The 72,089-nt window shown below is 41.8% G+C and overlaps 1 protein-coding gene across 1 annotated transcript; it reads left to right on the top strand.

The window, feature by feature from the left end:
* The first annotated feature begins 23,710 nt into the window (after positions 1 to 23,710).
* LOC132901466 (alpha-2-macroglobulin-like) lies at positions 23,711 to 64,209 on the top strand. Its single transcript, XM_060943876.1, has 34 exons — positions 23,711 to 23,761; positions 30,183 to 30,363; positions 30,494 to 30,650; positions 30,760 to 30,812; positions 31,117 to 31,137; positions 31,246 to 31,411; positions 31,501 to 31,585; positions 34,004 to 34,133; positions 34,211 to 34,331; positions 34,475 to 34,584; positions 34,703 to 34,870; positions 34,961 to 35,194; positions 35,310 to 35,522; positions 35,630 to 35,779; positions 41,323 to 41,448; positions 44,817 to 44,967; positions 45,199 to 45,289; positions 45,565 to 45,790; positions 45,876 to 46,002; positions 51,515 to 51,636; positions 51,724 to 51,775; positions 51,885 to 51,968; positions 53,838 to 54,014; positions 54,119 to 54,194; positions 54,331 to 54,487; positions 54,590 to 54,664; positions 54,907 to 55,069; positions 62,385 to 62,575; positions 62,693 to 62,908; positions 63,122 to 63,243; positions 63,551 to 63,647; positions 63,750 to 63,818; positions 63,979 to 64,084; positions 64,169 to 64,209. The coding sequence occupies exons 2-34, from the start codon at positions 30,190 to 30,192 to the stop codon at positions 64,207 to 64,209; spliced, it is 4,251 nt and encodes a 1,416-aa protein (XP_060799859.1). The 5' UTR covers positions 23,711 to 23,761; positions 30,183 to 30,189.
* Positions 64,210 to 72,089: the final 7,880 nt, after the last annotated feature.

Genomic DNA, 72,089 nt, shown 5'->3' with positions numbered 1-72,089 from the left:
TGTCAGTTATGTGATGTTAGTCACAATGTTAGGTTTTGAAATCTAACAAATCTGCAGTAAACAGTCAACTATGGGTGACATACAAGAAGAAGATTGATACTGATTGCTCCAGGCTACTGATGTATTTATCCTATTTTCATTCTGGATGATGATAAGTTGGCAGATAAAGCCTTATAAAAGTTAGTTTATCTGGAAGTTTGGAAATAGAACATTTAGTTTGTTCAAATGCTACAACAAAATCATACAAAAATAAACCCGCAGGAGAATAACCTTTTTAAGTTTTAGTTTATGTGCTTAACTCATTTTTCTAATTTACAGGTTGCAGTTAGAATTACTTTTGCCGCATATCTAAAATTATAGGCCCCTAGTTTAATATTTGCAAGTATGTACTTTATGTTTTGACCTCAACAGTGTTTCAAAAAATAATCACACAGCAGGTTTTTATTTAAGTAAAATATCTAAAGTTCAAGGTTCGTATCTGTGTGGGTGAGATGTTTGTACACGAGAAAGAGTTTACATAATGTGGCTGTATGGTTCCTGTAACTAAACAGTCTATAATATACTGACTAACTGAAAAAAGTCTGAACATATTTTAAACCAAAATAGATTTAAACCAAAACACTGTTGATATGCTATCGTTCACACCACAGAGTTAGATTAGATTAGATTAGATTAGATAAAACTTTATTGATCCCTTTGGGTGGATTCCCTCAGGGAAATTAAGATTCCAGCAGCATCATTACAGATAAACAGAGAAAAGAAATAGAGAAAACTTCTAGATAAATTCAAATAAATTAAGTATTTACAAATACAAATATATAAAAAGAATAAGATATGAGGAAGAGAGGAAGGGGGAGGGGGGAAGGAGGGAGAAGAAGAAAAAAAAGTGGGGGGAAGGGGGGGCGCGGTAGGAGAGATATTGCACTTTATATTGGACATTGTCTGGTATTGCTTATTGTTAGGCTAGGCTACTGCTCCTTCCCATCCTCTGTCCTCCTGTTACCCCTCCTCCTCCCCAGAGAGGAGTTGTACAGTCTGATGGCGTGAGTGACAAAGGAGTTTTTGAGTCTGTTCGTCCTGCACTTGGGAAGGAACATTCTGTCACTGAACAGGCTCCTCTGGTTGCTGATGACGGTGTGCAGAGGGTGACTGGCATCGTCCATGATGTTCAATAGTTTGTCCATAGACCTCTTCTCTGCCACTGTCACCAGAGAGTCCAGCTTCATGCCGACCACAGAGCCGGCCCGCCTGATCAGTTTGTCCAGCCTGGATGTGTCCTTCTTGGATGAGCTGCCCCCCCCAGCACACCACGGTGTAAAACAGGACACTGGCGATCGCAGACTGATAGAACATCCACAGGAGTTTCCTGCAGATGTTAAAGGACCGCAGCCTCCTAAGGAAGTATAGCCTGCTGTGTCCCTTCCTGTATAAGTGATTGGTGTTACAAGTCCAGTCCAGCTTGCTGTCCAGCCACAGCCCGAGGTACTTGTAGGAATCCACAGCCTCCACCTCGACTCCCTCAATCAGAACTGGTCATGACCTTGGTCTGGACCTCCCAAAGTCAGTGACCAGCTCCTTGGTCTTCGAGGTGTTGAGCTGCAGATGGTTCCTGTTGCACCACACAGCAAAGTCCCTCACCAGGCTCCTATACTCCTCCTCTCTGTCATCACTGATACACTCAATGATGGCTGTGTCATCGGCAAACTTCTGGATGTGACACAGCTCCGAGTTGTAGCAGAAGTCCACGGTGTACAGGGTGAAGAGAAGAGGGGCCAGCACCGTGCCCTGGGGTGCTCCGGTGCTGCTAATCACAGCGTCAGACATGATGTCCTTCAGCCTGACGTACTGCGGCCTGTCAGTGAGGTAGCTGGAGAGCCAGGTGACCAGGCAGGGGTCCACTTGCATCCTGTTCAGTTTGTCCTGAAGCAATAGGGGCTGGATGGTGTTGAAGGCACTCAAGAAGTCCAAGAAGAGGATCTTCACTGTGCCATTTCCCTTATCCAGATGCGAGTGGGCTCGGTGTAGCAGGTAGAGGATGGCATCTTTCACACCGACACCTGCCCGGTATGCAAACTGCAGACAGTCCTGGGCATGTTGTACCTGGGGTCTGAGGAGGCTGAGGAAGAGCTGCTCCAACGTCTTCATCAGATGTGAAGTGAGTGCCACTGATCGGAAGTCGTTCAGCTCGCTGGGCCGATTCTTTTTGGGAACTGGAATGATACATGATGTCTTCCAGAGGGTGGGCACTCTCCCCAGCTGCAGGCTAAGGTTGAAGATGCGTTGGAGTGGTTCACCCAGTTCAGCAGCACAGGTCTTCAGTAGTCGGGGACACACTTTGTGTCCCTGACTACTGAAAGCCTGCTGATTTCCTGTGGTGAAGCTTCCTCAGTTGACCTCTGACCTGGTCTGCAGTAATGCATGGAGGAGTCTGTGTTGAGGTGGGGGAGGAGGGAGCTGCTGTGATGACTAGGGGGAGGTGTGTTGAGGGAAGAAGGAGAGATGGCTGCAGTGAGGGAGAGGGGGGGGACGTGGGCTGGTTGAACCGATTGAAAAAGTCATTCAACTCATTTGCCCTCTCCACTGTCCCCGCAACGACTCTGGTCTTTGTATTGTGCCCTGTGATGGTTTTCACACCTTCCCAGACCTCCCTCATCCCTCATGCTGAGTCACATTTCCATTTGATTTACATTAATGAATGCACATTAAAAGGCCATGTCTTTTAAATTGTTTTAAGCCCATTTCATACATGCAGATTTTCAGTGTTTTGTATTAGTTTAGTTTTATAATTTAATCCTACTATATATATATATATATATATATATAACACTCAGTAGGAAGATTTGCCTGCCAAGAAAATCTAAGTTCTGAGTTCTCTACATTTCTATAAAATATTTAGGCACTCTTTTATGAATGCAAGGTTTCCACTGAAATGTGTCATATATTTTGTCACATTTCTTTAGAAGAAAATATCGATTTCCCAATGTCTGCCACATAAAATTATTTAATTATATTTCCTGAATATAGACAGGTATGAATATTTATTTTAGCAACCACATAAATAAGTCTACAGTCATTGATATTTTGTCTTAATCCCATCATGAACATTCAGAGAATACTACTACTGAGTCATGATTCACTGCCTACTTTGCTGTTTGTGTCTTACAGACTATCAGTAGAATCACTAAACCAAAGATATTTTACTTATTTTCATAGGTATCACATAGTAAAAGCTACTACATTACACTGCACTTTGACATTGCATTTGCAATGTACCTGGAATACTGGTTAATCATTGGTGACAGGATAACAGCAGATGGCACTCTTTTGGAGTGCATATCTTTAAAACGGGCGGCACGGTGGTGTAGTGGTTAGCGCTGTCGCCTCACAGCAAGAAGGTCCTGGGTTCGAACCCCGGGTCCGGCGAGGGCCTTTCTGTGTGGAGTTTGCATGTTCTCCCCGTGTCCGCGTGGGTTTCCTCCGGGTGCTCCGGTTTCCCCCACAGTCCAAAGACATGCAGGTTAGGTTAACTGGTGACTCTAAATTGACCGTGGGTGTGAATGTGAGTGTGAATGGTTGTCTGTGTCTATGTGTCAGCCCTGTGATGACCTGGCGACTTGTCCAGGGTGTACCCCGCCTTTCGCCCGTAGTCAGCTGGGATAGGCTCCAGCTTGCCTGCGACCCTGTAGAAGGATAAAGCGGCTAGAGATAATGTGATGTGATGTGTGTGATCTTTAAAACGGTCCTGAAACATTCAAATCTTTCATTTCAAATGTACTTCATGATGGGGGTCAGGCAGGCCCACAGAAATGTGAGGCTTCTGTTAGCCTACTTCCTCTTTATTTCTGTTTATGGACAAACCTCAGGACCGTAAGTAAACATAAGGATTTCTGCTGTTGAAAATAGAGTGGTCTGTTTTGTGTAATACATTGTCCATATGCAGACATGCCTTTTTGTAAGTATAAAGATTTTTGTTTTGAAGCCCTCATTCCATTTTAGTTTGTGTGCGTGTGTGTATAAAATCTAATTTTTTAACTGTATAAGAAAACAGGAAAGTGACGGAATTAATTTTAAAAATGATTTGAAATTTGAATTCCATTAACTTATTATTAATGGAAGTTAAAGACAGTTGAATTCATAATATTTAAATATATCAGGTTGGACAAAACACACATTTATTTATTTATTTATTTGGTCAGGGACTGGTTAAATCTGTCAATTCTAAGGTTTGACTCAGTTGCTTTAGAAAAATGTTAAATTTCTTTGGTCTGATGAATGTCAAGGGTCATTTGATAAGTTAAAGGCTATACTTAAGAGTTCTCCAGTGCTCTCAGCTCCAGATTTTGATAAACAGTTTAAGCTAGCTGTAGATGCAAGTGATGTTGCAGCGGGAGCTGTGTTGTTTCAAGAAGACAGTAATGGTATTGATGACTGTTACCTTTCATGTAAATTTGATAAATTTCAGAGAAATTTACTGTTGAAAAGGAATGTTTGAGTTTGCTATTAGCTTTGCAATATTTTGATGTTTATGTTACTGCTTTAAATCAACCTGTCATTGTATATAGTGATCGCAATCTTCTTGTGTTTTTGCAGAAGTTAAAGGGTAAAAATCAAAGACTGTTAAGATGGAGTTTAATGCTGTAGGAATACAATCTTGATATAAGACATGTTAAATGCAAAAATAATGTAGTTGCAGATTGTCCATCTCGAATATAAGACAATGTTTGTCTCATAGTTAATTGTATTGATCTCATTGTAATTTATGTTTTATAATTTGTGTTTCTATGTTGTAGTTGGTAAAAAAAAAGTTTTCATTGTCAACTTTTTTTTTTAAAGGGGGAGTGTGTTATGTACAACATTATTTTTGTTTTGACACATGTCTGACCTAGTTTTTATGTGTGTGTATTGGATGGTTCTAGAAAGCTTTGTTTTGATAGTGTTTGGCTGACGTCAACTTCCTGTTTATGTCAAAAGTGGTCTTTTCTGGAACAATCTAAGTCAGTACGGAAGTAAACACAGACTTTGAAAAATTGTGCATGTTCTAGAATCAAGAGAGAAATATATATAAGAGACAGCAGCGCAGCTCTGGGAGGAGAGGTTTTTTGCACATGGTTTTATATGGAGCTCTTCACGGTGTTTGTCAGGAGACAAGACAGTTCACCACTTTTTGTACGCTCTTATGACATTCTGTGCATATCAACTGCATTTTGTGATTTCACAGTCTTTTTTGAAACGGATACATTTGACTACCCTTTGAGGATTTTGTTCAGCTGGACAACTGTTCACTTTGTGTTTATAATGCCCAGTGTAAAATTTGTGTGTGTCTACACAGACTTCGTTCTGTGGTTTTTTTGTGGACAAGTGAGCCGGCATTGGATTTGAACTTTGTGTTGTTTATATTGGACCGCTTCAAACTATTTGTTGAATGCTGTACTGGTTTCATGGACACAATGTCTTGCGTGGCTGTCATGCTATTGATTTAACCATATTGTTACCATAGTCTGCTGTTTTCGAAGTCTATATTGTATATATCAGTCCCCCCAGGATTTCACAGGCCTTTTTTGTGATTGTTGTGGGCTAAAATGTCTGATGTTGCGGGGGGGTCCAAAAAATTGCGATGAAAGTTGGTGGTTTTTTAGGTTTTTGTTGCGATTACATTGCGGGAGGAAGTGAAAGTTGCGAGAAATTGTTGCGATTTTCTCTTTTTGTGATTAAAATTGAGTGATATGTTAAATATTCAAGTTATTACTGAAAAACTATTGATTAAAAAAACAGACACTGAGAAATGGTCCTATAAACAACTTTACTAATATAAAAGATTATCAGGACTATTTTTCTGCATTTTTGTAGTCCTGGTAATCTTTTATATTGGTAAAAATGCAGGAAAATAGGCTTTACTTATCCAAATGCACCTGTTGGTTCAAAAGTTAAAGTGCATAGAACCTCACAGCACAACATGAAGTTACCTTAAAATATAATATAAATGCCTCCGCTTTCATGTAAGAAAAAAAAACTATTAATACTAGTACTGTGTGCAGGCAGTCTCTCCTGAAGACTAAATTAAACAATAATTATAAACTAATAAAATAAATGGATCAGGCTTCATAGAAGAAAAAAACAATTTGAACAGAACCTCACAGTATGATGCTGAAGCTGCCTACCCTGGCGAAAAAAATGTACTTTATTGTATTTAAAGTATATTCATATTTTCAATAGTATATTGAAAATGTACTTACACAAATTGTACTTTTTTGTAAATATATAAAAAGTATACTAACATCATGCTTTCACGCTCACACTTTTAACACACTTTAAAATAATTATACTATATTACGATACACTTTATAAAAATATATTATACTAAAAATATACTTTAAGTGAAAGTTATGTGCAATTTCTAACTTAGAAATTGCACATAACTTTCACTTAAAGTATATTTTTAGTATAATATATTTTTATAAAGTGTATCGTAACTAAGTACACTTTAGAATCTAAAGTGTACTTAGTGTACTAATTTCTAAAGTGTACTATATACAAACAAAGTACACTTTAATTTGACTAATTAAGCATATATTAGTACATATAAAGTCATATACTTAAAGTATACAAAATGCTTTAAGTTGTTCCACTTTAGCACATAAAGTACACTAAATACACTTCAAGTTGCACTTTTCTACAATTTAATTACAATTAAAATATATTTCGTACAAAATTAGTTGTTCCAAAATAGCATGCCTCAAGTTAACTAATCATCAGCATGCTTGAAGTATATTGATGATTAGTGTGGCTTCAAGTACACAAAAGTATGCTAAATTTTAGTACACTTGGCACATTTATTTATCACCAGGGTAAACAATGGAAAATAAAATACCATTTTGGCAAAAATGTTGGCATCCATTAATTTCTTGCATTAAGTAAAAAAAATAATGTAAAGTGCACACAGTCCTTCACTATCAACATAACACACTTTCAGTAACAGAATTTAAGCCTAAATAAACACTGACTCGCACATGCTGCTTCTCTTGAACGGAAACACGGAAGTAAGCAGTGTTGCCAGATACTGCTGACGTTTTCCAGCCCAAAATATGTTCAAAACCCGCCAAAATGCACTTGAAACCACCCAATGTGGCAACACTGGAAGTAAGGCAGAAGGTAGTTTGTCGACGTCACCTCAAGACGACACCAATGATTGGTCAAATTTGCGGGAAAGTTGCGGTGATTGGATATAATTGCAACACCGCCCTGAATTCGTGGGGATTGATTGAATTTGCGTTGAAGCTGCAAATCGCAACGTCGCGAAATCCTGGAGGGTCTGACTATTATGACTATAGCACCCAAAATATGTCCAACATGCTTTCTGTATTTAACCATTTGAGAGAGAAAGCATTAAGAGCTTCATATTGACTAGGAATCAACTTGAAAAAATTAAATATTCCATAAAAATCGTATCGCAGCCAAGGCCTACCCTGCTCCCATGTTTGCTTATAAGTCCTTTGTCGTTTCTCCTTCTCGTACGCTTTATCGCCGGCCTTTTTCTCCTCTTCAGACCGAGGTCGCTTTGTCCGCATCTCTGGCGGTTTCTGTACACCTTTCAGAAAATTCCACATCGCAACGTAGCTTTGGAAGATGTAGACAACAACAAAAACACGTGCTTAAAATGGGTGATAATGTGGCCACATCTGTTGAATTTGATAATGTGATTACCGCGATATTCAACGAGATGCGTTATATGCATGCGCAGTAGTGAAAAAAAAAATCGACAGCCTGACTCATACACGATATAATTCGGAATTCTTTGGTATTTTCCATCCTGCCAATAAACACATTGATTAACACAGACACGGCACACGCTTAATATGTGGTGGCTTTAGTTGACGGTGTGTCTGAATTAGGGCTGTGCAATATGGGAAAAAATGAATATCCAGATACATTTTCTCCATTTCACGATATATGATATATTGAAATCTCCTCTAAAGGACCCCATGAAATCTAACTTTTACTCTTTACTGTTTTCACTACAATCCCTGCAGATTAAATAACATTCTTGGTTAACTTTACAGGTGGTTTTCAACAACACATTTTAAATTTTCATGTTCGTGATTAATCACAATTGAGTTGAAATAAGACTATTTTTATTCAACAAAGATGTCGCACAAACTGAAAAAAACAATCTTGAAAATTGCAACATATGGGGTGGCTTTGGAGAACGAGGCCGCTATGGTCATTTGTTTAGCTTGGGGGGGGGGGGGGGGGGGGGGGGGTTAGCTCGTGGACAAGTAGTTTGGAGTTTAAGAGACTCTTCATACCGTACCGGATGAGATTTCAGGTGATGGAACATATTTGTAGTGCTGCTGCCTTTCGTGATGACAGGTTTTTTTTGCACACTTTACAAATTGGCATTTGCTGTTCCACGTCCTCCTTTCGCGATATCCAAAAAAATGTCAGATGACTGACCCCTTACTAGTTCTTTTAGGAACCAATTCGTCCGCTTCCATTTTTAATTTGTTGCTGAAATTGACAGAGCTTACACGGTAGCCTATGCAACACCAGCGATTGCACGAACTGAGTCAGCGCTGTAAACCGAAACTAGAAAATCTTCCCACAAGTTCCTTTCAGCACTAGATGTCGCGCGGAATTGGTTGGCGAGTGCATGACATTGTTTTTTTTACCCTTAGGCAGCCTCTCACATTACTGCCTGAGGGACAGGGAGAAAACCACCGGAAAATGTTTTAAACAAACACAATAAACACGAAACAAATGCAAGTCGGCAGATGACCATAAAATATTCGATAGTTACGATATAATAATTTAATGTATCTCTCACAGAATTTTCGGAGATATATCGAGTACATTTGATATATCGCACAGCCCTAGTCTGAATTTTCGCTTCATATATATATATATATATATATATATATATATATATATATATATATATATATATATATATTTTTTATTTTCACCTAGCCAGCCAGGCTGGCTAGTGACAGGAATTACCCACCAAATGACAAATTAAGTCGCCTCGGGCAACTGGACCACTGCGAATTTCAAGCCCTGTGTTGTAACTTCAATAATTCTTTTTGTTGCTCAAAAGTTAATTCATTAGACTTCACCGGCTGCATATCTAAAATAAGGGATCCTCTAAAAATAACGTTCCCTGATCACTGCGCTCCCGCGAAGTACCGCCAGGCAACACCTGCCTGTCTTTTAAACACTGTCGAATACCCGCTACAAGTTCGTCCTTCTTTGCGGATTTCGGTAATGTTAACTCAATCACATAATGATCAGCTACACTCCACAACTGCTCTTTTGTCAAAGCTACCAACAAACTTTCTGACGGGGCAGCTAGAAAAGCATCAAGTATACTCATTGCTTAAACTCACCAGTTATCAAGATCAAAACTGTGCACCAATCAATTCAACAAACAAACTACACGTCTTTCAGATTAACTTGCCAACCCTCAACAAAACAACACAAAACAAAGTGGATGCAATACACGCAACAGGACAACAGCGGAGCTTCCTCCTAAACATTTACCCCCCCCCCCCCCCCCCCCCCAACTATATTGACCTATCTTCACACTGAGCCCAAAAATCAAGGATCAGTGAACCAAAAAGGAGCACTCACCAATACCGCTGGAGCCGAACTGCCCCGTAATACGATTCAGGTCGGTGATCCACGGTGGTGCCCAAGGTTCAGGCTCCAGTGACGCTCCAGCCTAACCCAAGCGCCAGCTTGCTGTAAAACGGGGATAAGCATAGGCTCCGCAAATGTTACTCCACGACGTGGTCGCAAACACTTTGCTCAAAACACAATACAAACAACTGATTGGAATAATTGTTCAACTCTGCTCAACACTGCTCCCAATTTTACCCCAAAACAAACATTTAACACAACACAATCGATGTGAATCTCCCCAAACAAAACAATCACAGCGAGCAACCCGCAGGCCAAATTTACGCTTCATTCATAAAGTTGGGAATGTGTCCTCTTTGGCCTTCCTCATTTTCATTTGCCTGGCAGCTCCATCCTCAACATTCTCCTTCCAATATGCTCTGCATCTCTTCTCAGGATGTGCCCATATCATCTCAGTCTCATCTCTCTTAGCTTAATTCCCAAGCTCTCCACATGTGCTGTCCCTCTGATGTGCTCATTCCTTATCCTGTCCAACCTTGTCACCCCCATCACAAACCTTAACATCCTCAACTACCCCACCTCCAACCTTGCCTCCTGTCTCTTCATTAAGGGTGCTGTCTCCAATCCATACATCACAGCTGGTCACACTACTGCCTTATGCATCTTACCTTTCACATTTGCTGGGACTTTCCTATCACAAATGACTCCCGAAATCCTTCTCCAGCTGCTCCACTCTGCCTGCACTCTTTCTCACCTCACTATCGCAGCCCCCATTTCCCTGCACAGTTGACCCCAGGTACTTGAATTCACCAACTTTCTTTACATCTACTCCCTGCATCTTCACTACACTCTCATCCCCATTCTCATTGATGCACATGTACTCTGTTTTGCTACTGCTCACCTTCATTCCTCTTCGTTCCAATGCATACCTCCATCTCTCCAAACCCAACTCAACCTCCTTTCTACTTTCACCACATATCACAATATTGTCTGCAAACATCATGTTCCATGGTGACTCTTGCCTCACTTCATCTGTCAAGCTATCCATCACTATGGCAAACAAGAAAGGGCTCAAAGCAGATCCTTGATGGAGTCCCACCTTCACCTTGAACCATTCAGTTGTTCCAACTGCACACCTCACTGCTGTTTCACTGTTCTCATACATGTCTTGCACCACTCTAATATACTTCTCATTCACTTCACTCTTTCTCATACAATACCATAACTCATCTCTTGGCAGTCTATCGTATGCCTTCTCCAGGTCTACAAACACACGATGTAGCTTTCCCTGGCCTTCCCTGTACTTCTCCATTAACATTCTTAAAGCAAAAATTGCATCCGACGTGCTCTTCCTTGGCATAAACCCATACTGCTGTTCACAGATTGCTACCTCTCTTCTCAATCTCACCTCCAATACCCTTTCCCATAGATTCATGGTGTGGCTCATCAATTTTATCCCTCTGTAATTACTGCAGCTCTGTACATCTCCCTTATTTTTGTATATTGGGACTAGCACACTCTCCATTCATTTGGCATTTTCTCATTCTCTAGGATCTTATGAAACAATCTTGTTACGAACTCCACAGCCGTCTCACCCAAACATCTCCAAGCCTCAATTGGGATACCATCTGGTCCAACTGCTTTCCCAGTCTTCATTCTTTTCATGGCTACCCTCACCTCATCCTTGCTAACCAACTCTGCTTCCTGATTTGCTGTCTCCAATGAATCTGACCTTTTCTCTCTTGGATTCTCCTCATTTAATAAATCCTCAAAGTACTCTTTCCACCTTCTTAAAACACTGTTTGTCAGCACATTTCCATTTCCATCTTTCATCACTCTTACCTGCTGTACATCCCTCGCGTCCCTGTTTCTCTGCCTAGGTAGTCTGTACAGGTCTTTCTTTCCTTCTTTGGTCTCCAGTCTTTCATACAACTCCTGGTATGCATCTGCTTTCACCTTCACTACTGCTCTTTTTGCCTTCTGTCTCGTCTCTCTGTATAACCGCCTGCTTTCCTCATCTCTCTGATCATCCTAATTCTTCTTTGCTAGCCTCTTCTCTTTTATAATTTCCTGCACTTCTTTGTTCCACCACCATGTCTCCTTGTCTTCCTTCCTCCTTCCTGATGACCACCCTAGCACCTTCCTTGCTGCCTCTCTGACTAGTACAGCAGTAGTATTCCAATCTTCTGGCAGACTTCCATGACCATTCAATGCTCATCTCATTTCTTCCCTAAACTCCTTCTGATGTTCAACCTCTTAGTTTCCACCACTTAATCTTCGGCTCCACTATTTCACGCTTCCTCTTTTTCACTTTCAAGCTCATTCTGCACATGACCACTCGATGTTGTCTAGCTACACTCTCCCCTGCCATCACTTTACAGTCTCCAATCTCCTTCAGGTTACCCCTTCTGCAGAGTATGTAGTCCACCTGTGTAGATCTTCCTCCACTCTTAAATGTCAACCTGTGCTGCTCTTTCTTCTCGAAGTATGTTTTGACAATTGCTAAATTCATCCTCTTTGAAAAATCAACCACCATTTGCCCTTCCGCATTTCTCTCTCTTACACCATATCTGCCCATCACATCCTCATCTCCTCTGTTTCCCTCGCCAACATGTCCGTTGAAATCTGCTCCTATCAGCACGCACTCCTCCCTCGGTATACTTTCTACCACTTCATCCATCTTTTCCCAGAAAGACTCCTTCTCTTCATTCTCACATCCAACCTGTGGGGCGTACGCACACACAACATTGATTACCACTCCTTGAATCTCCAACTTCATGCCTATCACTCTGACACCCTCTTCACATCAATCACACTGTTGACCAACTCTCCCCTCAAAACAGTACCAACACTTTCTCTTTCCATCGACTCCATAATGAAACAACTTGCATCCATCTCCAATGTTCTTGGCCTTGCTTCCTTCCCACCTTGTCTCCTGCACACACAACGTCCAACTTCCTTCTTTCCATCATACCTGCTAACTCTCTCGCTCTGCCAGTCAATGTTCCCACATTCATGGTTCTCATCTCATCTCATTATCTCTAGCCGCTTTATCCTTCTACAGGGTCGCAGGCAAGCTGGAGCCTATCCCAGCTGACTACGGGCAAAAGGCGGGGTACACCCTGGACAAGTCGCCAGGTCATCACAGGGCTGACACATAGACACAGACAACCATTCACACTCACACCTACGGTCAATTTAGAGTCACCAGTTAACCTAACCTGCATGTCTTTGGACTGTGTGGGAAACCGGAGCACCTGGAGGAAACCCACGCGGACACGGCGAGAACATGCAAACTCCGCACAGAAAGGCCCTCGCCGGCCACGGGGCTCAAACCCGGACCTTCTTGCTGTGAGGCGACAGCGCTAACCACTACACCACCGTGCCGCCCAGGCGGTGTTTAGGACTGGTAATTACTAACACTGGTATGGTGGCAGGCATGCACAGGCCCGAAACCATCAGAAAACTACTCGATGGGTTTCATTATGTATCCACACTATGCCTATGGGGCGCTGTGGCAACCCCTAATCGGGAGCAGCCAAAAGAAGAAGAAGACTATGCCTATGGGGTGCCACGATTAACAAATGAAATGAATTTGACCAGACAAAACATGGAATATCTTGATTTCATCTTGTCTGCAATGAAATGCAAGTCAAAGTAAATTTAGAAAGCACTGCTTTCCTTTTTATTTACATTCTCCATACTGTCCCAACTTTTTCTGATATGTGGTTTTAAAATAAAATGCACAGTTTAGATTGTTATTCAGTAAGAAAATTGTTTCTGAAGCGTCAGACATCTGTCTCACTACACACGTGCAGATGAGAGACTGCCATTGCATAGAGAAGCTGTCTCTTTGCCCCTTTGATTCAACAGTGCCCTTTATGAGCAATTTATGAATTGCAGATTAGTAATACAACCCTGTAACAGCTTCCCTAGTACAGTGGACACTGAAACAGACAGGTGGGATTAAGGTCACGTTTGTTTTTATTTTTAACTGTTAATTAACACAAAACATGCTTGTAGTAATCCCTGATGTGGGTGGGGCACAGAAGCACGACAGGCAAGAGTTAATGTTCACACAGACACTTTATTTTGCTGTTTTCCTTACCTTTTCAGCTTTTCTCAGTCGCACACGCAACACACGCGTGTTCTGGTCAGGGAAGAGATTCTTCTCTCCTCGCCCCCTCCCTTTATACTCCATCCCTGCAACAAACAAACACACACACCACACACACACACACACACACTAATTGACACCAGGTGTAATGACTTAGCCACTTACCTTCCCCGACCCCGCCCTCCATTCACAGACTGCTGCTTGGCCACACCCCCGCTGCCACATACCCCCACTGCCCGACTCAGGCCGGGGAGCCGTCCGGCCTGAAGCTGACTCCTCCCCGACAGGACATGAAGTCCGCCACCAGCATCTGTGCCCCCGGCCTGTGAATCACCTTGAACTTAAATGGCTGGAGAGCGAGATACCAACGGGTGATCTGCGCATTGGCATCCTTCATCCAGTGGAGCCACTGGAGGGGTGCGTGGTCCAAACAGAGAATGAAAGGGCGCCCCAGCAGGTAGTATCGGAGGGCGAGGACCGCCCACTTGATGGCGAGACACTCCTTTTCAATTGTGCTGTACTTGCTTTCGCGCATCGACAGCTTTCGGCTGATGTACAGCACCGGGCACTCCTCACCCTCCACCTCCTGGGACAAAGCGGCCCCCAGCCCCCTGTCCTATGCATCAGTCTGCAAAATAAAGGGGAGAGAGAAGTCAGGGGAGTGTAAAAGTGGCCCCCCACACAGTGCAGCTTTTACCTCAGAGAAGGCCTGTTGGCATTGCTCCGTCCACTGGACCGGATCTGGAGCCCCCTTTTTAGTGAGGTCGGTTAGCGGGCTGGTGACATCCGAATAGTTAGGTAGAAACCTACGATAATAGCCAGCCAGCCCCAAGAACCGCCTCACCTCCTTTTTGCTCTTGGGCCTCGGGCAGGCTGCAATCACTGCAGTCTTGTTAATTTGGGGACGCACCTGCCCATGACCCAAGTGGAACCCCAGATACTGTACTTCCACCAGCCCAATCGCACACTTTTTCAGGTTAGCTGTGAGGCCCGCTCGCCTCAGCGACTTTAGAACAGCCCTCAGGTGTTCCAAGTGCCGTGGCCAATCATGACTGTAGATTATTATGTCATCTAGATAGGCGGCCGCGTAGGCAGCATGAGGGCGGAGGACCCTTTCCATAAGCCGCTGGAACATAGCGGGCGCCCCAAACAACCCAAAAGGGAGCATGACAAATTGGTGTAAACCAAACGGTGTGGAAAAGGCCATTTTTTCTCGGGATAGAGGAGTCAAGGGGATCTGCCAATATCCCTTGGTTAGATCCAGTGTCGAATAAAAGCGAGCAGCACCTAACCGATCAAGCAACTCATCAATGCGAGGCATTGGGTACACGTCACATTTAGACACCGCATTGACCTTTCTATAGTCCACACAGAACCGGACCGACCCATCGGTCTTGGGAACCAGGACCACTGGGCTGCTCCAGTCACTGTGGGACTCCTCGATTATGCCCATTTCGAGCATGGCCTTGAGTTCATCCCGAACCACCTTTTTCTTGTGTTTGGGCAAGCGGTAAGGGCGGCTATGCACTACCACCCCTGGGAGCGTTTCGATGTGGTGTTCTATGAGGTGGGTACGACCCGGAAGGGGCGAGAACACGTCGGAAAATTCCTTCTGTAACTTGGCTACCTCCATGAGTTGGGTCGGCGAGAGGTGGTCTCCACAAGGGACCGGAGTGGTCCGAGATGTTATCTTTTTTACCTCCGGCCCCAGCTCCGCCTTCTCTGGGACTACCGACGCCAACGCCACGGGGACCCCCTCATTCCAGCATTTTAAAAGGTTGAGGTGGTAGACTTGCAGTGCCCCACCCCTATCCATTCGCTTCACCTCATAGTCGACGTCCCCGACTCGTCGTGTGACCTCGAAGGGCCCTTGCCACTTGGCGACTAATTTACAACTCGACATGGGCAATAATACGAGTACTTTGTCTCCCGGTGTGAACTCTCTAAGGCGCGTGCCCCTGTCATACAGCCGGCTTTGACATTCTTGTGCCTGCCGTAAATTCTCCTGGGTTAGGTGCGTGAGAGTGTGGAGTTTTGCGTGCAGGTCAAGAACATACTTGATTTCATTTTTACTTGATGAAGGTCCCTCCTCCCAATTTTCCCGCAGCACATCCAGAATGCCACGCGGCTTACGCCCATGTAATAATTCAAAGGGAGAAAACCCGTGGAGGCTTGTGGGACCTCTCATACTGCGCATAACAGGGGCTCGAGCCACTTATCCCAATTATGCATGTCTTCCCTTACGAATTTCTGGATTGTTTTTGAGTGACTGGTTAAATCGCTCTACTAATCCATCTGTTTGTGGGTGATAGACACTGGTGCGGATAGACTTAATCCCCAGTAACCCATACAGCTCGCGCAATGTGCGTGACATAAACGAGGTGCCTTGGCCTGTCAGGATTTCTTTCGGAATCCCGACCCGGGAGATAAAGCGGAAGAGTGGCTCTGCAATACTGCGTGCTGAGATATCGCGGAGAGGCACTGCTTCCGGATATCGCGTTGCATAGTCCACTAGAACTAAAATAAAGCGATATCCCCATGCTGACCGATCTAATGGCCCAACGAGATCCATCCCAATTCGCTCAAACAGAGTCTCGATTAGAGGAAGAGGGCGCAACGGCGCTTTTGGAGTGGCCGCAGGATTGACTAATTGGCATTCACGGCACGCCGCACACCACCGACGGACATCCCCGTGAATCCCTGGCCAATAGAACTGGGCCATTATTCGGGCTAGTGTTTTGTCTTGCCCCAAGTGTCCAGCCATGGGATTAAAGTGAGCCGCATGGAATACGAGTTCCCTACGGCTCTTTGGGATTAACAACTGGGTTACTTGTTCCTTAGTTTGAGTGTCCTGCGTCACTCGATACAATCTCTCTAATAATGGCAAAATAGGGGAAGGTCGGTGCCGTGCTCGGCTGAAGAGTTTGACCATCGATTACTCTCACTTGGTCAAACGCATGCCGCAGAGTCTCATCCCGCGACTGCTCTAACGGGAAATCCCTAAGGGACTCCCTGAGAGAGGGAGGAGGAGCGGGCTGCTCCTCACTCTGACACGGTATCAACGTGGACGGCTCTGCGACAGCTTCTCCAGCCAATGCCACACCGGGATCTTCCCATGACCTACTAAGGCAGGACCCACTATGTGTTAAATACTCCTCCATTAATTCTTTAAATCCCAGACAATCAGTTCCCAAAATCAACGAGTGGGTAAGACGAGTTCTAACCGCCGCCTTTATTCTATGAGTTTGGCCCCGGAATAGAATATGGACAGACACTAGCGGGTAATGGTGAACATCCCCATGCACACACAACACCTTCACCACTTGTGCTCCCCCCAATGCCTCACCTTGCACCAGGCGTTGGTGAATTGAGGTCTGATTACAACCGGAATCCACCAAAGCATGATATGTATCCCCTTGAATACTCACCGGTATGCGATATGTTCTGGCCCGATCGGGGGCGGTTTCTGGTGCATCGGGGATCCGGATGACAGCACCCACCTCCCTTGCGGAGCTCTGACTCTGGAGACGCTCCGATTCCCCGCCGCGCCAGCACACCGGCCCAGGCTTTCCCTCTGCACTGGTGTTATGGGTGTCACTCACCTGAGGGGGAGACAACACAGACACAGAAGAGGGAGATGGGAGGACACCATGGGTGCGACGGGCCGGCTGGGGAGGAGCCAGCCGTCACCTTCGTGGCTGGGGAATGGGGTGGAGAGGGGGACAAGAGACAGGAGAGAGAGAGAGAGAGAGAGAGAGAGAGAGAGGGAAGAGAAGTGAGGGGAGACGCCTCGTCTGCCTGCCGTCAGAGCCGCCTCCAGATGGTCCTCCGCCAGCTCGATGGCTCGTTCCAGCGACGCCGGGCGGTGACACTGGACCCATTCCGCCGTTGCTTCTGGAAGTTGAGAGATAAGCTGCTCCAGTGCCACCAGATCGATGATCTCCTCGGCGTCGCGGTCTTCCGCCCTCAGCTTCCGCCGGCAGGCGTCCAGGAGTTGCTGGCCAAATGCAAATGGCCGGCCGACCTCCTCTAGTGTCAGCGTCCGGAAGCGCTGACGGTGTTGCTCCAGGGAGCGGCCGAGCCGCTGCAGGATGGCTTTCTTTAGGCCCGCATAGACCAGCCGGCTGTCAGCAGGGAGCTGCTGCGCTGCGAGCTGTGCCTCACCAGTCAGGAGCGGGAGGAGGCGCACCATGTGCTGTTCCAGCGGCCACCCCCACACCTCGGCTGCTTGCTCAAAGAGAGCGAGGAACGCTTCTGGATCGTCCCGCAGTCCCATCTTTGTGAGGGTGGTGGCAGCGGTGGCCGACAGCCCGGCTGGCATGAGCAGGTGCCGGAATGCCTGGCGATCTTCCTGCTGGGCCAGCATCAAGGCTTCAAAGCGTTGCTGCTGCTCCTTCCGGAGGGTGATCAGTGCTTGATGCTGGTTCTGCTGGGTGGTAGCAAGGGCAAGGATGAGCTCTTTGAACAGGGAGGACTCCATGGGGTGGTTCTCTTCTGTGTCCCGGGTTTTGGCACCACTGTAGTAATCCCTGATGTGGGTGGGGCACAGAAGCATGGCAGGAGAGAGTAAGTGTTCACACAGACACTTTATTTTGCTGTTTTCCTTAGCTTTTCAGCTTTTCTCAGTCACACACACAACACACATGTGTTCTGGTCAGGGGAGAGATTCTTCTCTCCCCCTCCCTTTATACTCCATCCCTGCAACAAACAAACACACACACACACACACACACACACACACACATTAATTGACACCAGGTGTAATGACTTAGCCACTTAACTTCCCCGACCCCACCCTCCATTCACAGACTGCTGCTTGGCCACGCCCCCACTGCCACAATGCTTTTCAGCAGTCTCAAAATAAACTTCTGTGTGCCACTGCACAGACATGATTTCAGCCAGGGGAAGAGATCCTCACTCTCTGCTCCTCTCCCCTTTTATCTGCTCCTTCTTATTGCATACAAATGCACACACAGACAGCACCTTAATTTACAACAGGTGCTTGCAATTTGCCACTCACCTTCCTTGGCCTTGCTCTCCATTCACAAACTGCCGCTTGACCATGCCCCTGCTGCCACATACCCCCACTGCCCGAATCAGGCTGGGGAGTCATCCGGCCTGCAGCTGACTCCCTCCCCCCCGCCAGGAGAGGTAGCCCACTACCACCATCTGTGCCCCCGGCCTGTGGACCACTTCAAACTTAAAAGGCTGCAGAGCCAGATACCAAAGGGTGAACCGGGCACTGACATCCTTCATGCAATGGCGCCACTGGAGTAGGGCGTGATCCGAGCAGAGGGTGAAAGGGCGTCCCAGCAGGTACAGTAATAACAGAGGGTGAGGACTGCCCACTTGATGCGCAAGCACTCCTTCTCGATGGTGCTGTACTTCATCTCCCACATGGAGAGCTTGCGGCTGAAGCACAGCACGGGGTGCTCATTTCCCTCCACTGTTTGGGACAACACAGCCCCCAGCCCTCTGTCTGACGTGTCAGTCTGCAACACAAAAGGGAGAGAGAAGTCAGGGGAGTATAAAAGTGGCCCACCACACAGAACAGCTTTTATCTGGTTAAAGGCCTGTTGCCATTGCTCCATCCTCTGGACTGGATCGGGCACTCCCTTTTTAGTGAGGTCAGTCAGTGGGCTGGTGATGTCCGAAAAATTAGGCACCGACTGCCTACAATCACCCGCCAGCCCAAGGAACTGCCTCACCCCCTTTTTGGTCTTGGGTCTTGGGCAGGCCACAATCGCTGCAGTCTTATCAATTTGGGGACACACCTGCCCATGACCCAAGTGGAAGCCCAGATACCGTACTTCCACCCGTCCAATTGCACACTTCTTCAGGTTGCTGTGAGCCCAGCATGCCTCAAAGACCTCAGTACAGCCCTGAGATGTTGTACATGCTTTAATTAATAACAATTAATTATTATAATTATTAAATAAACAGCCCTGGTTGCTGTCTTTCAGTCATCATGTGATCTGCCATTGTCTTAGAGCCATAACCTACAGCCACACTAATTAAAGGTGCAACAAGGAAAAGATGAAAACTACTCATGCATCTCAAACAGTTAGAATATTGTGAAAAAGTTCAATATTTTCAATCAGTTATTTAAGAACATGAAAATGCAAATATTTTACTCATTACACATAAATTAAAATGTTTCAATCATTTTTCTACTTCAATTTTGATAATTATTGCCTACAGCACAAAAATTATAAAAATATTTCAAATTATGAGAATATTTCATTTTGTTTGAGTAAAGCACTATAAATACCGTGTATCTCTTGATCTACTTCAGTATGCACAACCACAATCATGGGGAAGACTGCTGACTTGACAGTTGTCCAGAAGACAATCATCGACACCCTCCACAAGGAGGGTGAGCTACAGAAGGTCATTGCTGAAAAGGCTGGCTGGGAAAGGTGCACAAGCAACAGGGATGACCGCAACCTTGAGAGGATTGTCAAGAAAAGTCAATTCAGGAACTTGAGAGAGCTTCACAAGGAGTGGACTGAGGCTGGTGTCAGTGCATCAAGAGCCACCACACACAGACAGCTTCAGGAAAGGTGCTACAACTGTTGCATTCCTATCAAGCCACTCCTGAACCAGAGACAATGTCACAAATACCGTAAATCCTCTAATATAGGCCGGGGCCTTTATTTCACTCAAGTGCATCTTGGTCCAGGCCATTATTGGAAGGAGGCCAGAATTAGAGGCAGGCCTCTATTTCTGTTTGAGCAAAACAGACTACCAGTGGAATGAATAAAAACGAGATTTTGTGTCTATTTGAACCTAAAAAATAGGTTGATGCTTGGTTGCCTGGTTACCACCAGACCTACCGGTAATCACAATCAGGGGCGCCTGCAGGGTTGAACTGTAAGGTACGCACTAGCGGTGTAATCCCCCCCCCCCAAAAAAAAAAAAACGCTTGCGTGCTGCAGTTTCTATGAAGAGTCGATCTATAGGCTTATACACAAAACAACGATAGAACTTTAACTTGAAATTGAACAATAGCCTTCCATGAACACAGGCTGATATTTGAACAACATATGTGAACTACACACGACAATAAACAATAAACTCTTTATAGCCTCGATTAGAATCTAGTGAACTTGCTCAGCACTACCGCACGCACGACTCTGACACACACTGTAGCGCAACGTGGGGTACATAGACTCGTTGAAAAACTCCTCGGGTATTTTTCTGAGTTTACCGAAAATCAGAGTAGAAGGAGCCACCCACCCTCTGTCTGGTTTGAAGCGGTTCTGTAGGACATTGAGCTTTACAGAGTCCGGTGCACATTTTAAGGCATCTGGTTGAAGTTTACCTATGTCTGATAAATCTGATGTCAGTGATAGCGGGCTGACTCGTGGCTCATTAGTAAAGCTATCTGATGGCTCATTTGTCAGCAAGGTGGAGCAACCATCTACTTCTGATCGTAAGGGACATGGGGAGATGTAGGTGTTCTTATATGAAATTCACTGGATGTATGGCTAGTTTCAAACTCAGAGGTAGATGAAGGCAATTCCCTCAAAGGAACTGAGCTAGCATCCAGCTGCAGCGTACTGCTGCTCGGTTGCGGAGGAGTGGAAGCTGCCGGTGCCGTGTTACTAGCTGATACTGGAGAGGACTGGCAAGCAGATGACACCCCTGGATCACTGCTTTTGGACTTTTTCGTAAAAGTCTGAAACAAGCTCGTTTGTTTCAGGGTTCGTTTACTCATTTTTGACTCGCTTCTCAATAAATTCTCGCACAAGCTCTGACTACTGACGATTTTCTGTCTCCGTTTCTCAAAACTGGAGAGAATCTCAGTGGTGCAAGAAAAGTATATCTGCATTGACCAATGAGCTTTCTTGGTCACGCACACCCCGCCCACTCCTGAAGCACACAAATGCGCCGGCACACACACGTCTCTCTCTCTCTCTCTCTCTCTCTCTCTCAAATTATGTTGCATTGCCAAAGCATTCAGGTAACAATTATAATAAAAAAAATATATCTCTCTCCCCAAGGTACGCCTAGTGCATACGGCCATACGCCTGGCGGCGCCACTGATCACAATTGTCTTTCAGATCGGAACGATTGTGTAAGGCCACTATGATCTCAGAAACATCGTTGGTTATAGCCCCGGCCTGTATTAGAGTCCGGCCATTATTTACCTCCTCCGACAGCGAGACCGGCCAATATTAGAGTCCCGGCCAGTAATGGAATACAGGCCAGTATTAGAGGATTTACTGTATCCTACCTGGGCTAAGGAGAGAAAAAACTGGACTGTTGCTCAATGATCCAAATTCCTCTTTTCAGATCAAAGTATATTTTGCATTTCATTTGGAAATCAAGGTCCTAGAGTTTGGAGGAAGAGTGGAGAGGCACAGAATCTAAGGTGTTTGAAATCCAATGTGAAGGTTCCAGAGTCTGTGATGATTTGGGGTGCCATGTCATCTGCAAGTGTTGGTCCACTATGGGTTTTTTTTAAACTCTTTATTTATAGATCATTTTCATCTTTTAATACAGGAAGTTAAAAGAAAAGACAAAAACAGAACATTGAACAATTACCCATATTCAAGGTCCGGGGGTGATCAGTAAATCCAAAAGACAAAGTATCATACCCAGTACATACATACAGTCTCATTCATTAGCTAAATAGGCTTGCCATTTCTGCCATCATTTTTCCCCTAGATCTTTTTGGAGTCTGACTGAGTAAGTCATTTGCGCTAATACATGTAGTTGTTTTACAATATTAACAAAAGAATCTATAGTGGGGGCATTTTTCTGGAGCCAGCATTTTGTGATGGCCTTTTTACTTGCAGCCAGCAAGACCCTAAGTAGGTATACATCAGCTCTACTCAACCCATCTGGCATATTCCCAAGGTAGAGAGTTGTGAATGATACATTCAAATTAAAACATAGAACCTTTGAAATAATTTTTGCCACTGCCCTCCAGAAAAACTGGATGGAGGGGCAGGACCAAAAAATATGAGCATAATCAGCAAGGACCTCTCCACATTCTCTCCAGCAGGCCAGTTGTGTACCAGTCTGTTTGGACTTCTGCTTGGGAGTTATAAAAAAACAAATTAAGCTTTTCCAACAGAAGTCTCTCCAAGTCCAAGAGTTGGTGGAGGATGACTGTATTTTTCAGGCGTTCAGCCATAGGTCCTCTGTAATCACAATGTTCAGCTCTTTTTTTCCCATCGTTGTTTCGCATAGTCTGTAGAGTCCTTCTTCAATGAGGTGATGCTATGGTATAGCTTGCTTATAAGTCCTTTAATATTCCCAGAGTTATATGCATCCATAAATATATGAATAATTGCTGGTGGCTCTGCTGTGTTGCAACCTTTCAGTTTTTTACAAAAATAGTCACGGAGCTGTAAGTACCTGTAAAAGTCATGTCCATCTAGTCCATACATTTGACATAAATTGTTAAAGCTGTTAAGTTCCCAGTTTTTAGCAATTTTGCATACAGCAGTAACACCATAATAGGTCCATTGTTTATACCTATGATCTAGTCATGCTGGTGTGAATTCGGGGTCATACGCTGGCCATCTAAGTAGTTTTATCTGTTTTTGGAGTTCAATTTTTTAGCCACCTCCACCCATACCTTCAATGAGCAGTTAACCCATTGGCTCTCCGTATGTAATATTTTTTCCTCCATTCCCACACAACCAAGCAGTGATTGTATTGGTACATCTGTTAATGATAACTCCATAGTTTTCCATTTAGCCTCATAAGAAAGGTTACACCAATATACTAGGGTCTCAGTTGGGCTGCCAAATAGTAATCCCTTAAAGATGGGAGGGCCTTACCACCCCTCTCATCCGGGAGCTGAAGGGTGGAAAATTTAACCCTTGATTTCTGTTTATTCCAGATGAATCGTGAAATATGTTTATTCCACTCTCTGAATTGTTTCAGAGGGATTTACACTGGCAATGATAAAAAGAGATATAATAACCTAGGAAGGATATTCATTTTTATTGATCTGCTACCGAAGTCAAGAGGCAGCAGGCTCCACCCATCAAGGTCTTCATATATTTCTTTGTTAATACGGTTACAGTTAATATTGAATAATTGTGTCATGTCTTTAGGCAAACTCACTCCCAAATATTTAATACAGGGTACGCTCCAATTAAACTATACATTGCGTTGAGTTCTTCTGTAGGTGTGTAATTAAATGTCATAACCTGTGTTTTATGTATATTTAGAGCATATCCTGAATATTCCCCATATGTTTTCAGCATTTTCATTAATAGAGGCAGGCCTAAATTAGGATTTTGTATTGTGATCAATACATCGTCTGCGTACAGACTTATTTTATATTCCCCTTCTCCCATGGAAATACCTTCTAATTCTGTCTGCTGACGTATTTCTTGGGCTAGAGGTTTGATGAATAAATTAAATAAGTTGGGGCTGAGAGGGCAGCCCTGCCTGCAACCACGTTGTAAAGTTATAGAATCAGACAGACTGCCATTAACTTTAATTCTCGCAGTGGGGGAGGCATAAAGTGCCTGAATACAGTGTATAAAATCCTTACTAAAATTAAATCTCTTCATAACTAAATACAGAAATTCCCACCCAACTGAATCAAACGCTTTTTCCGCGTCTAAACTGAGAATGATAGCACTAATTTGGTCTTTGTTAATCTGTTCGATGGTATGTAAGGCTCTTCTTATGTTGTCCTCTCTCATTAGCCGCTTTATCCTTCTACAGGGTCGCAGGCAAGCTGGAGCCTATCCCAGCTGACTACGGGCGAAAGGCGGGGTACACCCTGGACAAGTCGCCAGGTCATCACAGGGCTGACACATAGACACAGACAACCATTCACACTCACATTCACACCTACGGTCAATTTAGAGTCACCAGTTAACCTAACCTGCATGTCTTTGGACTGTGGGGGAAACCGGAGCACCCGGAGGAAACCCACGCGGACACGGGGAGAACATGCAAACTCCGCACAGAAAGGCCCTCGCCGACCCCGGGGCTCGAACCCAGGACCTTCTTGCTGTGAGGCGACAGCGCTAACCACTACACCACCGTGCCGCCCTTATGTTGTCCTATGTCTGCCTATTCTTTATAAATCCCATTTGGTCCTCGTCTATTAACAGGGGCATTACAGGTTCCATTCTTTTTGCTAAAATGGTGGCATACAATTTATAGTCTGAATTTAAAACACTAATAGGTCTGTAACATTTACAGTCCACTCTGTCCCTGCCTTCTTTGGGGATCACAGATATGAAGGCCTCTCTCCAGGAGGGAGGGAGCCTCCTTTTAGAATATAATTAAAACTAGAATCCAAATAAGGGAGCAGGTGATCTTTCATTGACTTATACCATTCTAGAGGAAAGCCATCCGTGCCGGGTGATTTGTTAGTGTTCAGACTTGAGATAGCTTTACTTATTTCCTTCTTTGTTATCGGTGAAATAAGTTTATCATTAGCTTCTTTACCTAGTGTGGGAAGGTCTAAGGAGCTCAGAAATTCAGCAGCTGCGTGGTTGTCAACCTGTTCTGGTTGAGAGTATAAGGATTTATAATATCTTTCAAATGCTTTTTGTATGCCTTCCAAATTGTTAGTAATTTTATTTGTAGTAGAGTCTCTAATCTTGTGGATGGTGTTTTCTGCCTGTTGTTTTTTGAGCCTCCAAGCCAACAGTTTTGCAGCCCTAGGGCCAGCCTCATAATATCTTTGTTTCATGAATCTTATATTTTTCTCCACCTCCTCACCTAGTATTTTATCTATTTCCTGTTTAGTATGTCTGATTTGTTGTATAATCGAGGGTTCTTTATTTGTTATGTGTATTTGTTCCAGGTCTCTCAGTTTTTCCTGTAAACCAATTAATTTTTGGGTTTTCATCTTTTTTAGTGCAGCTGTCCTGGCTATAATCTTCCCCCTAAGAACAGCTTTAGCTGCATCCCATAATATGCAGGGGTTTACTTCACCATTATTATTATCCTGCATGTATAATGTCAAGTCTTTCTCCATTGAATTTCTACAGGCATGGTCATTTAGCAAACCAGTATTAAGACGCCACAAAGTTTTTCGCTGTCTACCATCTAAATGTAAAGTTAGAAAAATCCCTGAGTGGCCTGAAAGATCCCTCTGACCTACTCTGCAATATTTCAGCCTATGTAAATCTTTGTTATACATGAAAAAATAGTCAATCCTTGAATGGGCTGTATGTCTAGCCGAATAAAAAGTATAACCTGGAGTTGAATCATTCAGAGCCCGCCATACATCAATAAGTCCCAAGTCTTTCAGTACATTGTTTATGCGTTTTTCAATCAAATTCCTTCTTCTTATTCTATTAGTTGTATCTAAAGAAGGGTTCAGAAGTATATTAAAATCTCCTGCACAAATGAGAGTCCCATACGTTTGTGATGTAATTAGTTCAAATATCCTTTTGAAAAATGTTATATTGCTCCCGGGGGAGCATAGACATTAAACAATGTTACTTCTTTCTGGTCTATCTTCCCTTTTACCAAAACAAATCTACCTTCTCTATCATTAATTTGGGATATTAATTCGAGTTTGACACCATCTGAAATCAATATAGCTACTCCCCTTCGTTTCCCTTTCTCATATGATGAGAAGAAGGTGTTTCTAAACCCCATCTTTTTAAGTTTTTCATGTTCAGCACCTGAAAGGTGCGTCTCCTGCCAAAATGCCACATTTATCTTTTCTCTTTTTATTTTAGCTATCATTTTGCTTCTTTTGACCGGGTTATTCAGCCCATTCACATTCAGAGACAGTATATTATAGTGTTGATAATGCGTCAGTCTTACATTTGAAACATTCTTGTATCGCCCCGGACCATTGGTAACAAACAGTACAGTATAGAACAAAACTTTGTAGAACAGAGAACTGAACTTCCATCAGAAAAGCTGTCATGTCGCTTTAGACAGTGAGGGGGCTGGCCACAAAGTGGGGCCCTCAGTAGTGGAAAAAAAGAAAGCTTGGTGGCTCTGTCTTTTGCCCGTGGGCATCAGCCTATGTTTTAACTAAACATCATTATAATGAGATAATGGGGAAATTATGATGAAATATCTCACTCGTCCCTTGCTGTGGCTCTTGGTTCCGTTCTGCGGTACTCTTTCAACTTCTCCCGAATCTGCTCCTGGAACCGGTGCTTTTCTCCACTGGGTCCGACCTCCGTTGTCTTCCAGGGTAGAAGCTGAGCCAGTGTCTCTTCCGAGATGTCTTTGCTCTTGGTCCTGCCGCTGGGGATCTCGCCCACCGTATATCCTCTCCTCCGCAGGTCTTCTGCTGCTTGTGCAGCGCTGTTGTACATTACAGGGCCCGTTTCAAAAAAAGCACGCATTCTTGTTAGTGGGGTCTGGAAACATATGCCATTATCTCATAGTATTTTCTTGATGGGTATATATTCCTTTATTTTGTTCTGCACCTCAGTTGCATAATCATGATCAAAATACACCTGTTTGTTTTGAACAAGGAGCTCTTTTTTCCAGGCAGCATGAAGTATCTTTTCTTTGACAGAGAACTGGAAGAAACGAACCACCATTGAGCGTGGTGGGGCACTCGGTGGTGGTTTCGGTGCCATGGCGCGGTGTGCACGCTCAATCCCCAGTCCACGGCCAAGTTCGCTCCCCAGCTCTGTCTTGATGAAGTTTTCAATAAAAGTCACTGCTGACGTGCCCTCGGCGTCCTCGGGGACACCATAGATCCTGATATTATTGCGCCTGGAGCGCCCCTCCAGATCGGTCACTTTTTCTTGTAGCGCCCGCTGATTAGTAAGCAGCTGGGTGAGGGTATCTTTGACTCCGATGTCCCATCTTTCCATGTCGAGCATGTTTTCCTCCATCTGGCCTACGCGTTCCACTGCCCCTTCAATTTGGCCTGTCACATCTTGTATTTTCCGGTTTACTTCTGATATAAATTCGTCCATTTGTTTTTTAATATCTTCCCTGAAGCACGTGTGGAAGTCTGAGAGGTCTTTTTTCAATTCGGCCTGGAGCGCTGCTATTCCCGTAGTCATAACTTCACTCACCACCGTGCGTATTGAATCCAAAGTTTCGGTCTCTCTGCGGCCTCCATCTTGTTTTAGAGTTTCGCTAGCTTCAGGCTCCGTCTCGGATTCTCTTTCAAAGTTACTGCATAGTTCATACCCTCCTTTCTTGACTTTGTCCCCACTCATCGTCGAAGCGAGATGCAATTTTTTTGTGTGTAGTATTAATGAGTTATGAAAACTGAATTTAAGGCTGATGCCCGGAGCTCAATGACTATGCTGCCATACCGTGTAGCACGCCACTGGAAGCCATCAGTCCACTATGTTTTATCAAGTCCAAAGTCAATGCAGCCATCTACCAAGAGATTTTAGAACACTTCATGCTTCCATCTATTGACAAACTTTATGGAGATGCTGATTTCCTTTTCCAGCACCTGCCTACAGTGTCAAAACTACGACCAAATGGTTTGCGGACCATGATATTACTGTGCTTGATTGGCCAGCCAACTCACCTGACCTGAACCCCATCAAGAATTTATGGGCTATTGTCAAGAGGAAGATGAGAAACACCCGATCCAAAAACACAGACAAACTGAAAGCCACTATCAAAGCAACCTGGGCTTCAGTAACACCTCAGCAGTGCCACAGGCTGATAATCTCCATACCACACCACGTTAATGCAGTAATTCATGGTAAAAGATCCCCAACCAAGTATTGAATGTATAAATGAACATACTTTTCAGATGTTGGACATGCGTGTATTGTAAATCCTTTTTTGATTGATTTCAGGAATATTCTACTAATTTGAGATACTGGATTTCTGACTTTTGTAAGCTATAAGCCATGATCATCAAAATTAATACCAAAAAAGGCTTGAAATATTTCACTTTATGTGTAATGAATGTAGAATATATGAAAGTTTACCTTTTCTAATTAAATGTTGAAGAAATGGGGCCGCACAGTGGTGTAGTGGTTAACACTGTCACCTCACAGCAAGAAGGTTCTGGGTTTGAGCCCAGCAGCTGACAAGGGCCTTTCTGTGTGGAGTTTGCATGTTCTCCCTGTGTCTGCGTGGGTTTCCTCCGGGTGCACCAGTTTCCCCCACAGTCCAAAAACATGCAAGTTAGGCTAATTGGTGGCTCTGAATTGACTGAGTGTGAATGGTTGCTTGTTTCGAGGTGTTAGCCCTGCGATGACCTGGCGACTTGTCTAGGGTGTACCCTGCCTCTTGCCCATAGTCAGCTGGGACAGGCTCCAGGTTGCCTGCTACCCTGTACAGGATAATCGGCTACAGATGATGGATGGATGGATGGATGATGAAAAAATGTACTTTTTCACGATAATCTAATTATTTGAGATGCACTAGTATTTAAAAAAAGAAAGAAAAAAAACGCAAATATGCCAGAATGCAATCAGACTATGATTGTGCAGTCTTTCATACTAACTTATTTCTAAACATAAAAAGGCAGCTACAATATCTTTACCTTCGACTTTACTGGCATGTTGTGTGACACCAATTTGTCTCTTTATTTTACTTTATTATGATTAACTTAAGGGCGGCATGGTGGTGTCATGGTTAGCACTGTCGCCTCACAGCAAGAAGGTCCTGGGTTCGAGCCTAGCGGCCGGCGAGGGCCTTTCGGTGTGGAGTTTGCATGTTCTCCCTGTGTCTGCGTGGGTTTCCTCCAGGTGCTCCAGTTTCCCCCCCAGTCCAAAGACATTCAGGTTAGGTTAATTGGTGGCTCTAAATTGACTGTAGGTGTGAATGGCTGTTTGTCTCTGTGTCAGCCCTGTGATGACCTGGTGAATTGTCCAGGGTGTACCCTGCCTCTCACCCATAGTCAGCTGGAATAGGCTCCAGCTTGCCTGTGACCCTGTAGAACAGGATAAGAGGCTACAGATAATGGACGGATGGATGGATGGATGAATCATTGAATCTGAATTTGTGAACACTGAAAAATAACTGAATATAGATACCTTTTTTTTCTTTTTTTTTAAAATGTGAACTTTAATATGTGAATCTCAGTACACCGGGGGGAGATTCTGAGGGAGGTTCATTATCTCATCTCATCTTATTATCTCTAGCTGCTTTATCCTGTTCTACAGGGTCGCAGGCAAGCTGGAGCCTATCCCAGCTGACTACGGGCGAAAGGCGGGGTACACCCTGGACAAGTCGCCAGGTCATTACAGGGCTGACAGGAGGATCATTATAAATAAATAAATAAATAAATAAGTGTGGTTTCCAACCTGCTATATTGGCATGCTGTGTGACACCAGTTTGTCTTTTCAACATTATTTTATTTTATGATGATTAACTTAAGGCACTCTATATAAACTTTTGCAATAGTATTGATTGTTGAGATAAAGGGATTACAAGTGATCTAGCTACAATAGTTTATCTTACACAACTTTCATTACTTTTTCAACTCTTATTAATCACTCGCACAAATTATTTTGTTAAAATATTACATTTTTGTCTTTAGATATTTCATGGTGACATTTCCTGCAGTAATCGAGTCTGGCTCTGATGCTAAGTTCTGTGTGAGTCTTTTGAAGCCAAATGAAACTCTGCAACTGAACATTGATCTGGTTCACAACAACCAGAACAGAACTCTTTTGCAAGAGACAGTGGAAAAGGAGATTCACCACTGCTCTCATTTTGAGGTCAGAAATCCCACAGACTATAATAACAACAACAGCAAGAATAGTTGTTATTTGAGTCTTTCTTTCTTTTTTTCTTTTTTTAAGTATTGTTAGTGATTGATGTGGTTTAACATGGTTGACATTTTCACAGGCTCCACAGGTTGAAGGTGAATCAGTGCAGGAGATCAAAGTAGAAGTCAAAGGTGAAAGCTTTAAGATTACAGAGAAAAGGAAAGTGATGTTTAAATCCTACAACACATTGGTATTTATTCAGACTGATAAACCAATCTACAATCCAGGTCAAACAGGTGATTGATTCCTGCAAAACTTAATATCCAGCTGAACTGATAAAGGTTTATTTTTTTACCGATGGTGCAGCTCAAAATGCCACATTTCTCTACCATTGTTTTTCAACAGTGAATTTCAGAATTGTCTCTATGGATTCTACTTTTATTCCAATTAAACAAAAGGTAGGAGTCAAAGTCTCTACGCCTCTAAGTGTGTAAGTTTTGTGCAGAAAAGTAAGTTTTATCATTCATCCTGTCCTACAGTATGTGTTTACATTTAACTATACAAGAAGGATATCCACTGTTTAAATTTGTTTAATTTTTCTATACAAAGATTAATATAACACTTATTTTTGTGTAATATATTTGTATTGTATTGATATTCTAATAAATTAATGTAGAGCATTAATGTACAGGATGATGTTAGAATTTGATAGTTTCTTAATCAAAGTTATGCACTGTTGTATTCTCCACATTGTATTTACAGTACAGCTCAGTAATTCTTGAGGTAAGTAAATTAAACTATCCATAGTTTTAATTTTGTGACACAGTTGTTCACTTTTAATATTTGTACACATTGGTAGCTTACTCTTTAATATTTTCATGAACCAATCAGGATAATCATGGTAACAGGATTGGTCAGTGGACGAACGTGTCCTCAACAGGCCTGATACTGCAGCTTTCTCATGAGCTAAATGCTGAAGCTCCACAAGGCTATTATTCATTGACTGCTAAAATTGAAAACAGGTTGATCACACACCAACTTAAGGTGGAAAAGTATGGTAAGTTACACTTTTAGTAGAGTACCTTTTTTGTTGATACAGAAGTAACTAACATAATTTACTGTAATAAAAATACATTTGGCTTTTAGTTTTACCCAAGTTTGAGATTACAATAAAAGCACAAGAAAAACACAGCATTGGTGAGGAGGAACTGAATCTGGAGGTTTGCGGAAAGTGAGTGACAGTTTAATGGGAAAACCACTAAAATAAAGTTTTAAACTTTTAAATTTGTTTTGTTCCTTTACTTACTTTAATTTAAACATTTATCTTTTTGAAACACATTTAAGAACAACATTGTATGGATAGTCAATATAAATATCCAGGATACACAAATATACAGTGGTGCTTGAAAGTTTGTGAACCCTTTAGAATTTTCTATATTTCTGCATAAATATGACCTAAAACATCATCAGATTTTTTAGGGTGCTTTCACACCAACAGCAGCTGGTGCACACTAAACAGTCCATTCGAACCAAAAGCTCTTAGTTCGGTTCGTTTTTGTCAGTGTGAAAGCATCAATCGCACTCGGGTGGGTAAATCAAGTGGACCGAGACCTCCAAAAAGGGGTGGGCTCGGTCCGCTTGATTCCGCACCAAATGTCAACCTCTGGTGCGGTCCCTCTGGTGAGAACGCGAACCTGGACCAACTCAGGCCTAAATACGCATAATACGCACATTTTTTCATTGAAAAGTGGGGTGTGTCTACACTGGATATAATGTAAAAGGCTGCCCACACTAAGAATATTAACTATTTTAATAACTATAACTGTAAAGATAATGATGTGAGCATCTACACAATGTGATCATTATAACGTCCTGTAAACAGTGGCATCAGGCACACGCGCGTGCTCCAGCTCTGTCAGCATTCTGTCAGTGGGAAATTCAGATTGCCCTGTATTAACCTACAGCATAACAGATTCTACAGTAAAAGCCGTCTGGCTTGTCAGGCTAACAGACTATAGCCTACCTTGTGGGTCTTTGGAAAGGTGCTTGTCTCATCATCAGCAGGACAGCATTGGTGAAAAATAGCGCGTCTCCTCTGCCTGAAATGACGCGCTATACGCCTTCGGCGAATCCAGTATATCCGAAGATTGTTCTCCAGCTGCAGCTGCGACTCATTCAGGAACTGGATATTTTGCCAGAAATGGGTAATGTCGACGATATAAAAAGCAAGGACCAGTGCAAGAAACAGTGTGCGAACGTGTCGCTCCATTGTGAAAGTCCAAATTGGCGCTTATCCCACCGGAAGATGACGAAACGTCATTCAGACCAATTTGGTTTGTTTGCATGTGTGAACGCAGACCACACGCAGTCTGTATGATACAATGTAACAATTTTACTGCCTGGTGCGGACCAAATAATCGAACTAGTGGTGTGAAAGCGCCCTTAAACTTTATTCTTCTTTAACCATTCATTGGTAGAACGACTTGTGTGCTTAGGGTCATTGTCTTGCTGCATGACCCACCTTCTCTTGGGATTCAGTTCATGGACAGATGTCCTGATATTTTCCTTTAGTATTCACTGATATAATTCAGAATTCATTATTCCATCAATGATGGCAAGCCGTCCTGGCCCAGATGCAGCAAAACAGGCCCAAACCATGATACTACCACCACCATGTTTCACAGATGGGATAAGGTTCTTATGCTGGAATGCAGTGTTTTCCTTTCTCCAAACATAACGCTTCTCATTTAAACCAAAAAGTTCGATTTTGGTCTTATCCGTCCACAAAACATTTTTCCAATAGCCTTCTGGCTTGTCCACATGATCTTTAGCAAACTAAAAACGAGCAGCAGTGTTCTTTTTGGAGAGTACTGGCTTTCTCCTTGCAACCCTGCCATGCACACCATTGTTGTTCAGTGTTCTCCTGATGGTGGACTCATGAACATTAACCAATGTGAGAGAGGCCTTCAGTTGCTTAGAAGTTACCCTGGGGTCCTTTGTGACCTCGCGGAATATTACATGCCTTGCTCTTGGAGTGATCTTTGTTGGTCGACCACTCCTGGGGAGGGTAACAATGTTCATGAATTTCCTCCATTTTGTACACAATCTGTCTGACTGTGGATTGGTGGAGTCCAAACTCTTTCGAGATGGTTTTGTAACCTTTTCCAGCCTGATGAGCATCAGCAACGCTTTTTCTGAGGTCCTCAGAAATATCCTTTGTTCGTGCCATGATACACTTCCACAAATGTGTTGTGAAGATCAGACTTTGATAGATCCCTGTTCTTTAAATAAAACAGGGTGCCCACTCACACCTGATTGTCATCCCATTGATTGAAAACACCTGACTCTAATTTCACCTTCAAATGAACTGCTAATCCTAGAGCTTCACATACTTTTGCCACTCACAGATATGTAATATTGGATCATTTTCCTCAATAAATAAATGATCAAGTATAATATTTTTGTCTCATTTGTTTAACTGGGTTCTCTTTATCTACTTTTAGGACTTGTGTGAAAATCTGATGATGTTCTAGGTCATATTTATGCAGAAATATACAAATTCTAAAGGCTTCACAAACTTTCAAGCACCACTGTAGCCTATTTAAAAAAAAAAGTTCAAATCAACATTCATTGCTTGTGCATGTTTTAGATACACTTATGGACAACCAGTACCTGGTGCAGCACTGGTGCAAGTGTGTCGTAAATTTATACTGGTACAACCTTATGGTCATAATGTTGGTGCCCCTTTGATTTCACCATGCCTGGCTGAAACAGTGAAGGTGAATTTTTTTTTTTTTTGGTTTTTTTTATCTGAAATAGATCTCACCATGTATTTGTTATTTGGTTTTCCCTATAGATGAATCAGACTGGTTGTGCCCTCCTTAAACTGAATGTATCAGCTTTCATCAATTCTGAATTTGAAGGTAATTTTGAGGACAAGCTTAATGCTACTGTTACACTAACAGAGGAAGGAACAGGTGAGTCAGTAACAGAGCCAACAAAGTCAACTCTAAAATGTTTTTTTAAAATTCAAGATTAAAATATTTAAAATATAAAATACTTTTATAACACTGATTCATGAATAACAACTTCCATGTTGCATTTTGTTTCTTTTGTTTAGAATTGTCCATTGTAAAATCTGTAATCATAGAGCTCACTTACCAAATTGGTCAAGTGGAACTTTTGGATTTACCAAAACATTTTGAACCGGAAAGAGTTATAGAAGGAAAAGTAAGAGTTTCATGCTTTTAAATTTACACTGAACCATTGACATTGTTTTATATTTGTGATGTTTTTGACAGTTTTCAGCAAACTAACAGCATTTTTTTTAACTTTCCCTGATTAACAGATTAAAGTTACAACCTTCAGTGGAACACCAGTTCCAAACAAGAAGGTTTATCTTTTGGAAGGTTACTGGTCTAAGAAGATACTACTCAATCTCACTACAGGTAGTAATGGATTGGCAAACTTCTCAGTTGCTTCACCTGAACCTCCTACTCCAGAGATAACATTGACGGTAGGGTATGATGACCTAAGCACTCACAAAATTTTTAAAGTCATTTCAGTAGATCTCAAAAACAAATGTTCCTGTTTCATTGTTATCTAGGCAAGTGTCTATCCAGACGGAAATGACCAAAGATACAAAACACCATTCTTTGCAAATGTTGATGCACGTATACAGCTGCTCCAACCTGCCACACCTTACAATCCAGTATTCAGTGAACTGTCAATTGAGAGCTCAGAGGAACTGTTTAAGTGTGGTACTGAAATTCCCATAACTGTTAATTATTATATTGTCGGGGAAACTACTGAAAAATACAGCATTGACATTATATACACGGTAAGTACATACTGTATAATTGTAGATACAGTAAAACCTGCATGACCTAGATTCCAGCAGCGTAATTGAAACGCACCTGACAGTGATCATCATATATTTGGCCTCTCCAATTCAGGTCTTATCTAAAGGAGCCATAGTCCATCATGGGCATAAAAAAGTTGAAGTGGAAGACTCTACAGATGTCAGAAAAGGCAAAATCTCATTCAAACTGTCTGTTTTTGCTGAGCTGGCTCCTGTACTGCAGGTTCTGGCATACTCTGTCCTGCCCAGTGAGAACGTCATTGCTGCTAGCAAGAATTTTGATGTGGAAAAATGTTTCAGAAATAAGGTAATGCTAACACATTCATTATCATCTTTTTATATGTAATCAATTAGTTTGCAGTCAGCCATGAAATTGTTAAACCTGCCTAAACTTGTTTTCATCACGGACTCCAGGTTTTGCTACAGTTCTCTCCCTCTAAAGCAGTTCCTGGTGAGAAGAACACTGTTGAGCTCACGGCTCATCCTGGTTCACTGTGTGGCCTCAGTATTGTGGATCAGAGTGTGTTCATCTTGGAGTCTGGAGCACGCCTAAACACTGACAAGGTGAAGTTAAGATTTACGGAATCTTTTGCACATACACACGCTTGGATTTTGAGCCTGTTTTAAAATCTAGTGCCCTCTAAGAGTGATGAAACTAAGTAATAAATAAACTAAATTAACTGTATTTTTTTTTATTCCTGTTTAATCCTTAAATTTGCTCATAACAAAAATGTAGTTTTCAGAATTTTCAAATCACATTTGCATTTCAAATTGTGAAGTTGTCAGGAGTGCTCTAAATGTTCTAATAAACTCTGACCAAGATAAAGCAGTTACTGAAGATAAAAGATTAAATAGTAAAATAAAATAAAATTTTGATAAATCTGGTACCATTTTGGTACGTTTGGTACTATCTTGGTACACGGCATTTCTCTCTCTCTTTCTTTTTAACTGATTCTTTGGAGTAACTGTTGCTGAAACTAAGCCCCTTAAACTTCATAAGGTCCTTAGTTTCAGTTAAACTTCATATCTTCATGCCACCGTATAAGGTTCTTTATATTATATGGACACATCCACAAAAAATATGCAAGTTAATCAAAAGAATTTTAATTTTGAACCAGTTTGCCATTTTGACAATGTACATCTAGTAAGCGGGAAAACACTGGAAGTGACCTCATTGGAGTGAAACATCAGGAATTATTATAGATATAGGCCACTTTTTCCATGGAATAAAAGCATGTATTCTATTCCCTTCTAGCAGGTTTATTGATGGCATGCAATATTGTTATATCCTCCGTGTATTGCAGCACTCTCCCCAATGGAGAATGAGCATGCAATATTGTTATAATATTGCACATTGTCAAGACAACACGATATCACACATCGCACAGCTCATGCGAAGATCCAATGACAACTTTTCTGCTGCGTATGCTCACAATCATGTCTTTGTCGGCCGGGAGAGAGAGAAGATAGGGCTAATTCAGTATTCGGTTTAAGCACTAAATAAATAAACTGGAAGTAAAGACGCGCTGAACACCCGAAAGGCTACCAAAACTTCATTATATATTCTTCATGCATATTTACAAGAGAAAAACCGACCAACGGTCATCGAAAAACTGGAAAAGACGCACGTCGGAGACGTAAAACTTCCATGCTAGCGAGTGACTCGGACAGTTTGTATGTAAATATGGCCGTAAGGTTTGTTTCATTAAAAGAGGAAGATTTAAAGAGAAAGACGTGCTGAACACCCAAAAGGATACCAAAACTCCACTGGATATTCTTCATACATATTTACAAAAGCAAAACATACCAACAGACATCGAAAAACTGGAAAAGAGAGCAATAGCAGAAATTTTGTCAAAGTTCTACTCGGAGGCGAGGAAATGTGACAGAGACATTTACAAGAGGACTTCATTCAAAGACTTCACTCAGCAAAGCCCTTTCATTTTGAATAACGTTGTAACAATTAACTACTACCAAAAATAACTTTGACCTTGCACTGTCAACCTGTATATAGCTTGTATATCAGTTGGGTTATTGTTCAGGCTTTTTGTAATTGTACAATTTTTATTGTTGGAACTTTGACTTTGTACATGTACAGTGGATTGACAAAACATTGAATGAAATTTGATCAGAATCATTATTCAATATCTGTAAGTCTCTCTCTCTCTCTCTCTCTCTCTCTCTTTCCCTCCCTTAACTTTTTGTAAAATCTATAATTGTTCCATCATATATAATAATAATAATAATAATAATAATAATAATAATAATAATGGCTAGCTTTTTTCGTGGTATATCAGATACAGTGCCTTGCAAAAGTATTCATATCCCTTGAACTTTTTCACATTTTTCCACCTTACAACCACGAACTTAACAGTTTTTTATTGAGATTTTAAGTGATAGACCAACACAGAGTAGCACATAATTGTGAAGTGAAACAAAAATGATAAATGGTCTTCAGAATTTTAAACAAATAAAAATCTGAAAAATGTGATGTGCATTAGTATTCAGTCCCCCCCTGCATCAATACTTTGTAGAGCCACCTTTTGCTGCAATTACAGCTGCAAGTCTTTTGTGGTATGTCTCTACCAGCTTTGCACATCTAGACACTGAAATTTTTGCCCATTCTTCTTTGCAAAATAGCTCAAGCTCAGCCAGATTGGATGGAGAGCATTTGTGAACAGCAATTTTCAAGTCTTGCCACAGATGCTCAATGGGATTTAGGTCTGGACTTTGACTGGGCCATTCTAACACATGAATATTCTTTGATCTAAACCATTCCATTGTAGCTCTGGCTGTATGTTTAGGCTCATTGTCTTGCTGTAAGGTGAATCTCCTTCCCAGTCTCAAGTCTTTTGCAGCCTCCAACAGGGTTTTCTTCCAGGATTGCCCTGTATTTAGCTCCATCCATCTTCCCATCAACTCTGACCAGCTTCCCTGTCCCTGCTGAAGAAAAGCATCCCCATAGCATGATGCTGCCACCACCATGTTTCACAGTGAGGATGGTGTGTGCAGGGTGATGAGCAGTGTTAGCTTTCTGCCACACAGCGCTTTGCATTTAGGCCAAAAAGTTCAACTTTGGTCTCATCTGACCAAAGCACCTTCTTCCACATGTTTGCTGTGTCCCCTACATGGCTTCTTATGCCTGTTTTTCAACAATGGCTTTCTTCTTGCCACTCTTCCAAAAAGGCCAGATTTGTGGAGTGTACAACTTATACAGTAGTTGTCCTGTGCACAGATTCTCCCACCTGAGCTGTGGATTTCTGCAGCTCCTCCAGAGTGATCATGGGCCTCTTGGCTGCTTCTCTGACCAGTGCTCTCCTTGCTCGCTCTGTCAGTTTAGGTAGACAGCCATGTCTTGGTAGGTTTGCAGTTGTGCCATACTTTTTCCATTTTTGAATGATGGATTGAACAGTGCTTCTTGAGATGTTCAGAGCTTGGGATATTTTTTTATAACCTAACCCTGCTTTAAACTTCTCCAGAACTTTATCCCTGACCTGTCTGGTGAGTTCTTTGGTCTTCATGGTGCTGTTTGTTCTTCAGTGTTCTATAACAAACCACTGAGGCCTTCACAGAACAAGTGTACTGTATTTATGCTGAGAGTAAATTATACACAGTAGGACTCTATTAACTAATTAGATGACTTCTGAAGGCAATTGATTGCACTGGATTGTATTTAGAGGTATCAGAGTACAGGGGGCTGAATACTAATGCACACCACATTTTTCAGATTTTTATTTGTTTAAAATTTTGAAGACCATTTATCATTTTCGTTTCACTTCACAATTATGTGCTACTCTGTGTTGGTCTATCACATAAAATCTCAATAAAAAACTTTTAAGTTCGTGGTTGTAAGGTGGAAAAAGTTCAAGGGGTATGGATACTTTTGCAAGGCACTGTATATTCCATTCAGCTGGCATGATATTGAACTCGTCTTTGACTCGTTCAGTATCATGCTAACTGAATGGAATATACCTGATATACCACGAAAAAAGTCAGCCAATATTATTTTAAAATATTTGAGGGGTCGATGTGTGTGTAGAAGGAGGCAAATCTATGCTTTCTTATATTAATTATTAAATAATAACATATATAAGGTGCTCCACTGCAAATATTTTTATTGCCAAGTACTTTCTGACAAATAAATAATCCACTTGCACGTGCAGTTGATATTGATTAGTTATGTACAGTGTGCTAACCAACAACCCAGCTATATGTAACAGTAACTTATAACTATCCTTACCTTACTAGGCTACATACTTGCTCATAACTTATTTGAAGAGTTTGAAGAGCATACATCACATACAGTTAAAGTGTTAGGTATTTAGATCAAACAATTTGGTATGCTTACATAAAAACAATTAAAAGTTCAAAGAAAACCCATTCACCTCAGTTTGATGAATAGGGAACATAGCTCATGTTTTGATTCATAATCATGGTTGCCAGATTGGGCTGGATTAATCACTGTTGTCTTTATGTTACTGTCCCATCTATTTAGGTTGAATGCAGTCTTGATTTTTTGAAGGTGCACAATGATGCAAAATAAAAAATAAGAATAATAATTGATAATTCCCCTCAAATGCATTAAAACTAAAGTCACAAGCCTGGTTTGAAAATGTAAGGAGTAGAAAGTACAGTAATTTATTTTACAATGCAGAGTGTAAAAGTAAAATGTGATCAGAAAAATAAATTGAAGTACAGATACCTGAAAACTTAAATACAGTAACAAAGTATTTGTACTTTGTTACTTCCCACCTCTGAACATACCGTAAGTGACTAAAAACTAAAGAAATATTTCTTGTACTGGCTAAGCAGTCGAGTGGGAAAGGTGATCTTACATTTCAAGCCAAGTCAAGTCAACTTTATTATCAAATATGCTATACATGCTCGACATACAGCACAGATGAAATTTCAGTCCTCTCTGACCCACGGTGCAAACAGGCAATGCAATAAATAAAAATAGAATCATTGAAAAAACAAACAGTATAAACAGTATAAACACTCTAGATAAGAACTAGACGTAGACTAAACACTCATAAACAAATAATATAAACAGTATAAACACTAGATACTGTAAGAACTAGACATAGACTAAACATACACACACACACACACACACACACACACACACACACACACACACACACACACACACACACACACACGTAAACTGGTGCAAATAAACAGTCAAAGGCACTTGAGGTATAGCAGGTAAACATGAAATAAGCAGTATAAACAATAAACTAATGGCTGTTAAGGTGAGGTAGTGCGGAATAGTGCAAATGAGCGAGGTAAAGTGAAATGTGCAGTCCCTGAGTTCAGTGTGTTAATGAACGTTGAGAGTGTGTGTGTGTGTGTGTGTGTTGGGGGGGGGAAATGTGAGGGTGACATGTCAGATGCTGAAGGGGGGACAGGGGGGTGTGCGAGCAGAATCTGTGGCAGGGGGCAGAGGGGGGAGGAGGGGCAGAACAGGGAGGGAGTTGAGCCTCCTGACCACCTGGTGAAAGAAACTGTCCTTGAGCCTGCTGGTTTTGTCCCGGAGATTCCGCAGTCTCCTCCCCGATGGCAGCAGACTGAAGAGGCTGTGAGATGGGTGGGTGGGGTCACCTGCAATCATGATGGCTTTGCGGGTGAGGCGGGAGTTATAGATATCCATTAGAGAAGGGAGAGAGACACCAATGATCCTTTCAGCTGCTCTCACAATGCGCTGCTTTTGACACAGCTTTTGAAAAAGTCAGGAGGTGTGTTTGAAAGGGTGCAGTTCTTTCTGCTGTCATATCCAGCTTTGAATGATATGTAAGGATTAAAACATGACCGGATGTATTGCTAGCAAAATAATCCATGCCGGGGTGGTTTGATATAACTCAATGTGAAGCATAGTGGTCTTGAGATACTTGAGAGAAAACCTGAAAGCTACTGTCAGGATCATTATATTATAGAACTTATGTATTTTACTCATAGCAACTATACTAATGTGTTTTACTGGCATTTATTGAATAAAAATATCTTATTTTAATGTATTAATAAATGTAACAGTCACAAAGTAATTTTTGTGTTTTGAGACATACTGTATATTGCCTTATAATAATGACAAACTATGTCTCCCATAGATATTTAATTTGTTGCCGGTGACAACGGTATCGGATTACCCCTATAGCGTCGAAGATAATCTGGAGTGCTTGTATGTTAGCCCTCGACGGGATGACCCGATTGACCATGCTTATGATACATTAAAGGTAAATGATTGGTTGTAAAATGTTGTATAACTGATGACTGAAATGTATGTGTATGAATGTTTACACAACATACCTGCAATATAAAATCAATCATAACAGAAAATAGTATTTACAAAATATGCCTTTAGATTTTGTTTCCATGGAGCCTAATCTAGGGGCGGCATGGTAGTGTAGCGGTTAGCACTGTTGCCTCACAGCAAGAAGGTCCTGGGTTCGAGCCCAGTGGCCGATGAGGGCCTTTCTGTGTGGAGTTTACATGTTCTCTGCGTGGGTTTCCTCCAGGTGCTCTGGTTTCCCCCACAGTCCAAAGACATGCAGGTTAGGCTAATTGGTGGCTCTAAATGGACTGTAGGTGTGAATGTGAGTGTGAATGGTTGTTTGTCTCTATGTGTCAGCCCTGCGATGACCTGGCAACTTGTCCAGGGTGTACTCCGCCTCTTGCCCATAGTCAGCTGGAATAGGCTCCAGCTTGCCTGCGACCCTGTAAAACAGGATAAGCGGCTACAGATGATGGATGGATGGATGGATGGATCGATCGATCCTAATCTACCCCTGACATGATATAGCTAGGTGATATGGGGTACCTGCTGATCATTTTATGGTCCTATCTAATTCTGACTAATGTTGATGTGTGCAAAAATTAATTTTGGATGGATTAATTTCTGCACTTTTTGCAATTAAAAGTGCAAGATGTGTGACCCACTCATGCTTTTTGGGTGGATGGATGATAGTGTCATGTCATTGGAGATGATAGACAATGTAATTACTGGAAGAGTTTTATTTAAAAACATGCTGGCAAACAGATCCAAATCAGTCATCAAAAATCAGAGTAAAGAAACAGGCAGTGGTTAATTGAGGCACAGAGAGGATATCAAAGGCTGAGACAAAGGGCAAAATACAAAACAGAGTCAAGAACCAGAGTAGCTAAAGACAGAACAAAGGCTTGGTAACATGAGGCACAACGTAAGCAGATAAACAGTCTGTGGTCAATTTCAAGTTTGGCGTTTATATTTGGAGTCCCTTGAAGTTCTGTTAACTCTCAATATAAAGTCTATCACTGCCAGTGAAGCAAGCCATTTTGAGGTTGAAAAATCAAAAGAAACTCATCAAAGAAACAGCATGTGGCCAAATCAACAATTTAATACATTATTTTACAAAAGAACAAACTGGTCAGAGAAGAACATGAAGAAAAGGAAGGAACTGCAAATGATCTGAAGCATACCGCCTCATTTTATGGTGTGGGTGTATATGGCTGCCAATTCAACTGGTTCTCTTGTATTTATTGATGATATAACAAAATGCTGCAGGATGAATTCTGAAGTATATAAGGTTATCTTATCTATATTGGTGGACAACATATACAAAGTGTTGTAATTCCTGCTCCATTCACCAAATTTGGATATGAATTCCCTCAAAGCTGAGTTGAACATATTTGATTTTTATTAAAATGAACACTTTGAACTCAGTTATTATTTAATTTCAACTTCAGTATACTGTAGTTGACCACTAAAATAACAATAACTTTGACCAAATATTTGCCACTGCTGTCGAAATCAACCTGTCAATTGTGATCTACCGGTCGATCGTTGAGGCATTTTTAGTAGAACACAACCATCTATGTACTGTCAATGATCGCAACACATTAAAAAGAAAAAAAACATGTGATGGTAAAATATCCACTGGTTGGCAAGTTTTGAATTGTGCTACATATTTTACTGACGGTATGCATCTCTATTTGCAGGAAGTAGCTCAAGAAAAAGCATTAATTCTGGCCCATTATGGTTATGAAATTAGGTTACCTTTGCAGATAACTGTTTTGGCTGTGTCAACCTGCTGTTTCAGCTCATAGCTAGCTAATATTAGCTCTGTACATGTTCATCAATGAGTGAACTCTGTTCAAGAAACCATAGCGAAACAATGAAAGAAGATGAAAATATATCATTTCCATGCCTAAAAGGAAAAAAGGAATTTGCTTTAACAGCAGTTAAAAAAAAGATTGTCTGATTGATATGCCATCAGGTTTTAGCAATGTCCAAAAGTAATTTGGAGTGCCATCATGCCACTTGACATCTGAAAGCCAGGAGCTCATTCAGCCCCAAGAGCAAACTGTAAGAGAAAATAATTTAAAAGTTAAAATTGTGTTTTAAAGCCAAGCAATCACTTTTCACAATACACACTAAGAGAGCTAAAGCTGATACCAAGGCTTCATTCAGTGTAAACCATCTCCTAGCCAAGTACAAGAAGACCCACTAAGGGTGAGTTTTTAAAAGAAATGATGACTGTCACCACTGACACATTATTCACAGTCTGTAAAAACAAAGAAGACATAAAAATGGCAATTAACAGTGTACCTACTGGTCCAGCAATGGTAGTGAGAAGAGTGGAGTTGGTATCCAAGGATATTTATGATCAGATTATCAAGGATTTACAAATGCTTTCACACAAATGGAAAAATTCAAGTCCAAGCACTGCACACGTCTATTTGATAGACACCTGAACATTACTGTAAGTTGGCAGTCTCAACCGATGCTCCAAATTACAAGGCTTTGCCAAGATTACAAGGATTAAGAGAGTTTGGGCACAACCATCATACTTACTAAATGAGTCAAAATATTAACACTGTGGCACTGTACATGTTGTATTAATAGTATTAGCATGCTTCTGTTTCTATTGTTGTCTAACTGTCTCACTCTGATTATTGAATCCTATACTGGCCAATGAACTGCTTTACTATTCATTCATTCACTTCCCATGCCGCTTATCCATTGTGGGTCTCAGGTGGGCTGGAGTTAATCCCAGCTGGCATTCGGCAAGAAGCAGAGTATACCCTGGACAGGTCACCAGTCTATCACAGACAGCCATTCACACCTATGGCCAATTTAGAGTAGCCGGTTGACCTAATCCACAGTAGGTCACTCTCTCCCAACCTCAAGTGTTTCATAGTATATCATTCCACAGTGACTGAAAGTGGGTTCCTCCTTACGTAGGATGTGCTTTGGCTTGCCAAGTCTCCATACCCCAACCAGTCTTTCCCAAATGTCAGCAGACTCTGTAAACTGTGAACTGGTTAGCGCAAAAGTCACTCCCTTTCTCTCTGCCAGCATTCCCCTCCATTATTTGAATTAGTTTTAACAAATTGCTTAAGTTGTTGATATAAAAATTTATATGAATTGATATAAAACGACCTAAGGTGTTTAGAAATAACCCTACAAGTGCTTAGGAAAGGTTAAATGTGGAAAAAATGAATGCTCCCTTTCAGTACATATTAATGAATTTTATTTCATTTGAAACTATTTGGTTGACTAAGTAATCTACAATAATAATAATAATTCTTACTACACTGATTATGACTTATTATCACTTGACAGAGAGTGGGGCTCAAGATGGCAACAAATCTGGCTGTGAGAGAACCTCGGTGTCTGACAGATAAAGGCATGCAATATCATGAATCATATATCTTTTATGGTACATCCAGGCCTTTTTTCAACTCTCTCTATATAAATTATTGTTCAATAAATAGTGCAGTTTCTCAATCATACTGAGATCATGTGATGTATATTGCATTAAAATGCATTGTACAATAAATGATGACTAAAGCTGATATCAATATACATTTGTGAGGTACATAGCTCTTGTTGTTATTTGTACTAATTATTCTAACAAATCAAGATGTTACTACATTAAAAGAAGCACACTAATAACAAAATTTTTGCTCATTTTCAGATGCACCAGAGAGTATAGAATACACAGCCTTTGTTGGAAATTATCTAGATGATGAACCCATTGAGACAGTTCGTAAATTCTTTCCGGAGACTTGGATATGGCAACTATCTGAAGTTGGGTTAGTGAATCGGCATAGTCATTAATTTTGTTGATTTTCTTTGTGCATTTTAATCAACTACAGATTGAATATCATTAAAATAAATGTACCGATTGCTTGAAGCATTAGTAGTGCTTCTGAGCATACGTGATAACACTGACTCTTTAATTTTGTTATAGACCCCAATCTTTTAGCAGTTTTATTAGCATGTATTAACTTAACTAGAATATACTGAATAATCCATGCTGTCTTTTTGATAATAAGTAACAGAAATAGAGTATAATGATTTTTCACAGGAACTCTGGATCAGCACATCTTCCTGTCACTGTTCCTGACACCATCACCACTTGGGAGACAGAGGCTTTCTGTGTTTCCTCTGTGGGTCTGGGACTGGCTCCTCCTGTTCAGCTCACAGTATTTCAGCCCTTCTTCCTGGAGCTCTCATTGCCCTACTCCATTATTCGGGGAGAGGTTTTTGAGCTGAAGGCCACTGTCTTCAATTATCTTTCCAAATGCATTATGGTACTGTAAGGCCAAGATTTTGTCTTCACAAGTATTGTGCCACTTATGATGCATAGTAAATTAATCACCTGTGCCTCATTAACAGGTTAAAGTGACTCCGGCCCCCTCCTCAGACTACACTCTGAAGCCCTCTTCTGATGGCAAGTATACATCCTGCCTGTGTGCAAACGGCAGAAAGACCTTCAAATGGACTCTGATTCCCACTGTGCTTGGTTAGTCCTACAATTCTTTCACAGTCTTTCATGGGGCTCTATGTTTTTTGCCAGTGCAAGGCTAAATCGATTGTACATGCAGACATATTAATATTTTTTGTTGGGTGAAAACGAATATTTTCCAATATACACTATTTTTTATAATCTGATATTCGCAAATGAGCATACTTATCCCCTTTGGACGCAAGGAAAAATGCTATGGAACTTCATGCATACAATTGTACACATTATGTCTGAAGGGGTTGAGCAGATGTTAATGGAATTCTGAAGAATTCTTGCCTGTTATACTGTACGTTCCTGGTGTATATAGCTGCACGTTTGCTGGTATGACAAAGCAAAGTCTAAATTTTTTATTAAAGTTCTACAAAATATTCATTCTCCAGGGTGTCCAAAAAGCCAGGAACCAATGGGAATGCTGAGCAAATATGTTGATCTGAATATGTTGAGCATAATTCACAAAAACATGATAGAGCACTTTAGGAAACATGTAGAGCATAAGGGTGAGCATGTAGAGCATATAATGTAAATAACTACAAAATCATGTACACATATGTGTAGCTTTACTCTAATTGGTTCCTGACTTTTCAGACACCCTGTGTACTGTGCAGCAGACATGTGGACTCGAGTCATGTGACTTGGACTCGAGTCAGACTCGAGTCACCATTTTGATGACTTGAGACTTGAAATCCCTAGATGAGGAATGACTTGCAACTTGACTCGGACTTGCACGCTGTTGACTCGAGACTTGACTTGGACTTGACAGTTTTAGCTTGCAGTGACTTGGTGTATCAGGTATAAATATTCTCCCCCCCGATTTTGAATCCAAGTACACTCGTTATTATTTGAATGCGGTGTAGCTCCTTGTCCTAGGCTACGGCAGCTCAATCCACTAGCACTAGGTGTCACTCAAGCACTTCAACTGGTTCAAATGAAAAACCAAACGGTGATGGGCAACGAGGACGCTGAATGATGAACGGACGGATAAAAACATGATTCCCCGCGTAATTTCCTTTGGATTTAAAGAATACTCCAATACAGATGGCAAACGCATTGCTACGTGCAGAACATGTGGAGCCACAATTTCAGACAGCCAGTCAACCACATCAAACTTCGTTCGTCACCTGAGGCTGCATAAGGAAAAGTAAGTAACAAAGCTAGGCTACAGCTAGCAAGAATCTGTACAGGCTAGTTGGTGGCTAGAAGTGGAATGTGTTAATATATTAACGCTGTCAAGGATTTGTTTTGCTTTGCTGAATATAAAATAGTGAAGTAGATTTTTTTTATTGGATTGCTTTTGTGTTCAGTCTAGTGTTAGATTATGTGGGCTAGGCTACCAGTTAACACACATTGGGAAGGCATAGCCAGAAGGTGGTGATTTGGTCAGAGCAGAGAACGTTTAGATTGTTATAAAGGCTCTGGTCAGAACGACACAGACTTATGATAAGAACCGGACAGCAAAGGATAAAACGTGAATCAAATAAACAGTTACCCAGGCTGCAAACTAAGTATGTAAAACAGAAGTTCGCTCTTTGCAATGGGAAAGTCAGTGCTTGTCATGAAAGGCATTTAAACCACTGAGACGAGATGACTAGCAATGCAAGTTAAACCAGGCGTTTAACTGTTTGCTACGTACTGCACCAAGTCGTGGACGCTGTGCGATGTGTGTTATTAGTGCTGGGATTACGTGTCAGAGACATTCAATTCTATTCTTTTCCTCTCTCTGGTGTCATGTAGGCAATGTGAATAATGGGCCATTTGGGCTATGTAAAATGTAAGCTCAGCTAGGGCTGTGCGATGTCCCCTTAATTGGCATCGACAATGTTTACAGTGCAAACATCGTGATGGACGATGATGGGGGGGGGGGGGGGGGGGGGGATTTTAATACCACGTTATTAAATATATTATTATTATTATTATTATTATTATTAAAAGTATTAGATACTCATCCGAGGCTTTGGCACGTAAAGAAAAAAAAGCGCTAGGTGATGTGGAATATTTGGCCTTGATAACGGATATGTGGTCCAGCTGCAACATGATGCCCTATATGTCAGCTACCGTACATTATGTGGACCGAGAGTGGGCAATGCAGTCCAAATGCCTGCAGACGAGTTTCATGCCAGAGACACATTCAGCGGACAATTTAGAAGACGCATTGCGCGAGACACTTGCCGAATGGAAAATAGAGGAGAAAAAGATCGCCTGCATAACAACGGGGCGAATATTGTCGCAGCCATCAGGCAATTGAAATGGCCGTGGTTAAGTTGTTTCGGGCACAATTTGAACCTGGCCATAACCAACTCGCTTGCGCAACAGAGGGCCAGTACAGACCGAGCGTTTGGAGTTTGCCGAGCAGTCAACACTGCGTTTGCGCACAGCTGGCTTCGGAGAAATGAGCTGCGCAAAGCGCAGGTGGAAATGAACCTCCCCGAGCGCTCACTGATCACGGCAAGATATTAATCTGCTCTAACAATGAAAGACTAGGATTCAAACTATGAGAAGAAACTACACTTAAGCTATTACTCATTGTTTATTTACACCATATCAATTGAAGATGCGTTTCGGCCTTTAGTGCGCACTTGAACGCGCTAATTTTTCCAATTTATTAGTGTTTGAATTATTGCACCAGCTTTTAAAATCTCATCTTGGGGGCGTCGTGGCTCAGGTGGTTAAGGCGCCATACCATGAATGCGGGCGACCCGGGTTCGATTCCGGCCCGAGGTCATTTCCCGATCCCTTCCCGTCTCTCTCTCCCGCTCATTTCCTGTCTCTACACTGTCCTATCCAATAAAGGTGCAAAAAGCCCAAAAAAATATCTTTAAAAAAAAAAAAAATCTCATCTCATTATCTCTAGCCGCTTTATCCTTCTACAGGGTCGCAGGCAAGCTGGAGCCTATCCCAGCTGACTACGGGCGAAAGGCGGGGTCCACCCTGGACAAGTCGCCAGGTCATCACAGGGCGCTTTTAAAATCATGATTTAATATTGTTTTTTTACTGTCTTTACATTTATCAGAATCACCTTCATTCTTCCCTTTGGTTTGACATTATGGCTTAGAGTGGACCATTTTGTGTCTGAAAGTAGGCCTATTTACCAGATTAAAGTTATTTGACTTCTGCCGAAGTCTGCGCTTCACTGCCGTTTGATAAGGTGAAATATTTCCCGACTGTTAATAGTGGCTATTTGTTTGAACAACATGACAAATTTTACATTAAAAGTATAGTGTAGGCTAAAAAATGAAGTCGAAATGTATTATTAGTAGCATACTGTATTTGTGTAACCACATGTTATGTTCACTAGCACGTCCCTGCACCATAGCCTACGTGAACAAGCGGTAATAGGATATTACTTTATAATGATTTATATAATTATGTATTTATACATATGTTATATAATATATTTATATATTAAACAAAACTAACTAACTAAACTAACAAAAAACTAAGTTTTTAGGTTAAATAGGCCCAGATGATACCATATATGCATGTTTATGACAGGAGGGGGCGTGGTATCACAATGGTGGCTCTCCATCGTGATGGATGACCACCATCGTCGATGGACGATGGCATCGTCTATCGGCACAGCCCTAAGCTCAGCTGACGTTTTATAGCGCAGTACATCCCGACAGATTGGAGTGTAGCCTACTCCGACACGAAGCATTATCCCACAGTCTTACCCAAACGACAGGGCACACAATGCCTCTACATAGCGTGGCTTTACCAGTGCATTTATTAGTCTCTGGCGAGAAACCAAATTCGCCAAAAGCACGCAACTTGGATCTGGAGGATTCCGCTGAACATTCTGAAATTCACAACAACTGTTTATTCTACTTTATTATACGGCTCTCTAGAATGTTGCCAGGGCTTCATTCTCACATTCTGGCCAGAGCCCTAGAGGACTCTGATTCTGGCTACATTGTCACAACGTTCTGTGTTTACTGAGGCTACCGGTATTTTAGCGAGTGTTTAGTGAATGCATTGTGGTCTAGCTAAACTGGGAACATCCTGGCTGGCTTGTATTAAACATTATACTGTGTATAAACAAATATGTTCAGATTAAATGAACTCAGACTTTGATATTGAAAATGATAAAAACATGTTAATGTCTACATGATTAAAAACAGAAAACAAGTAGGCCTACTAATTTTACATTTTTTTTTCTTGTTTAGATTTGCAGAATATCTGAAGAACAAGATCATCCCAAGTGAGACAGAGCAGCCGTCCATTTCTAGATTCCTTACTGCAAAAGATAGACAGTACAATGCTACCCACCCACAACAAAAAGCCATCACAAATTCAATACTAACAGATTTAGTCATTGGATGCAACATCCCTCTCTCAGTAGTGGAGAACAGATATTTCCAGAATTTTTTGTCAGTTAGTTGGTCTCTCTCACACACACAAACGTACTCAAGTCACGTTGTATTGTGTGAAAGGCATGTCATGTTGTATGTTGGGACAGTGCCTAACTTCAGAAGGAAAACCATTCTTTGATTCTAAAAGTACACAGATCATCTGTTAGCTTGGACTTTGAGTTTCATGTCTTAAAATGCACATGAAAAGCATTTTTATGTGAAAAATGACATGAATGAAATGAAAAGAAAATGATTTGTTACACAGTACCAGTACTAGTTTTGTTTAGAATTTTGTTTTAATTTCTCACTAATTTTCCAATAAAAAATTTAAGGAAATGGTCATACTTTCACTCATTCTCACACCCTTAGCCTCAGATGTACACTGACTCACTCAAACTAAACTCACTGAAAATTTAGGATGCTTTACTAACGTTAACTAACTAATCATTGTCTCCTCTGAGATTCTTTGATTGTCTTGGGGCACAAGCTCTAAAACATTTTAAAATGGAAAAGAATGGGTGTACTGTAGTTACTTATGCTGACTCTATGAATCATTGACATTACATTACATTTAGCAGACATTTTTATCCAAGGTGACTGGAAAAGGAGGACATACACGGCAGTGTGGAGAGGTAATACATTTGTGGTCAAAAATGTGTTGATTGCCTGTAGAATAAATGGTGACTTGTTAGGGACTTGGAAAAAAATGAGACTTGGACTTGGACTCGACTTGGCTTGGGTAGGACTTGGACTTGGACTTGACTTGGTCAAAAGTGCCTTGACTTGTGACTTGACTCGGACTTGAGTGGTAGGACTTGAGACTTACTTGTGACTTGCACATTAGTGACTTTGTCCCACCTCTGCTGTGCAGCGTATGCCCATAATTTAAACAGCACACAAGCAATATTTCAGCCTGTAGCCATACTGTAACAGTGCGCAAAACTTATATGGGTTAAAATGCAAACATCATGAAAGTTCTAATAATTTCTAAGAGGGGGAGAAAAACATTCATTGGCTTACCAAAACTTATTTTCTAATACACAGTGACAATCTTATTTTTTTCCACACCACGTAGAAACAGGGCCTATGATCACCTGTATGCTGTAATGGTAATTTTTCTTAATTATAATTACCTTCTTTTGAAACCTGTTCTTACATCACAGGAGTCTTGAATGTGACAGTGAGTGCAGAGGCAGAACAATCCCAGACTGCGTGTGACAATGAAATCGTGAGTGTCCCAGAGAGAGGCCGTATTGATACAGTTACACGGAGTCTGATTGTACAGGTCGGTGTCTTAAAAATAAGCATAACCTTAAATCTGCAAACCTGTTCTTTATTAGGCTATGATCTAACAATACTATATCGCCTTTAGGCTGAAGGAACTGAGAAGACAAAGAGCCAGAGCTGGTTATTATGTCCACAGGGTCAGACTTGCAAATATTTTTATCTTCTTATCCAGTCTGGTTGATTTAAAATTGATGCACACAATATTTTACTGCTCAATAATGGAGCTGCCTTTCATCTTATTCACAGGCAACAGTGTTTCAGAGGAGCCGGAGCTGATTCTTCCTGATGATGTAATAGAGGGATCAGCGCGAGCTTCTGTTTCAGTAATTGGTAAGGGCTTGAGAGAAGAACATTTTAACAATAAAGTACATTTTTATGATGTGTATATAATGGAAATAGAAATAATATTTTCACCTGAATAAAATAGACAGAAAACAAAACTAATGTTTGTCTTATAACATCCTACATGTCTTATGCGAATGAATACAAGTAAAACACAACACTTTATGATAAGAAGAGCCAATAGTGTGCACCAGTGGTTTATGCCTTTTAGTGCAATGTGATTCACCTCTGTACACTAAGCTATTCATGCGCTGTAATTAAGGTAATACCTTTTTCACAGCATGGTATTCAAAAACCTGCATCTGCTGTAGAGTGGTTGGCATGGTGCTGGAGGCTTCATGTTCCTGTGTAAACCAAAAGTCCTCCAACTAATGAAACCAGCAATTTACCCTAACAATTTTTGTACTTATTCTGAACCAATGATTTTAAAGGGGCATGAAACACTCACCAGCCACTTTAATAGGAACTAGTTCTTGATTCTAAGATATCTCTTCTTGGCTGGCAAGAGTGGAACCCAATGTGGTCTTCTGCTGTTGCATGCTGAGATGCTTTTCCGCTCATCATGGTTGTAAAGACTTGCTATGAGTTGTGATATCCTTCCTGCCAGCTCAAACCAATCTGGCCATTTTCCTCTAAAAAATTCCTATCAACAAAGCGTTTCCACCCACAGAACTGTCACTCAGTCAATATTTTTTTTTCTCCCCACACCATTCTGTGTAAACTCTAGAGACTGTTGTGTGTGAAAACCCCAGGAGATCAGAGGTTTCTGAAATACTCAAACGAGCCCGTCTGGCACAAACACCCATGCCACAGTGAAAGTCACAGAGATCACGATTTTTCCCATTCTGAAGTTTGAAGTGAACATTAAATGAAGCTCTTGATTTGTATCTGCATGATTTGATGCATTGTGCTGCTGTCAAGGGATTGGCTGATGAGATAACTGCATAAAACAGCAGGTGTATGGGTGTATCTAATAAAGTGGCCGGTGAGTGTAGGTGCCATTGGTGAATTCCATTCCTAACAGGTAATATACAGTGTATAATATAGATATATTGAGTTTGTCTATTGCCTATTAAATAGCAAAACAGTTTTCTCAATAGTTGCATAATTATTTCCATTGGAAAGCAACTTATTGCTGATTTCCATCACAGGGTGCTAAGTTCAATCATTTTTGAGTAGTAAGGATAGGACAGCTAATGCTTATATCAGTTGCATCTGTCTGCAAATGTTGAAGGTTTTCTTGGACTCGTCAGTCCAGCTGATTTAGAACCCGGTTGCAATGCCATCAACTGAGGTTTCTTTATTTCCACAGTACAGCCAAATTACAGCTGTATGGCCAAATGTTTGTGGACACCTGACCAGCACATTTATTTGTGGGCTTTCCAGATATCAACATATGCAGTTTCTTCCTTTACTCCAAATGGCATTCCAAGATTAAATCACTTTCCTTACCTGTGTTGTATGGCCTCTTGTAAGGCCTTTGGTATGGCCTGATTCTTAAAGGAGAATTATTTATACCCCTTTTCAATTATTTTATAGTATTTCCTGAGATGCTTTTGAAAACGTTTGTGAGGTTTTTTTTGTTGTTTTTTTTTTAGTTGAAAATATGCCTTGTTTGTTTTTTCTCATGTTGTTTTATCATTGTATGGAAACTCTGTTGAAGACAGGCTGATTTTGCAGCTGTGCCTTTAAATTACTTTTTTCTTAAATTTTAAAATAACTTTGGTCTGATTAGCTAAAGAAATGTGTGGGTTTGGATGACAGAGTTGGATGTTAGCCAATCAAAACAACTGTGTTTTTGTCAGTTCCAACATTTTTACCTGAACACGTAAAGAATATTATTGTGTTCTTTTGTAGGAGACATACTTGGGCGTGCATTAAAAAATCTGGATGGGTTGCTTCAGATGCCATATGGCTGTGGAGAACAAAACATTGCTCTCCTTGCTCCCAATATCTACATTCTTCAGTATCTAGAGAACACTGAGCAGCTCACCACAGCTATCCGTGAGAGGGCTACTGGCTTCCTTAAGAGTGGTTCGTGAGGTTATTTTTTACTTTTAAATCTTTACAGTCTTTATTATCAATCAGATCATGCTTTTACTGAACTAAGAAGAATAAGATCATTTGACTTTACACAGGATACCAGAGGCAACTTAACTATAAACATTTGAGTGGTGCATACAGTACATTTGGCAGGGGAGAGGGGAACACATGGTAAGAATTTCTTCAAACAAACCACCACTTACCTGATGATAAACTGAAATGTGTTTTAATAATTATGTGCTAGTGATTGTGAATTTTTATATAATTCTGGAATGCAAACACAATTACAAAAAATCTCCATCACCAGGTTAACTGCTTTTGTTTTGAGGACATTTGGCAAAGCACAACGTTACATCTTTATTGATCCAGAAAGCATTAATAGTGCAAAGCAATGGCTTATAAGTAAGCAGAGACCAGATGGCTGTTTTATACGACAAGGGCATCTCTTCAATAACAGAATGAAGGTATGTATGCTACTAGGGCAGTCCATACTATAAAACTCATTTCTCATTTAATTTCTTGAATTTCTTTTTACATTTCATGCATATTATTCTAATGTATTATAGGGTGGCGTAAATGATGATGTGACTATTACTGCCTACATCATTGCATCATTGCTTGAATTGGGTACTACTGTCCAGGTAAGAGGATGATATCGTTAAATATTCTTTTCCCTGCATTCAAAATCCATATAAGCTTGGTAAAATGCATCTAATCTAAATCACAATCACATTGGTTAATTCAACCAGGAGCATACTGATTTTAAAAAGTTGTCTTAAATTGTGGTTAAATTAAATATATATACCAGTCTTTTTATGAATACATTTAAGTAAACCTTTGAAATTGTTTTTCTTCTATATGATAATGTACATTTGGATTGCAGGATCCTGTTGTAACTAATGGACTGTTGTGCCTCAAGTCTTCTATTGGTAACCTGACAAACACCTACACTACTGCACTGTTGGCCTACACTTTCAGTCTGGCTGGAGAGAATAAAACTCGGGAGCAGCTACTAAAACAGTTGGATAGTGTTGCCATTTCAGGAGGTACTGAATTATTAGAAAAAATTGTCACGTTTATATTTGTAACAAGTGCAACAAACTACATTTCTACATTCACTGTGCTTGAGTGTGCATGTGACAAATAAAGACTTCTTCTTCTTCGACTGCTGAATGTGATAATTGGAAATGGGGAAAAACATGCTATTGCAGCTACTCATGGAGGAACATTTTGTAATGTAGGCATTACTGTGCCACATTCTGGACGCTAAAGAGGATGCCTAAATATAATTGAAGTAACTGGGATCTGCTGGAGCCACATAATTTTTTAAATAATTAGATTTATTCCAGAGAAGTCAAATGCTGAAGATTGGAACAATCCATCTAATACTAGCAACAGAAATGCCAGCATGTAGCCTGTGTGTGCAATACACATAGCAATCTTTTTTTTTTTTTTTTTTTTTTTTTTTTAATATTTTTATTAGGATTTTTTTTTTTCATACAAACAAGAACATTACACAATTCAAAAAAAAAAAAATAAAAATTGATAACGAGATTCTTTTATGAAATAATTAAAATATTAAAGCTACACAGTACAAATAAAACAAAAAGGGGAAAAAAAAAAAAAAAAAAAAGGGAACGAGAGGGTCCGTCAGTTAGGGGGCAGAGACTGGAGAGAGTGGAAGAATGTAAGAAAGGGAAGCCACTTGTTATAAAATTTAGCAGAGTTACCGTTCACTGAATATCTGATCTTTTCCAACTTTAGAAAAGACATGACGTCACTGAGCCACTGACGACTCGAGGGAGCTTTAGTCGACTTCCAGTGGAGTAGAAGGTGGCGTCTTGCCAGTAAGGAAGTAAAAGCTAAAATATCCAATTGATGAGAGGTAAACCGGTTATGGTCCTCTGGGAGCCCGAATATAGCAACATGGGGGGAGACTTTTATGGTCACTGATAGTATTTTAGACATGGTATCAAAATAATTCAACCAGAAGCAAGAGAGTAGCGGACAAGAGTAGAACATATGGGTTAAATTGCAGGATGAGGCATGACATTTGTCGCATTTGTCAGCAATACTGGGATAGATTTGAGACAATCGAGCTTTGGAAAAATGGACTCTAAACAGTACTTTAAACTGTATAAGTGTGAGACGAGCACAGGATGAGCTTGTGTGAATTTTCTTAAGAGCAGTGTCCCACCAGTCATCCTCCAAGTTTAGATCCAGTTCATCTTCCCAGGCAGTCTTAACTTTAGTAACTGGTGAGCAATCAAAAGAAAGAAGTTCGTTATAAACTTTAGAAATAAATGATTTTTGAAGTGGATCGCGGTTTAAAAACACCTCCCAGTGTAGAGTAGGCGGTAAGGAAGGAAAAACTGGAAACAAAGCTTTAGCGCAGTGTCTAATTTGAAAGTATCGAAAGAGATGAGAAGGTGGGAGATGAAATTCTTTTGAGAGATCTATAAAGCTGCGAAAAATACCATCCTTGTAAAGGTCTTTAAAACATTTCAGGCCTTTATTATGCCATGCAAGAAAGGTTGAATCTGTAAACGGAGGTTGAAATAAATTATTCTTCAGTAAAGGAGCTAATGTAGACGCTGACTTAAATTTGAAGTGCTTCCTAAATTGATACCAAATTTTAAGTGTGGAGAGAACCACTTGATTATTTGTAAAGCCAGAGGGGTTAGATGGAATAGAAGAGGTAAGTAAAGCAGGTAAGGAGGATGAAACACATGACTGTGCCTCCAAGTTGCACCATGGCAGATTGGTAGATTTGAACCAAAATGAAATTTTATGAATATGTGCCGCCCAATAATACAGTTGGAAATTCGGAAGTGTCAATCCACCATTGAATTTACATCTCTGAAGTATGGATTTACGGATCCTGGGAGCCTTTCCACACCATAAGAAATCAGAAATAGTTTGATCAATTGTTTTAAAAAACTGCTTTGGCAGGAAAAGTGGGAGACAATGGAACAAAAATAGAAATTTGGGCAAGATGTTCATTTTAACTGCGTGAATTCTTCCAATTAACGAGAGAGGCAAGCTTCTCCATCTTTGGAAGTCAGATTTAATTTTAGACATTAAAGGTAAAAAATTAGCAGAAAAAAGTGACTTTAACGTTCTAGTAACGCTGATCCCAAGATACCTAAAGCCAGACAGATTCATCTTAAAAGGGATATCTGACTGTGTAAGCTGTGATGCTGAAGCATTAATAGGATAGCATTCACTTTTAGAGATATTCACTTTATAGCCTGAGAATGATCCAAATCTCTGGAAAGCAGATAAAATTGTGGGAATGGAAAGGACAGGATCTGAGACATATAACAATAAATCATCAGCATAAAGTGACAACTTAAATTCTGTGCCCAATCGTGAGATCCCTCTAAAAGTTGAGGAGGACCTCAGAAAGATTGACAAGGGCTCTATAGCTAGTGCGAACAATAGAGGAGATAGGGGACACCCCTGTCTGGTACCACGGGTTAGAGTAAAAAAACTGGATTGGATGCCATTAGTGGAGATGCTTGCTTGTGGAGATGTATAAAGGAGACGTATCCATGAAATGAACCCATTTCCCAGTCCAAATTTCTTTAGTACAGTAAATAAATAGTCCCATTCAACCCTGTCGAAAGCTTTTTCTGCATCAACCGAGATTACTGCTTCGGGTGTTGTTGTGGTAGTTTTAGAATAAATAATATTTAGGAGTGTGCGGACATTAAAAAATAACTGCCGCCCCTTAACAAATCCAGTTTGCTCATGTGAGATAATAGTTGGTACAATGTTTTCCAGGCGACAGGCCAAAGCTTTAGCAAGGATCTTAGCATCTACATTTATTAATGAGAGAGGTCTGTATGAGCTGCAGAGATTTGGATCCTTATCTTTTTTTAAGAGGAGACTTATGGAGGCTTGCCTTAAAGTGGGAGGGAGAGTGCCATGTTCCAGTGATTCTTTATAAACAGCATGCAGTAAAGGGAGCAGTTTTTCCTGAAATCTCTTAAAAAATTCAACTGGGAATCCATCAGGGCCAGGAGCTTTGTTATTTTGCATGCTACTCACAGCGAGAGTGATTTCTTCTACCGTTAATGGGGAGTCAAGTTTTTTAGCAGCATCTAAGCTTAACACAGGAAAATTGAGGCTATCCAGGAATGAATTCACTTCAGTGGTGTCAGGTGAAGATTCAGATGTATATAAAGAGGAGTAAAATGAGTGAAAAACAGAATTAATGGTAATGGGATCCTTATGCAATGAGCCAGATGAATCTTTTATCTGAGGGATCATACGTGAGGCTGCCTGGCGACGTAGTTGATGAGCCAGGAGCCGACTTGCCTTGTCGCCATGTTCATAATATGTGGAGCGTGATCGTAAGAGAAGTCGCTCTGCATCACTAGTGGTAATGAGATCAAATTCAGTCTGTAAATCAACACGTTGTTTAAGTAAACTGGGAGAGGGGCAAGTAGCGAGTTGTTGGTCCAATTTGGCGATATTAATAGAGAGTTCTTGCAATTTGGTTTTACGGGACTTATTCAAGTGGGCAGAGTAGGAAATAATTTGTCCCCGCAAGTATGCTTTTAATGATTCCCACAGCAATGAACAAGAAACAGGTTCCATATCATTCTGATTTATAGAGATATAATCATCAATTTTAGTTGCAATAAATTCTGTGAACTTATCATCTGAGAGAAGTAATGTATTGAACCTCCAAGGTGTTGAGTAACGGGGTTGTGAAGAAAACTGAATATCTAAAGAAAGAGGAGCATGGTCAGAAATAACAATCGGGTGGTAATTGACAGACAGTACTTTGGGAATTAGTTTGGCATCAATAAAATAATAATCAATCCGAGAGAAAGACTGATGCATCTGAGAGAAAAATGAATATTCCTTGGTACAAGGGTTATAAAATCTCCAAGGATCAATGCAACTGTTCTTAGACATAAAATCTGAAAGTGACCTTGACATTAAAGAAGGGATCAGAGTTTGTGGGTTAGAGCGGTCTAGGTTGGGATCAATTACACAGTTCATGTCCCCTCCAATTATAAGAAGGCTGTTGTTCAATGAGGGAAGACATTCAAAAAGTTTATTCATAAAGTGTGGATCATCAAAATTGGGGGCATATATGTTAACTAATAAAACGGGAGTATGGAATAGCGTGCCTGTAACAATTAAGTATCTGCCGTTTTTGTCTGATATCACCTTAGAAGCTGAAAACTGGATTGACTTACCAATTAAAATAGCAACCCCCCTGGCTTTAGAGTTGAAATTAGAGTGAAACACCTCAGAAACCCAGGAACATTTAAGTCTGACCTGATCTTTGACGCGCATGTGGGTTTCCTGCAGAAACACTAGGTCAGCTTTAAGACGTTTCAAATGAGCAAATATCCTTGATCTCTTAATTGGACTCCCCATGCCTTTAATATTCCAGCTCAAAAATCTCACAGAGGACCCAATATGTGGAATATCAGGAGTACGAGCGTTGGTGGACATATGTTAAGTTCCTAGAGATAGAAATAGACTGAAAACGGACCCCCAGGGAAGGAAGGAAAAGAGGGGAAAAACGCAAAAAATAAAAAAAACCCACAAAAAAGAATAAAATAAAAATAAAAAAAAAAAACACCACACTTACAAATTGAACCCCCCACCCCGCCCCATTGCACTTACAACGACCCCATCCCCAAACGATGGAGAACCCAGTGCTAACTCCACAAGGAGTCAGATCCCCAAAACGAAAACTTGCGGCTTTGAGCATGACTATCGAGCTTCGGATTGAGCTCCTGCAGTCCTAGCAACATTTGACAGATCGGTACAACCAATCAAGTCCAAGTGAAAACTGAAAACCACACATTGTGCGTATATGAGAATAATAAAGAGGAAACAAATGAAATAAAGTAATAACTGTCAATATTAACTGACTCTGCTTCCTCAAGGTTGTGTATCATTTCTCGGTTCTCTCACTACTGAGCGATCTGATGAATGCACTGGCCTCTTCTGGTGATTTAAACTCCTTCTCTGCACCGTTATGAGTGACCCGGAGGCGCGCCGGGTACAGCAAACCAAAGCGAATCCCCGGTATTTCGCGGAGCTGGCGTCGGACCTCATTAAAGGAGGCTCGGGCACGGGCCGTCCTCGGAGTGTGGTCGGGGAAGACAGAAAAACTCATGTCTCCAATCTTGATCCGTTGCTGAGCCCTGGCTCGGCGCAGTATGTCCACACAGTCTGTATGGTAGTGCAGACGAGCGATTATGGGGCGCGGGCGCTCTCCGGGCTTCGGTTTCGGCTGGAGAGTACGATGAGCGCGGTCCACGAGAGGCTCCTTCGCGAGGTTAAAGGCCTCCTTGAGCAGAGAGGAAACAGCTGTAGCAGTAAAGGAGGTGGAAAAGTCTTCGGGAATGCCCACTAGCCGTATGTTGTTGCGCCGCGATCTCGCCTCCAAATCCTCGCATTTATTGTCCAATCTCGTCAGTTCAGTTGTCAGATGCTCCACTTTAGCCTGTAAGGTAGTAATGTCGTCGGCGCAGGAGGACAGCGATGTCTCCATTTCACCTACGGTAGTCTTCAGAGTGCACACATCGGACTGGATGTTTGTAATGCTACTGGATAATTCAGTCTTCACTGCCTGTAGCTCAGCCTTGATATTTGACAAGTTTTCGGTCAAGGCAGCCTGAAGCTCAGTTTTAAAAATAGCCGACATCTCAACACGGAGTGACGAGAGCAGCTCGGCCTTAAAGTCGTGGAAAGCAGCGCCGCCTGCGGCTTCAGCCAGACCAGAAGAAGAATCACTACGAGGCGGGGATGTAACGTGCGAAGCAGGCCGCGGTGGCTGCACAGGTACTTTAGGCTTTGGAGGCATTTAGATCGGCAAAAAAAACCAGCGTTAAATTCAAATTATGGTGGTGGAGAACACACACACCGAAAAAAGATACAAAAGGTGTACCTAAAATAGGGTTTTTTAAAGGTTGCTGCAGGAGCTCGGAGAAACGCGTCCTACTCCATTAGTCGCTACACCGGAAGTCCACACATAGCAATCTTAAAAGCCTTTAGCAAAATATCATCTGAGGACCTGCACTCAGTGCTGGGGCAGCATGTATCTTTGTGGACCAAAAAGGCAATGCAAGTACCAACAACCAGTATGGGGCCGAGGTTAACTTGTTCATCACCAGTCATGTTACTTAAAACACCCTACATTACATGTGAGTGTGATGCTGCTGTCAAATTAACACCTGCTTTCACACTCTTAATGGGGTCCTTACACTGCAATGTTGCAAAAACCTTTGCATGAAACAGTTCATTTAGCTCTATGAGCTGCACCTCTGTATCCAAACCAACATAGGCTGTCACCATTTTGAGGTGAGCTATGGTCTGTTTAGAGCCTTTTCCCATTGCCTGTTAGATAAAGGCTAAATCAGATGTGCTTCATGGTGACTCTGGCTTGGCTGGCAATTCCTCATTGGACAAAAGGGGCCTTCTGGATGCAGCCACAGATTTAGCATCCTCGATCTCCAAAACACTCTCAGAAAACAAAGTCCATCATTGTACCTTTAGGGGTACAACAGCTTGTCACTAAGGTAGTACCCTTTAAGGTACTTATTTGTACCATTTATATCCTGATTGGGAACAGGTACCGTATGTACTTTTTTGACACTATAAAGGTACGTATAGTTATCCTGAAGTCCAATAATCAGCCCCAGGGGGTATATTGGTCTAGATCGTGCCTTGAGGGACAGAAATGGACTCTGACTGTACCCCTGTTTCTGACAGTGAATGGTCATAAATGAAAATATTAATATAAATGTTAAGTAAATGATTAAAGACTTCCTTGAGGCAGTATCCTAAGCTATATCCCTAGACATAAACCCAAACAATACTTTGTAGCACTCAACTCTACTTGAGCATAATTCTAGCAAACAAATTCTATAATATCAATCATGAGATTTAAGTCATGAAAGCATTTTCCTGGATCATTTTGTTTATAACAAGTTAATGAAGTGACTGCAAACTCAAATTTAACTCTATATTTAAGCTAACCAAATACACAGGGCAATTCATTCAAAATTACTTTATGCTACGTAAACCACCATCGGATTATAGTGTTACTTTTAAATGCCCATAATCAGAAGACAGTACAGAGCCAATATGAGAGAATAAGCCAGCTAACATCAGGCTAACAAGGCAGTCGAAACAAATTTACGTTAAAAGGAAAAGCTTTCTTTCTCTTGTGATCTCTGTGCTCTCTGCAGGTCTCTGTGTGTCTGTGAGGTAAATAGGTAAATGCTTTATAGGTGGCTAATTTTTGCTAGCTAGCACTGGGACAAAGCAATGATGGCTGATATCTGAGGTTATGCTTACAATATCTTGTCTCCCTTATTTAAGATGGTCGTCTTCATTGGTCTCAGTCAGCATCAGATGACTCCGGCGCATTGTCAGTGGAAATCAGCTCCTACGTTCTTCTAGCTGTTCTCACTGAAGGTCAGCTCACTGCTGCTGATTTGGGTTATGCTAATAGGATAATCAGCTGGCTGGTGAAACAGCAAAATCCTTATGGAGGCTTTTCCTCCACCCAGGTACTCAATTAAATTGCATTGTTCCCTTTAGCTTGTTCTGCATTTAGTCAGGATAATGATAAATCAATGTTTAACTTTTGCAGCATTATTTAAAGGGCTTTATCTTTTTTCAAACAGGACACAGTTGTGGCCCTCCAAGCTCTGGCGCTGTACTCCTCTAAAGTGTTCAGCTCAGATGGCTCTAGTACAGTAACTGTAAAGTCAGCAGATGGACACAGTTACAACTTTGATGTGAACCAGAACAACAAGTTACTGTACCAAGAAAGATCATTGCAGAATGTTCCTGGAAAATACAGCATTGATGTGAAGGGCTCAACCTGTGTGTCAGTACAGGTCAGTGCATCTAACTGTTCCTATCTTACAAAGTAAAATGCAGTCCTGTGAATCTGCAAGGGATTGTATAAGTACTGACTACCCAGTTTCCCCAACAATTACTTTCCATGCAAGTCTAAACAAATTACTATTTTTTTTTTATTGCTTGATTTTTGTTTATCTGTTTATTGATCACTTCATGGTTTCATTTGTTTTTTAAACCCCTGCTTGCAGATAGCACTTTTCTACAACGTCCCCGTACCTAAGGAATCCAGTACACTGAGCATCACAGCGAAGACTGAAGGAAACTGCACAAAATCATTTGGACAAACTTTGTCCATCAAGTTCACTATTGGGTAAGAATAAATGTGTGATAAATCACTGTCCTAAAATCAGAAAACTGGTAAAAAATGTCTTCAGAGTATAAGGAAATACCATGATTGTCATTATTTTAAACGTTTACAGTAAGTTGCTGTAAATATTTTACATATATATTAAAAGCCTGCTTTATATGTAAAACCATTAAATATAATGATTAATGACTGCACATCATCTTATGACACTTTACCCTGCCCTGACAATAATTATTATTTTATTGACTATCCTTATTGCTCTTGATACTCCTGAAGTTATTGAAAAACTTTTTCTTTTTTTTTATTTCAGATATACTGGGTCATTTAACAGCACTAACATGATCATAGTGGACATAAAACTCTTATCAGGGTTCACAGCAGATCCTGGTGAAGTAAGCAGTAGTAGTGTTTATAAAATTTCTGTAATATACATGTCTCAATAAACAGATATGCAAATGCCTTGTTACTGATATGATAGCAGGAGAATAATTATTCCATTGTTTTCTTAGCTGAAAAATACCATTTTTGTGGAACGGGTTGATTCTAAAGATGACCATATTATCACATACATTAATGAGGTAAGAGAATATCATGGTTTAAGAATATTGTATCATTGTTTACTATATATTACACAACTGTGCTGTATATCCACTTCATGAAACATGTATGCTTTATTTATTACACATAAAACAGATATGATGTAGTGTTTTTACAATATGATTGGTATATCTCTAACAGCTCCCAAAGAATATTCCTATCAACTATGAGCTGCACATTAAACAGGTGCTTCCTGTCAAGAATCTCCAGCCAGCGGTGATCAAAGTTTATGATTACTACCAAACAAGTAAGATTGCCCTAGGTTGCATTATTTAAGCCGTTACTGTAATTGTATTTTTTCATTTACTGATTTTGAGCATTTTTCATACAGGTGACTATTCGGAGGTGGAGTACACCTCCCCGTGTGTGTAGAAATTTGGATTGAAGATGCAGAATGACAAAGATTTTCTTTTTGGTTTTGTTGAAATAAAAATACTCTTTAAAAGCTGTATATGTTACTGTTGTGTTGAAGATGTTCACAGTGTGATCGTACAGCTATAATATGAAGATTCAGCTCAGCTGGTTAGCAGGCTGTAAGATGACAAATATGGTCGGGTTGATGGCAGTATTACCATGAAAACTGAAGATCTGAAATCATCTCTTTAGGTAGAGATGAAGGAAAAACGAGCGAAGTCCTATTGGCACCATCAGCAGATATTGGTAGTCAGGCAGATTGTGGGTCATGTAGGAAAACCATTAAGCTTGACTCGTTAATTTTGAATCTTAACCAAAACTAGCATAGACCATGAAAGCAGATTTTCTTTTGTTTTGCTCTATAACATTGGAACACAGAACAATTCTCCTTACGCACAGAAGACAAAACAATTGGCAGTTGATCAGTTGATGTAAATTACCTCGTAATGTTCTAGCAATCTATTATTTAATATATTGATTATTATTCTATCCACATTCACTGGATATGAGCGATTTGCACGATCTGATTGGCTACTCTACTACTAGGATATCAGCTTATATACCATGAGCAGAGAAAACCAAAATGGCGGAGTGCATCAAGTCAGATATATCACTTAGTTATCAAGTATTTTAAAAGAAACAGAAATAGATAAAAGAATATAGTTCCCACCCCTACCCCCACCCCCAATACCTCCTGTTCCATACTCCAGCCCAGTTGGTGGGGCCAAACCACCAAAAACCCTAAAGAGGAAGAAGAAAATGGCAGACCATGTTACTGAACCAACCGAGAATGAAATAAAAACTCTACTCAAAAACAAAACCCCCCCAAAATACAAAAAAAGCAACAAAATATTGAATAAAATCATTTGATGGTAAGAACATATCTTTTTTTTCAAGAATTATTATTATTATTACAGCATTTTTCACAAATTGCTACTGTCATTTCGCCAGTTTGTTTACATTCTAAGCAGAAATTATTTTGTCCAATGTTTGTAGAAAGTTTTTATTTATCGAATTTGAAAAAAAATGCTCTGTTTCTCAAAATCCAGTGAATGTGGATAGAATAAAACAGCTATTCCACTCAATTTTGTCGTAAATGGCTTATACCCTACTCGGCGCTACACGCCTCATCAGCTATCAGCGCATATCCGACTCAATTTTGTGGAATAACTGTTAAATATACGCACACTTAATATGATGTATGTATATCAAAGATGTACAAAACAAAATACAATAATCTGTAAAAGAAATGCATTTAGATACATTCAAAGGATGAGGAGTAGGAGTAGACCAAGAAAAAAGTAACAAAATTGTAATATACACACCTTGACAACTTTATTAGGCTATACACCTCCTCATGCAATTATCCAATCAGCTAATCATGCGGCAGCAGTGCAATGAATAAAATCATGCAGATGCAGATTAGTGGATTCAGTTCATGTTCACATCAGACATCAGAATGGGGAAAATATGATCTCAGTCTTTAACAGTGGCACTGATGTTGGATGGAAGATGGGTTGGGTACAGTATTTTGAAAACTGCTGAACTCCTGGGACTTTCACACACAATAGTTCTGCAGGTGGAAACACCTTTGAGGAGGTCAGATAGGAAATGGCCATTGAGAAACGTTCACAAGAGGGGTCAGATAGGGAATGGCCAGACTGGTTCAAGCTGACAAGAAAATGGTAACTCAAAGTAAACTTATTCTTTATAACTGTGGTGGACAGAAATGCATCAAAAAGCACGTCAGAAAACAGCAAAAGATGACATTGGGTTCCACTCCTGTTGGACGTGAACAGGAATCTGAGGTTACATTGAGCAGAGACTAAACAAAACTGGACAGTTGAAGACTGGTAAAATGCTGCCTTATGAATTTTGATGTCTGCTGTGACATGCAACATGGGTTGAATGGCTTTCAACCAGCAAAGGGGAAAATACATAATCCTGGTTCTTTAACCCTGTTTCTCACCAGCTGGTAACCTGTAGTTTATTTGATGTTTGGTCCAGATCATTAGCAACAGTGCTATATGCATTTCAAAAGGAAATGAACACACACATACACAGAGTGGTGCTTGAAAGTTTGTGAGCCCTTTAGGATTTTCTATATTTCTGCATAAATATGACCTAAAACGTCATCAGATTTTCACACAAGTCCTAAAAGTAGATAAAGAGAACCCAGTTAAACAAATGAGACAAAAATATTACACTTGGTCATTTGTTTATTGAGGAAAATGATCCAATATTGTCTTTACACGGTAGGATATACCGCAGCCACCGCACCTGGCAGGCATTAAGGCCTGCTCATTCTGTGTGGTGGCTAGCATAGAAGTCGCTCCCCTCAGACGTCTTCAACTAAAAGCAGAGCTGCACGATGCAGTCCTGTAGACTTCACAGGGTTTTCAAGTGGGCACCCCACCTCACTGGTGTTTCGTCAACAAGCCCACGACACCTCAGTGGGGCTTGACAGCAGAACCAGCGTCCTGGAACTGCTCCCTCTGTGTAGGTACAATACACAGTCTGTTTAAGAACTACAACAGTCCCTTTAAGCACCAACTCCCATCACCAGCTTCCGCATTGACCTGCGTCACGCGGGGGTGGGATCACCAACGTCACATCCTCCATGAAAGCATAATAAACCTGGGACCTCCTAGCTCCTCCTCTTTTGGCGCCGTGATTTCAACACGGACACAGGGAGGAATCGCTCGCTCCGCAATCAAACCCAAAAAGACGTCTTTTCTTTTCTTTCTTGCAAGAATCAGAGTTTCGCGCTTTTCTTTCTTTTACCTTTGGCCACGGTAGACTCTAAGATCGCGCGATTTTAAACTCAACTTGAGTTTACAACCGGTTTATTCATTATCAGTACGTACGACTGCAGCTCAAAGCAGTTAATTAAAAGTTAAGAAGCGACTGAATCCTTTTTTACTCAAAAGCTGTGCACATTGTTTAATCAGAGACTTTCTTTTCGTCACGAGCCGGACCAGGAAGTTCTCTGCGCCTCACGGAAATGACTCACGTGCTCCACAACGGCGAAACTCCAAAGTCTCGGAACATCTCTTCATAATCTTGCTAGAGGCAAGATACTAAGTAAGACTGGTAAATTTTGGGCATAAGGACTAGTCTTAGGAATTAGCTTTTATTAAAGTAGTGTGAATTTAAACTCACGTTTAATTGTTACACTATAGACACGCAGCGTGTTGAGTTGATTTATTTTGTTTTAATCTCTCAATTGTTTAATAGATAGGCTTTGCATGCTTCTCTTTATCCCTTATTAACACCTTTTGTCTTAACTCCACGAGGTAGGATCCTTGGGCCTTAGCTAGCCACATACGGCTAATTCTTTGTCTAATTAGCAACCAAAGCTAGCTCACCAGGCTTCACAAACACCTTAGCTAAACAAATGGCTAATTCTTTTGTTCCATTAGCCTCCAGGGCTAATTGTATTGTCTCAAGGGATCACAAGGCCTCCACCACGTGGAGTTAGCTACACAGAGCTAATCTTTTGTCTCTAAGACATGGTGGTTCTCCCCCCCCACACACACAAACACACCTTTAGCTAGCAACCAGAGCTAAATCCTTTGTTTTCAAACCCCACATGGTGACACACCCTCCTTAGCTAGCATTCCTTTGTCTTAGCTTAGCCACATGAGGTTAATCTAAGCACACACAAACACGTGGTCACCAGGCCCCACCAGGCCTGACACACACAGACATACCTAGCTAGCATCCCACACTAGCCTTCTGCTCAGGCCATAGGGCCTTTCACACACACAGGCCACACACACAAGCACACATTAGCAACACGTGCTAATTCTTTGTTTTACTTAGATAACATTCCTTTGCCTTAGCTAGCAACCAAGCTAGGCCTCACCAGGCCTGACACACACAAGCACATCTTAATTGGCACACAAAGCTAATCTTTTGTTTTCACCACTACATGTTTAATGTTTAATTTCTTTTAACCCACAAACACACACACACACGCACACACACACCGACAACCACACCATATCATATTTGTATATGATGATTCCATCTGCTATTATCCATTTTTATCTTTGTTATAATAAATTCCATTATTATTGAAACTGTGTGTATTTATTTGTGTTCCAATATTTCTGAAGTTGCCCAATCTCCCAAAGAATTCAAAAAGGTGCATATAAGTTATGTAATATGGTAAGTGATCATAATAATTTGGAATATACCATAATTTAGCTGTTTGGTAATTTATTATTAAGCACCAAAATTAATGGTATTAAGTAATGAGACTGATTCCATGAGTGATTTAATGATAATGTGAGACTGATTCAATTTAAACAATTCAAATGAGACTGATTCAATTAAATTATTAACCTTCAGATTTAATGAGACTGATTTAATGAGATTGATCACTCAATTACCCAAATGCACCCACATCTGTCATTCAGGAACCTGCCATGCAACTCTGTCCCCCCTCTTCTCTGCCAGCCTGGCTTAGCCACCGGTCACTTCTCTTTAGCCACAGCCACCTGGATGCCTGTTCCGCCTGCTTTGAGATGCTGTTCGCCAAGTTCTTACGGGTTACACCCTGTAGCGTGAATCGCGTGTGGGTGGAGCACAGAGGACGGCAGGACAGAGATCAGGTTTGTTAACCGGCTTTATTGCCACACTTTTCAGAGTTGCAAATAGTTTTCACTAGCGCGAGAGAGACACACACACACACAGCGTCTCGTCCGGTTCTCCCTCTGCTCTCGCTCTCCCTCCTTAAATAGGGCGGTTTACTGGGGAGAACACACAAAACACAGGTTAATGACACTCAGGTGAAGCGATTCTGCCACTTACCTTCCCCAACTCCGCCCTCCTGTCACAGACCGGTGCTTGACCACGCCCCCGCTGCCACATACCCCCACCGCCCGACTCAGGCCGGGCGCCCGTCCGGCCCGCAGCCGACTCCCCCCCCCCTTGACGGGAGAGGAAGTCCGCCACGACCATCTGCGCCCCCGGCCTGTGGACCACCTTGAAGTTGAAAGGTTGGAGCGCCAGATACCAACGGGTGATCCGCGCGTTGGCATCCTTCATGCGGTGGAGCCACTGGAGGGGCGCGTGGTCCGAACAGAGGGTGAAAGAGCGCCCCAGCAGGTAGTAACGGAGGGCGAGGACCGCCCACTTGATGGCCAGGCACTCCTTCTCGATAGTGCTGTAGCGCCCCTCACGCACTGACAGCTTCCGGCTGATGTACAACACTGGGCGGTCCTCTCCCCCCACCTGCTGGGACAAAACGGCCCCCAGCCCTCTGTCCGACGCATCTGTCTGCAACAAAAAGGGGAGAGAGAAGTCAGGGGAGTGCAAAAGTGGCCCCCCACACAGTGCAGCCTTTACCTCAGAGAAAGCCCGCTGGCACTGCTCCGTCCACTGGACCGGGTCTGGTGCCCCCTTTTTAGTGAGGTCAGTCAGCGGGCTGGTGACGTCCGAATAATTAGGTATGAACCTACGATAATAGCCAGCCAGCCCCAGGAACTGTCTCACCCCCTTTTTGGTCTTGGGTCTCGGGCAGGCCGCAATCGCTGCTGTCTTATTAATTTGGGGACGCACCTGCCCGTTACCCAAGTGGAAGCCCAGATACCGTACTTCCACCCGCCCAATCGCACACTTCTTCGGGTTGGCAGTGAGCCCCGCCCGCCTCAGCGACCTAAGGACGGCCCTCAGGTGTTGCAGGTGCCGCTGCCAGTCATTACTATAAATGATTATGTCGTCTAAATAAGCGGCCGCATAGGTGGCGTGGGGCCGGAGGATCCGGTCCATCAGCCGCTGAAACGTAGCGGGCGCCCCAAACAGCCCAAACGGAAGTGTGACGAACTGGTGTAAGCCGAACGGTGTGGAAAAGGCCGTTTTTTCCCGGGATAATGGAGTCAAGGGGATCTGCCAATATCCCTTCGTCAAATCCAGTGTCGAGTAAAAGCGAGCCGTGCCTAGTCGATCAAGCAGCTCATCAATACGAGGCATTGGGTACGCGTCGAATTTAGACACCGCATTGACTTTTCTATAGTCCACGCAGAACCGGACCGAGCCGTCGGCCTTGGGAACCAAGACCACCGGGCTGCTCCAGTCACTGTGGGACTCCTCGACGATGCCCATTTCGAGCATGGCCTGAAGTTCTTCCCGAACCACCTTTTTTTTGTGTTCGGGTAATCTATAAGGTCGGCTACGCACTACCACCCCCGGGGGCGTCTCTATGTGGTGTTCTATGAGGTTGGTGCGTCCGGGCCGGGGCGAGAACACATCCGAAAACTCGGCCTGCAACTGGGCGACCTCCGTGAGTTGGGTCGGGGAGAGGTGGTCTCCACAGGGGACCGGAGAGGTGCGAGATGCCAATGACCCTTTTTGGATCTCCGGCCCCAGCTCCGCCTTCTCCGGAACTACCGACACCAACGCCACGGGGACCTCCTCATTCCAGAGCTTCAGCAGATTGAGGTGGTAGATCTGTAGCGCCCCCTCCCTGTCCGTTCGCCTAACCTCATAGTCGACATCCCCGACTCGCCGTGTGACCTCAAAGGGCCCTTGCCACTTGGCGATTAATTTGGAGCTCGACGTGGGCAACAGGACGAGTACCTTATCTCCCGGAGTGAACTCTCTAAGGCGCGTGCCCTTGTTGTACAGGCGGGTTTGCCGTTCCTGGGCCTGCCGCAAATTCTCCTGAGTTAAGTGGGTGAGCGTGTGGAGTTTTGCGCGCAGATCCATAACGTATTGAATTTCATTTTTGCTCTGCGAAGGTCCCTCCTCCCAATTTTCCCGCAGTACATCTAAGATGCCGCGCGGCTTACGCCCATACAGTAATTCAAATGGGGAGAACCCCGTGGAGGCTTGGGGGACCTCTCGCACTGCAAACAACAAGGGTTCGAGCCACTTATCCCAGTTACGTGCGTCCTCACTTACGAATTTTTTGATAATATTCTTGAGGGTGCGGTTGAACCGTTCGACTAAACCGTCCGTTTGTGGGTGATACACGCTGGTGCGGATCGGCTTAATACCCAGTAGCCCATACAGTTCGGCCAGTGTTCGTGACATAAACGAGGTGCCTTGATCAGTCAGAATCTCTTTCGGGATTCCGACCCGGGAGATGACGTGGAAGAGAGCCTCTGCAATACTACGTGCGGAGATATTGCGAAGAGGCACCGCTTCCGGGTATCGCGTTGCATAGTCCACCAGAACCAATATAAAGCGGTACCCTCGTGCTGACCGATCTAATGGCCCGACGAGATCCATCCCAATTCGTTCAAACGGGGTCTCGATTAATGGTAGGGGGCGCAAGGGCGCTTTTGGAATGGCCGCTGGGTTTACTAACTGACATTCGCGGCACGCCGTACACCACTTACGGACGTCGCCGCGAATCCCCGGCCAATAGAATCGGGCCATTATCCGGGCGAGTGTTTTATCCTGCCCGAGGTGTCCCGCCATGGGATTAAAGTGAGCCGCCTGGAATACCAATTCCCGACGGCTCTTTGGAATTAACAACTGGGTGACACGCTCCTTCGTCTGAGTGTCCTGCGTCACTCGGTATAACCTATCTTTTAAAATGGAAAAATAGGGGAAGGTCGGGGTGGCATTCGGCTGGAGCGTTTGACCATCGATTACTCTCACTTGGTCAAACGCGTGTCGCAGAGTTTCGTCTCGCGATTGTTCCAGTGGGAAATCCGCGAGGGATTCCCCAATAGAAAGAGGAGGAGCCGGGGGCCCCTCACTCTGTCGCGGAGATGACGTAGACGGCCCTGCGACCGCAGCCCCAGCCAAAACGACACCGGGACCCCCCCCGGCTAACCGGCAGGACCCACTCTTTACTAGGTGTGCCATCAACCCCCGGAATC

The sequence above is a fragment of the Neoarius graeffei genome, chromosome 17 (genome assembly GCF_027579695.1).
Source record: "Neoarius graeffei isolate fNeoGra1 chromosome 17, fNeoGra1.pri, whole genome shotgun sequence".
Classification (NCBI taxonomy): domain Eukaryota; kingdom Metazoa; phylum Chordata; class Actinopteri; order Siluriformes; family Ariidae; genus Neoarius; species Neoarius graeffei.
This window is presented reverse-complemented; position numbering and strand designations above follow the sequence as displayed.

Excerpts from the sequence above, each read along its gene's own strand:
- LOC132901466 (XM_060943876.1), top strand. The coding sequence starts at position 30,190 with ATGGTGACATTTCCTGCAGTAATCGAGTCTGGCTCTGATGCTAAGTTC. Across the intron at positions 34,134-34,210 it reads GCCTGGCTGAAACAGTGAAG|ATGAATCAGACTGGTTGTGC; the intron begins GTGAATTTTTTT and ends TTTTCCCTATAG. Across the intron at positions 63,244-63,550 it reads TCCATCAAGTTCACTATTGG|ATATACTGGGTCATTTAACA; the intron begins GTAAGAATAAAT and ends TTTTTATTTCAG.